This window comes from Myotis yumanensis, unplaced genomic scaffold (genome assembly GCF_028538775.1).
Source record: "Myotis yumanensis isolate MYYU_CA2020_CCGP unplaced genomic scaffold, mMyoYum1.0.hap1 SCAF_3, whole genome shotgun sequence".
NCBI lineage: Eukaryota > Metazoa > Chordata > Mammalia > Chiroptera > Vespertilionidae > Myotis > Myotis yumanensis.
Genome location: NW_027223754.1, coordinates 48,204,579 through 48,276,667, shown reverse-complemented (window position 1 = coordinate 48,276,667; position 72,089 = coordinate 48,204,579). Strand labels below are relative to the sequence as shown.

At 39.2% G+C, this 72,089-nt stretch overlaps 1 pseudogene; it reads right to left on the bottom strand.

Annotated features, from left to right (window-relative positions):
* Nucleotides 1-17,822: 17,822 nt before the first annotated feature.
* LOC139006129 (solute carrier family 25 member 16-like) lies at nt 17,823-65,178 on the bottom strand (annotated as a pseudogene).
* Between the last annotated feature and the right edge of the window lie 6,911 nt (nt 65,179-72,089).

Genomic DNA, 72,089 nt, shown 5'->3' with positions numbered 1-72,089 from the left:
AAATAAAATGTGCAAGTAGTTGATAAAAGTATATTTCACAGACAAGCACCTTGTTTTCTTTCTATATCAGGCTTTTCTTCCCCTCAAATGAAAATGTTTATTATAAAAAGACCATAGTATATTGAAATGTGTCTTGTCAGTTAGATCCCCATTTTATTAACCTGCCCTATATAATAATGGTCTTAATGAGTTATGCTGAATTTTGTTCAGATCTTTATTTAAGTCTTTCCCAGAAAAATGTATTATGGAATATATTACAATATGAGAAATTCATAAATTATATGAAACATTTTTCCAGGTAATTCATAATATGAAATTTGTTCTAATGAGTTTCTTTTTCATTTTTATCATGTTCTTATGAGAGGAAATAAAAGTAGTGATACCATTTTAAAAGACTATGAAAGCAGTGATGCAATCAGATTACTAAATTAGGTTTTGAGATCAGACAGAAATATATTGAAAGTGGCCTTTATCACTTATTAGCCATGTTACATTGAGCTTCAGTTTCTTTATCTGTAAAATGTATAATCACAGTACATCTTATTCATAAGGATGTCTTCAATATTTAATGAAGTGATGAAAGATTTTATGTCAGTAAATGGTTCACAGGGCTAAAAATTTTTAAGGAATGCTATGTTTTCATTTGTGTTATTAATAAGGATTATTTAAACATTATCTTCCTAATTCTCTCTTTACTTATTGGAGATCAATTTGCCTTATTAGAAAATATAATTGTTAATTGGAAGATAATATTCCTTTTGTTACCATGTGATAGCCTTACTGTTATTTTTAAAATGTCATCTGGAAGTGAGGGTAAACGTTATGGAAAGTTTCCACTGCCTATGTCACTCTGGTGCTACCTTCTGCCAAGAACACGTGAGGCTCTTTTTACACGATAAACATGGGCTGTCATTTCTCCCCGGTAGTCAGAGATGAGATGGAGGACACTGTGAAAAGGGGGTTATAAGGAAAATGACTTCTTAGTTAGACAGAGTCACATTTGTCACTAGTCCCTTGTTTAAGCCACTTCAGATGGTCAATGTTCAGCCCCAAATTGAATAGTTTCAATCTTTTTCTGTTCACAGTCTTTCTCAGCTCTCTCTCTCTGTCTCTCTCTCTCTCTCTCTCTCTCTCTCTCCCTCTCTCTCTCCTTCTCCATGCTTTGTGTGAGAACGTTGCATCTCATATTTCAGACACAGACTATTTTTGCCATGAATAGTGTTCTTTATGTATTCATGCCAGAGCCTCGTGTATTAACGACTATTTTTCTTTCCTCAATCTCTGACCAAGAAGAGAACAAGGCCCTGATGAATGTCAAGTAACTCAGAGATATGAATACAAAGTTGATCTGAGTGACACAGAGAGGTGAATTATTGAACATAAATGGATCATGTCAGCCAAGAATTGTGACCAGAATATGTAATAGTTTATACTCTTTTTCCTTTGGGGTAAACAGAAATGGGAAAAATACAGATACAATGATTATATTCTATATTTAAAACAGAACAATAATTACAAACCAAATAAAATCAACATCCTACTAGTATATTCTGAATAATTAAAGTGTGGCTGGTAGGTTCAATATACTGCCCGTTTAACTATAATTTTATATAAAGATTTAAATATTGACTGTATAGCTCACAATGAATTTATGTCCCATGAGTATACAAGACATGACAGACACAATCTAATGAAATATATATTTATGTACATGAAAAGGCTGTACTATTCCAGTAAAAATAGTTTATATTCCTATTACATTATATTTAAATGAATAAAAGCAAAAATTGCTCTTCTGGCAAAATACACTATAGCTATATTTATTTTAAATACATCTTGACTCATCTAGTTCTTATTAATTAGATTAGTAAGTCATCCATTTGATAAAGAACACATGTAAGTAGCTGGTATATGTGGAATTTTTAAAGTCTGTTAGAGATTATCTCATTCTTAGAGGATAAAGCAATAAGCACTATTAACTACTTGTGCATAATTTTCCTACATAAATTAGGTTTCATCTCCTAATGGAAGAATTAGTGAGAGAAAATGTATTTGAAAGTTGCTAATTTTTAGTGAATAGAAATGCTGGCTGCTGTGGTCAAGAATTCTCTGTCCTTTTTTATCTGTTTGTTTTCTTATAATACATTCTTTTTTAAATTTTTTTCTTTATTGATTAAGGTATTACATATGTGTCTTTATGTCCTTTTTTAATGTATTAGTTTCTACTAACATGGCTATTCAAAGGAAACCAAATGAATTGAACTGACAATAATTATATGTCAGTCCTACAAATTATTCCTTGAAAGAGAAATGAGTTCCCAGATCCTACTTCTGAAGTAAGAGTATTGGGAGAATGAGATCACTGGGAATTTTGTCTCATTCTCATGGACATGAGTCTGGAGCAGGCAGATGATAAACATTCTGGGGTATCAACACAAAATAGAGCTGCTATGGTTGCCTTCTATTTATCCTGTTCAGAAAATATCTGAAACCTATTCTCTGACTACACCTGAATTGGAGGTGAGTCTTCAATGGCTTAATGTAGCCAATAAATATTATAGGGAACTATTAAATACACACTCATCCCCAGTGGAAAACTGACCTGACTATGCAATGGAAAGACCAGGAGAAAGGAAAAAGAGAGGTGACATCACTGATTTACCCCTTCTTTTTTTGTCAATGATATTATTTAAGTAGCCCTATTAGCACTCAACTGCACTCCTTACCCCTACCCCCCAAATATACCTCTCTTAATGCTGCTCTTGTTCAACTTGATTTGGAGAATATTGTTTAGTTATTTATTTTGTAGAATGTCCCTTAGGTGTGTTTATCTGATGTTTTCTCATAATTGTATTGATTGAGGTTATGTATTTTTGGCAAGAATGCCACAGAAGTAATGTTCCCTCTCAATGTATCACATCAGGGATATATACTGCTGATATTTCTTATTATTGGTGGCATTCGCTTCATTCAGCTGTTAAGATGACTTCTATAAGACAACGTCACCCTAAAGTTACTTTTTTAAGAAGATTATTAAAAAATTTCTTGGGGAAAATAATTTGAGAATATGCTAATTTCCTATTTTCCTTCAATTTTTGCCCAATAATTTTTCATCCATTTACTTTAATCAGAACAAACTCATTGATATTAATTTCATTCTGAGTTGTAATTCAGTATTATTTTTTTTACTCTATTTCATTTTATTACTTGTTTTATACTCAAATTGTTCTGTGATTGGCCTTTGGGAGTTATATATATATATATATATATACATACATATATATGATAACAAATAATCTATTAAATAATTTGTGTATTTATGTCATATGATTACCAGTAAATATTTATAAAAGTCAACTTTTAAATTTTTAATAACAATGAACATTTTTAATAACTATCTAATTATATTGAATATGTATAAATCAACATTTGGAACTTCCTAACATATTTGAATGTTGTTTCAGTTTTAAATATACAGTGAAATTTTGAAAATATCTTTTTAAAATATCTCATTATTTTACATATGTGGAAAGTTCATCTCATAATGAAAAAGTAAATGGGAAGATTGTACAAATGCAGAATTATAAATAAAAATAAGTTTGTTTTGATTAGTATCTATAGTAACTACATTTCTTTCTTTTTTCCAATTTTCCCCCTCTCCTTATTTTCTTGACTGGTTTATCTTCCTATTTTTAATTATGCATATACACATATACATAAATGCAGAGATATTTGCTTAAAATGTAAATTTTTGGCAACATTTTATTTTATTCAGCCTTCAACTAGATACCTTAATATTATTTGAATACTTTGTCCTTGGTACATAATTTATTTAAATGGTGTCTTGTTTACTTTTCAGTAGTAATTCATAATTACTGTTTAACTTTCAGGAAATTTTAAGGGCTAAATAATTGTTTGCTACACTACAAAGCAATTTCTGGTTATTGTGGTCTAGGAAAAATTTTGAGAATTAAACACCTTTATAGAGTTATTATTTGTGAATAATAGATCAAGGTAGGGAAAGCCATGATAAAATGGACTAGAATTGGCCATTAATATCAATATACATGAAATTTAGGCATATCATATTTGTAAATTTGAAGGTAAAAGTAAGTTATGTAACAAAATATTATTTAATATATACATAATACTAAAACCATCAGTAATAGTGCAAATATTGGCCCCAGATTATATTGACCAAAATGTGATAGAAGCAAAAAACAAAATATGTAAAAGTGATTTTGTATATTAGCTCTTAAAAAATTCATAATTTTTTTCAAAAGTTGATATGTTAAATAGGGATGTGAATATTTGAAAACTACTCAATGATGCAACTCAACAAAGCAGGTATATCTACAAAAAACATTGACTATAAGAACATAGATTATTGCAATATATATTTCTTGCCTGAATCACTATGTTTTAGAGATAACACTGAGATTTCAGGAGACTTTATGATGCTCTTTGATCTCTGAAGCTTTAGAGAAGCTTGGATGTTGTCGTTAGCAACAGCAACAAGTTGTCACCTTATGTTATCCCTTTGATATATACCTGTTTTTAGTTCTATGAATTCAGATGGTTTTTGGTGATCATGCATTAATATTCAGTGGACAATGCTATTGTACTAAATTCCAGATGAAACTATTTTAAAATATTGAATACTTTATTTGGTCTCAAATTATCAAAACTCCAATATTTGTTGTTGTTGTTGTTTTTTCACATTGACCTTGTAATCTGACTAGAAGCAGTATAATAGTTTTATGTGCCAATTTCAGTTTTGTCACAATTGCAGGCAAAGGGATTGAGGTTCATTATTGTTCACTGATTAAATGACATAACATAAATAAATAAAACAATAATGTAATAATAAGGTATCAATGCTTCAGAATATTTTCTCCCTCAGTTTCAGTTCTCTGATTGAATTAGAATTGATGAAAGTTGCTATACAAATTAAAAGTCAAAATGAAATAATTAAAAGTGATTTATCAAAATTATAACTCAAGTGGTCATTTCTTTGATAGATTCATTAAAAAGTGAAATAGAAAGTAATGACCTGAATAAAAGTTTAGCTGAAAAGTATTCTTTATTAATTTTATTTTTCAAAAGTCTGTTTTCTCTAAGATATAAGCCAGTGATTCCCAAAGTGGGCACTGCAGTGATCCAGGGGGGCAGTGATGGACACAGGTGCATTTGGGGGCGATGAGTAACTGCTATTAAAATTTAAAAAAATTAATTTCCAGGGGCTGAGTAATATTTTTTCTGGAAAGGGGGCAGTAGGCGAAATAAGTTTGGGAACCATTGATATAAGCAAAGCTATTTTGAAACTTCTAATTAATGTTAAACAGATGTAACCTTACTAAGCATTAAAACTTAAAATTTCAAAAGGTTGAAAAATAGGATTTATCCTATCTAATAAAAAGGGAATATGCAAATTGACCCTCATGCGATTGCAAGAGATGGTGGTTCCCACAGCCAATAAGGAGAAATATGCTAATTGACTGCCCCACCCTCAAAGATGGTGGTGCCCACAGCCAATAAGGAGGGAAGATGATAATTGATTGTCATGCCCTCAAAGATGGCGGTGCCCACAGCTACAAGATGGCAGCACCCAGTCTTCTCAGCCCCCCAGCTGCCCAGGGCCAACCTGAGGCACACAAGCCTTGGATGGTGGCTGCCCAGCCAATGCCTGAGGCTCAGGCAAGCCTCGGCTGTTGGCTGCCCAGCCACCCAAGCCCGGCCCAAGGTGCTGGCAAGCCTCAGATGGCAGCTGCCCAGCCACTCAGGCCCGCCTGAGGCTCAGGTAACCAGGGCCGGCTGAGGCTTGAGCTGCCGGCAGTGGCAGCAGAAGAGGTGTGATGGGGGCATTGCCTTCCTCTGATCGCCAGGTCACTTCCCTTCCCTGAGGGCTCCTGGACTGTGAGAGGGGGCAGGCCAGGCTGAGGTACCCTTGCGCTCCAGTGCATGAATTTTCATGCACCAGGCCCTGAGAGAGAGAGAGAGAGAGAGAGAGAGAGATTGCATAAAAATATGTCTTAACTTTCTTCTATGCTCTATGTACAACTATGCCAATCTACTTTTTAAAAAATTCTTTATTGTTTAAAGTATTACACGAGTCTCCTTCCCCCTCCTTGATGTCTAATTATTTTTGTATATTCTGTCCACATACATTTTAAAATTTAATCAATTGAATATTTTCACTAACATCATTGTCAAACATATAATAAAGTCTTATCTATATATATAGAAGGCTAATATGCAAAGTGTTCCCATGGAAGTTTGACTGGGAGACTGGGAGTTGACCACTAAGGGGAGGTGCAGAACAAAGGAAGGCCTTGGTCGGCAGCTGGCAGCTGGAGAAGGGAGGCTCCGGCCAGCAGCCAGAAGGCCCCTATCGCCTGCCAGGCCTTAGGACCCTACCCTTGCACGAATTTCATGCACTGTGCCTCTAGTATATTATAAATTAACTGCATAATTAAAATATGTGCATTGTACAATAAACATACAAAAGCATATATTGATATATGTATGCAATGAAGAATAATAATAAGCCCTCTCTGGTTTGGCTCAGTGCATAGAGCGTCAGTCTGCACATTGAAAGGTGCCAGTTTTAATTCCAGTCAAGGACACATGCCCTGGTTGCAGTCTAGATCTCCAGTGGCGGATGTGCAGGAGTCAGCCAATCAATGATTCTCTCTCATCATTGATGTTTCTCTCTCTCTCTCTCTCTCTCTCTCTCTCTCTCTCTCTCCCTTCTTCTTTGAGATGAATAACAATCTATTTAAAAAATAATAATAATGAAATGAAATAATGGAACTTCTGTTCAGCTTAAGAATTATATTATGAAAACAATGGTGTTTAATTTTGTGCTGTACTTTATTCAATTATTTTGCCTGATTCAAGAGGCAACCACTATATTGAATTTTGTATTTGTCATTTTCTTCTTTTATATTATATTTATCACACATGTATGCATCTTTGTACAATATAATGTTTAGCTTAGATTGTTTTTAAACTTTGTATTAACCTTTTTCACATTTATGCAAATGATTTGTTTATGCAGCATTAAATTTGAGATGTGTCCACATTGTAGTGTTTCATTATACAATAGTCTTCCCTTAACAGCAGTTTCCCTTTCCATAGTTTTAGTTAGTCATAGTCAATGTGGTCCAAATATATTAAATGGCACATTGCAGAAACAAACAATCTATAAGTTTTAAATTGTGCTTCATTCTGAGTCACCTGATGAAATCTGACACTGCCCATTTCACCACTGATCATTTCTTTGCCCAGCATATCTACACTACCTATCCATTAGTTACTTAGTAGCTTTCTTGATTATCAGATTGAATGCCCTGGCATCACAATCATGCCTGCAACTAACCTTTATTTTAATTAATAATGGTCCCAAAATGCAAAAGATGTGATGCTGGCAATTCAGATATACCAAAGAGAGGCCATAAAGTGCTTCCTTTAATAGAAAAGGTGAATATAGTACAGCAGTATATTCGGAGAAAGAGAAAAAGGGAGAAGAGAGCACATTCACATAACTTGTATCACAGTATAGTTTTATAAGTGTTTTTACTATTAGATTTTTTTTATATTTTATTGATTTTTTACAGAGAGGAAGGGAGAGGGATAGAGAGTTAGAAACATCGATGAGAGATAAACATCGATCAGCTGCCTCCTGCACACCCCCTACTGGGGATGTGCCCACAACCAAGGTACATGCCTTTGTCTGGAATCGAACCTGGGACCCTTGAGTCCGCAGGCCGATGCTCTATCCACTGAGCCAAACCAGTCAAGGCCTATTAGATGTTTATCTCTCTCTCCCTCTCCCTTTTTCTCTCTATTTAATCAATGAGAAACATATCCTCTAGTGAAAATAATAATAATAATAATAATCCTATCTAATAATAGAGAAACATGGTAATTAGCCGTACCTCTGCTACCCTTCCCATTGGCTAATCAGGGCGATATGCAAATTAACTGCCAACCAAGATGGCGGCTGGCAGCCAAGCAGCTTGAAGCAAACAAGAGGCTTGCTTGCTTCAGTGATGGAGGAAGCCAACGTTCCCTGCCTGCCGCTGCTGGGCTCTGAGCTTGCAGTTTAAGAAACATTGTTACAAATATAGAAGCTAAACAAAACCCCAGAAACCTGCTTTCAGCCAGCCAGGCTTCAGCCAGCAGGACCGCAACATTGTTTCAATTATAGAACAAACGCAGATCCCTGCTTTCAGCCAGACAGGATCTCAGAGCTGGAGTTGAAACCGTGTTTCGATTATAGAACCCAAACAAACCAGATACCTGCTTTCAGCAGCCACGGCCTCAGAGCTGGAGCCAAGCCTCAGAGCTAAAGCTGGCCCAGAATAAAAAAAAAAAGAAAAAAAGGACTGGTTGGGAGCTTCTTATTCTCTTCAACAGGTTGGGAGCTTCAGTCACCCGCCAGCCTGAAAACGGCCCTCAGCCCCTCACCCAGACTGGCCAGGCACCCCAGTGGGGACCTCCACCCTGAAGGGGGTGTGACCAGATACAAACAGCCCTCAGCCCCTCATCCAGGCTGGCCAGGCACCGCAGTGGTGACCCCCACCCTGATCCAGGACACCCTTCAGGGCAAACCAGCCAGCCCCCACCCGTGCACCAGGCCTCTATCTTATATAGTAAAAGGGTAATATGCCTCCCAGCACTGGGATCAGCGGAGCAGCGAGGCCTTCCAGCACCAGAATCAGCGTGACAGGGGGCAGCACCCAAACCCCCTGATCGCCCTGCGGCTCTGTGTGTGACAGCGGGTGGGGCCACAACCTCCCTATCCACCCTGCTCTGTTTGTGACAGGGGAAGGTACCCCAACACCATGATCAGCCCTGCTCTGTGCCTGATAGGGGGGAGCTCTGTGTGTGACAGGGTGTGACGCCCCAACACTCCCCAAGGGCCCTGGTCCCTATTGGCCCTGCCCTGAGTGTGACAGTGGCGGCACCCCAGTCCCCTGATCGGCTATGCTCTGTATGTGACAGGGTGTGGCGCCCCAACCCCCCCCCCCCCACACACGGGCCCTGCTCTGTGTGTAACGGGGTAGAGCCATAACCTCCCCATCGGCCCTGCCCTGAGTGTGACAGTGGCAGCGCCCCAACCCTCTGATCGTCCCTGCTCTGTGGGTGATAGAGGGCGGTGCCCCAACCCCCTGATACGCCCTGCTCTGTGTGTGACAGGGGGTGGTGCCCCAACTCCCCTATCGGCCCTACTCTGTGAGTGACAGGGGGGAGCTCCTCAACCCCCTGATGGGCCCTGCTCTGTGCCTGACAGGGGGGAGCTCCCCAACCCCCTGATCTACCCTGCTCTGTGCATGACAGGGTACGGAGCCCCAACCTCCCTGAGGGGCCATGCTCTGTGAGTGACAGGGGGTGGCGCTGCAACCTCCCTATCGACCCTGCCTTGAGTGTGACAGAGGGTGGTGCCCCAACCCCCCAATTGGCTCTACCCTGAGCATGACTAGGGGTGGCAGCGCAACTTCCCGACTCCCCAATCGGCCCTGCTCTGAGCCCGACCAGGGGCTGCACCTAGGGATTGGGCCTGCCCTCTGCCACCCAGGAGCAGGCCTAAGCCAGCAGGTCGTTATCTCCCAAGAGGTCCCAGACTGCTAGAGGGCACAGGCCGGGCTGAGGGACCCCCCTCCCCCCTCGAGTGCACAAATTTTTGTGCACGGGGCCTCTAGTAATAATAATAATCCTATATAATAAAAGCCCAGCGAACAAAATGGTGGGATGACCAGAAAGACTATGGCCCCTTGCACCAGCAGGCCTTACCTCCCAGCGAGCGGTTAGGGATGATCACGCAGGCAAGCAAGTGGTTAGGGGCAATCAGGCAGGCAGGCAAGTGGTAAGGAGTGATGAGGCAGGCAAGGGAGTGGTTAGGGGTGATCAGGCAGGCAGGCAGGTAAGAAGTTAGGAGCCAGTGGTCCCAGATTGCGAGAGGGATGTCTGACTGCCTCTCAGGTATTTTTACAGAAGATTTATCCATTTTTAAAGTTAAAGACACTATTGCAAAGCCTAACTAAATTCATGAATATTACAGATGGCAAGTGATCCCAGAGCTAGGGAGGGGAACCATGGGTGGGGGTTCGGGGGGGGGGGGGCAGATACCTACTCAGTGAAGGTCCTGGTGGCTAACTGGCATTATTCTGCACAGAGGCTTCTCACACAAACTGTACATCACGAAGAAGGCTGTGCTGAACTGCCTGCCTTTGCATTGACCTACCTGCCTGCACTGTGTTTTTGCCACCTGAACCAGCCCTTAGAAATATTTTCTGAATTCTTTTTCAACCAATATGATTGAGGCTTTCCCCAACCAATTAGAGCTTGACAGCTCTGACCAATCAGAGCAGCTCTATTCTGACCAATCAGGACTGTGCCTTTTGGGCCAATCAAACTATGAAGACTTGGAGCCCTCATTTGCATGAGGACAGACCAATCAGGGACCAGGGCTGAAGATACTCCCCTTTGGCTGGGATAACTAACTTTTCCTTTCTACTGAAGAATGAAAATGTGTGTTCTTGGCTGAGCTGAGGGACCAGAAGATGTCCTCCCAGAACAGAGTGAAGCCAACCATGGCAGAGTGGAACCAGCATAGCTCAAAGCACAAAGCATCAGGGAGCAGAGCAGTGATGTCTGGTTAGAGAGGAGCCTGGCCCCAGGACCAGCTAGCCACAGGACTACCTGATCCCAGGACCACCTGGCCCTAAGAACACCTGGCCTCAGAGCTGTTCTAGAGCTGTGCTGTACCAAAACTAAGTTGTTTTACACTGAATAAAATTTACTTCTTCACTGCACCCCAAGCCAGGGATTCTTGTTGGTGGTGAATTCGTGCCTATGACCATCAGTTTACACAATATATAATTGCTTAATTATCAACATAAATAATTCAATTACACCTGACACAGGCAAGTGCAATTAAAGATTTAATGTTGATAAGAAAATTTTGTATAGTTCTCAGGGCATAAATAGTTGAGCTACACTCTTTAATAGAAGCTATTGAAATGTTGGCTCCTAGAAAACAAAATAATAACAAAAACCCCATCTAAACTTTTAATTCAAATAGGAAATTATTTCAATTGTAATTTTATGAGGTATCACAAAATTTGTTGATTGTTTAATAAGTTTTAAAGATATGTAAGAATTCCCTGAGATTCCTTTTTATTTGTGTGTATTAAATATAATATATGTAAAATAAATAATATTTTGCTATTTTCTTGTCCTTAAAACAGAATGTTTATATTTTATAGGCTTTTTATTCTGATATATTTAAATATTTTCACATTATTCCATCCAACATACAGACAAATGTATTTAATATTGTGGAACTGATTTAAGTTACTAAAATTTAAGGGTCATTTATTTATTAAATACAAGGTCATAATATTATTGTGTCCTCTTATTTTATGACATATTCCATCAACTTTTCTAGGTGAAGATTGATCTGTATCCTTTTCCTGCCATCTCGATTGTCAGATATATAGTTTTATTAGGCTTGACCTGTCAACCATGAGATGTTGTCAGCTATAACCCTGGAAAATAAAAATAGTTTGTATTTTTTCAGAGCTCCAATATGTGCCCAGGCAAATCTTCTCGTATGTATGCTCTATTATAAGGAATCCCTAAATAGCCATTCATTTTAGTTCAAGGCCAAAACCCTTAAATTAAAATGAATGCTTGTGATGCATATTTGGCAGGTGAGTAGAAATATGCTTAAATGTAAAAATACTTCCTCTAGATACAGCAGTTCTCAACCTGTAGGTCGTGTCCCCTTTGGCTGTCGAACGACCCTTTCACAGGGGTCGCCTAAGACCATCCTGCATATCAGATATTTACATTACGATTCATAACAGCAGCAACATTACAGTTATGAAGTAGCAACGAAAATAATTTTATGGTTGAGTCACAACATGAGGAACTGTATTTAAAGGTCCAGAAGGTTGAGAACCACTGCCACTATATCACTGTAAATAGCTCATTCTATGTGATCAAAGTTCCACTGTGAGAATAATTACTACCATAATTTAGAGTATATTTTTTTCTCTTTTCTTCTATTAGAAGTTGTTTAGACCTTGAAGAAATCATTGTTTGTATTTGATGAAAAATTCTCTAGTTCTTATATTTCTTGGCTTACTGATGCATTGCTTTACTGCTAAGGAAATTAGTTAATAGGTATTGTTATCATATGAAAGTAGTAATGCTAGACATTGTGAAACTAAATAATTAAAGTGATAAATGAAGCAGAATCCCTGTTTAAGGAGCCCATAACTTAGTAAGTCTGTATTCCCCTGAGGCCTCTAAATATATCGTGTAAGAAGTGATCTTTAAAATGGCTGTCCTATGTAATGACTAGCATCAAACAAGGGTATACTGATGATTTTCAAAGGCTAAACTGAATCCTATTAATTTGTCCTACCTTCTACTGTATTTTCTAATTTCTTTCTGATATCTTTAACATCCAATTTCTTTCTATAGTCACCTCTGCAAAACATCACACACATTTGACCCATGCTTAGTGCAGCTCCTCTTCCTTTTATTTTTACTGAGCAGCCAGATGGTGTCAGGTCCCCAGTTGTTCATAATGTCCACGTAAGCATCACCTCTGGTCCTGAGCCTAATCCTACCTTTTGATTGACATTCTAAAAAAGGATCATAGTGATGGAGCAAAAGAGAATAGGACACTTACAATTCATATTATTAATAAACACTCTCCCCTAATGATTTACATTAGTTTTCAGAAACCCTATGAAAACTATAAAATATTTGTACTTAAAAGAATGTTTTAATTAAAATTTTGTCTTCCCCAAATTCATCAATTCAATGTATTGTATTTCTTTTATATTTTAATCTACTTTATTTAATGCATATACAAAAAAAATCTTGACTGAATTACATAATTTGTGTCCATGTATTTGATAGGAGTTCATTTTCAAGGTGAACCTAGAAGACTAGAGTCAGGATATCATCCATGAAGGTCAGGATATTCTTGTGAGTATTTAAAAGGAAGTAATAGCTGAGCAACCAGAGTTTATTGTGCATTTATTGTCTAAAGTAATTAAATCTTTTTTGAAGAAATGTGGGATATCATAATCATGATGTAGCCTCTGCCTATGTTTTCAGCTTCTTATTTTGCTGCCTTTTACTGCCTTTTACTTATCTTTACACATACATTTGCTTTCTTGGGTTACCAGGTTATTAATACCTCCCCAAAGGCATAATGAAATTTCATAACTCATATATATATTTTTATTTTGCCACATAACCAGGAGCTCTTCTTATTCTTTTCAGCTTACGGTCCTTCTCTTTAGGCTATAAACATAGCTCATTAAGTCATTTTTATGTATCTTTGTTGTTATAGTTCCCACCTTAGTGCACACCTATTATAGTGATTACATCTAAGTTTAATTAATTTATCTGGCTCTTATGCTATGTTGGAGCTCCTTGTGAAATTGTGTTTCATTCAATTCTCAATTAACAGAAGTTGCCATTTCTATTCAACATAGTACTAAAAATTCTAAAGAGAGCAATGAGGAGACAAAAAAACAAAGGCATCTAAATCAGAAAGTGAGATGTAAAACTCTCTATCATAGATGACATGATATTATATGTACTAATTCTCAAAGACTTGGGGAAAAATTGTTAGAACTGATATTCAGTGCAGTTCACTTAACAAATTAAAATTAGCTGCATTTGCATACACTAACAATGAACTACCCCCTCAAAAAATTAGAAAACAATGCTATTTACAATGGTGTCAAACATAAAATATGTAAAAATAAGGTTAACCAAATAGATGAAAAGTATGTATACTGAAAACTACCATATATTGATGAAAGAAATAAAAGAAGACAATTGAAAAGACACCCCATGTTCATATATCAAAAAAACTTAATATTTTTGAAATGTTCATACCACCCAAAACTATCTTTAGAGTCAAGGTTATCCCTATTAAAATCCCAATGACATTTTGTAAAGCAAGAAAGAAAAATCTTAAAATTTATATTATGCCACAAAAGACCCAGAATGGCCAAATTGATCTTGAGAAAGCACAACAAAGCTGAACGCATCATACTTTCATAATTCAAGACGTTACATAGCTATGGTAATTACAACACTTTGACACTGGCATAAAGATAGACATATAGACCAGTGAAACAGAATACAAAAATATGCCCAAGCTTGGATGGTTAACTGATCTTTGACAATGATATCAAGAATACACAATGGAGAAAGGAAAGTCTATTCAACAAATGATGTCAGAAAAACTGGATTTCCAGGTGCAAAAATATGAAATTGTACCCCTGTCTTACACTTTATATAAAAATCAATTCAAGATGGATTAAAAACTCAAACTACAAAAATACTAGAAAAAAAACATAGAATAAAATATTGATATTGTTCTTATCAATTATTCCTTGGCTATGACACCAAAACACAGAAAATGAAAGCAAAAATAGACAAGTGGGATTATCTATATACTAGAGGCCTGATGCACAAAATTTGTGCAAGAGTAGCCCTTCCTTCCCCCAGCTGCCGGCACCAGCTTCCCTCTGGCACCCGGGACTGGGACTTCCCTCGCAGCCCCAGCTTCATCCAGAAGGTCATCCGGAAGGACATCCATTCTAATTAGCATATTATGCTTTTATTATTATAGATATAAAATGCTAATATGCTAAGTATCCATCCAATCGGTTGCTATGACGTGCACTGACCACCAGTGGCAGATGCTCTACGCAGGAGCTGCCATAACGCGCACTGGCCATTTACAAACGGCACCACGGAACTGATGCCCACAAAGCAACACTCAGCTTCCTTCAAGTGGGACACAGGCCCCGCCACCTCCCCAGAGTGACAGCCCACCAAATTGCAGCTGACACTGCTGAGAACCCATGGAGCAAAAGGTAAACCACAGCCCAGCCCAGCCCACAAATGGTGGCTGTGGGCACTGGGTAATGACGACCCATAGCAATGCCTGGCTTCCTCTCCCAAGCGACTACTCTCCTTGGAGTTTCTTCAGCCAAGGAACACGACTTGCTTTATAGCCAGGTGCAAACATTTTACACTTTAATCAAATGTCTGTGTAGCATTTTCCCATGCCTCATCTCATTTGATCCTCACAGAAATCCTGGAGTAGGTAGAGAGGAGACTCAGTGGAATCCTATTTTCTTTTTATTAGCCAGAAAATGAAGATTTAGAAAGTTTAGAAACTTGACCCTACTGACAAGAAGAAATGGTGGACTTTGAAAATGACTTCAGGTTTTCTCACTGCATAGAATATAGTCAAACACTGCTGCAGTTAAATATTTTACCCTCTGTTCTCCCCTTGTAATCTACAATCATAATCTGCTTTGTGTTGATATTTACTTCTGTGTTGCTGACAATTACCTGAAAGAGAAGTTGGGTGCTTCACTGGGCTGGAAAAAGTTTAGCTAAGTCAGAAAGCAGGTCTAATTAAGCAAGTTTATTCTATATCTGTAAAAGGCTAAGTTGATTCGCACAATCATAATACATATATAGCTCTTGCTGGCACCAGTTGCACACATGTGTTTTGATCTGACATTGTTGATCTTGAATTTGGTTGACACTTCTATTATAGAGAAAGGGTGAATAGTGATATTAAAATATTTCTTTTAATTAATTTCCTTTCAATGTGCATGAATTCATGCACTGGGCCACTAGTATAAAACTGAAAAGCTTCTTTCTGCAGAGTAAAAGAAACAATCATTTCTCTCAATTTAAATACTTCATTTTGAATTGTTATCCTTTTGACCTCAATATTCCAGTATAACTCAGCTTGCAAGTTTCACTTTATCTTTATAAGTGTGAAAACTAATTTCTGTTAGCCCTAGGCCATCAAAAGACTCCATCAGTGCTGAACCAGTCTCTCCACAGTTATCACAAAAGAGATGGAGAGAACACTGACACATTTAGATCCATGCAAAAATTTTGAGTTACAAGAACAACTTTATTTTTAAAATTCAGGAGAATTTCTTACTATCATTTTAGGTAACATCAAATTTCAGAATAATTCCTTTATGAAGAGTTACACAAAATATTCTCTATGTTGGGTAACATTGTAAATTAATTTTTATGTATTTCTACCTAATTTGTTCCATATCTGATAAACTTCTGATGTTTTTGCTCATAAGGTAGTAAAATGTCAACTGTTAACTAGTTGACAAGATATATCATTTGGACAAAGATACCATAATATTGCTTTAAATGAAATACAGTCATAATGATATTTAGCTTTGAAAACTATTTTTGAGCACACTTTCCTACTGGGTTCATTGAATGTCAGAATTGATATTGGCAATGTAACTCTAAGGTAAAAAGTAAAGTGGCCTTCATAAAGTTATTTCTTGTAGCAAGTTACATCAAGGAACTACGAAAATGGCCTCAAATTACTTCTTTAAAAAATATTTGCAGTCCTTTTATTGATAAAATATAACTGAGATATTTATTTTATACATTTAAATTATCTTGAGATTTGACAATAATATTTAGCTATTGTGTAATCCAGAAATGAAACTATACAAAATAGTTTGAGAAACACATGTATTTCTACCTGCACATACACTTACAAATCATACAAAGATACATATTTGTTTTAAAATAAAGGCTTTGAAAAATGAAACCATTTCACCTAATTACCAAGGTGGGACAAGAAACCTTTCAAACAAAAATAAAAATTAAAGTAGAAATAACATTTTCAACTTAGTTTTCTAATGTCTTCAAAATCACATCAATTTTAAAAATCACTACTTTTGAGAACAAAACTATAACTATTCCCCTCCCATTTCTGTTATGCTTATACTAAAACATAAAAAGTACTCTAAAAACAATAACTGCAATTCTTACATTTTAAGCCATTTTAATATAAAGGATAGCAATTCAAATCACTTTTACATTTCCACTTAAGTTTATATTGTACTGGAATTATTTTACATGGAAGGATTAGCATCATGACAATACTTTAGGAGCAGTCTTAGACATCCACATCTACATTAATGGACATTTCAGTTTACTTAAATAAATTTTCTAGTATGCACCAAATTATCTAACACAACAAATCTATAATGCTAATCTGTTTTGAGAGCAGATAGTCAGTATTTACTATTACTGCCTTTTGGAAATATATTGACTTTTTAAAATACTTAAATTAGTCATATTACTTGGTGATAACATTTGAGGAATACATGAAAATTCTTCATTGACTATTGAGTCTCTACATGACTACTTTTTAAACACATTTTTTTTAATAAAGAGAAAAAGTGTTTGTCTTTTTAGCCAGTGAGCAGAATTTTAAGATGAGAAGTAACAAGGATAATATTTCAATGATGGTTTCTAAGCTACAAATCTTGTTTGTTATAATAAAAATAACCAATGTTAGAGTCTTTGAAAATCATGATTACAATTAAAAGCTTGGAACAGCATGATCAAGCTAATGGCAACCTCTTGAATCCCATTTTAAGTTAGTTCTGCTTCCAAATAACACTTTTAAATGGTTTCAAATAACATAGCTGATTAGCCAGCATCAGTCTAGGAATTTTTTTCAATGTTCTGCTGTGTAACATTTGGCATCAAAAAGGATAGTGAGCACTTTTGCTTTGTGATGAATAAAAAAAAAATCAAGTGCTAAAATACGAGTGGTTTCTATAACAGGGTAAATATTCTTATTTAAGTAATGTTCTCCCCAAAATTAAAGTAACATTTTACTTCTCCCTCTGAGAGTTTATTAAGGAAAGGAAATCACAATTTTTTTTTTCAGTTGAGGTGAAAAAATGTGCTTCATAAGTTTATATGTTGTAAGCCACTGCTTGAGAGGGAATGCAGTAAATGTAGTTCAGAGATAAACCACTATATTATACTTTTCCAATTCCATGGTGTCCATAGACATACTTCATAGTCTCCCTCACGGTAAGGCACTTTTCAAATTCTGGAAGAACAGTTCCTAATTTCATTAGCCTAGGAGCTACATCAAATGGGTAGGATATTGTCTGTGTTATTACTCCAGCAACACCCCCACAAAGTAAGCTTATGTGAATTTTCAGAACTAAGACATTAGGATTGTCTGGTGAAGGTCTGCCAAGAAGGATGGGCACATGGGAAAGCCCAACACTCTTTAAGGTACCAAAAGTGAAAAATGAAACACCTACCTATGGAGCCTATCTTAGCGTAGCAGGCATCAGGCCTCTGCAAAATCCAAGGAACCACCTTTCTTTGCATAACTTGTTTTAAATGCTTGAATAATTCCTGTGTAAGTGTGTTCCCTTTTCGCCCAGAACGTTAGGTGCGCTCTGACCATGTCAGGAGGGTAAATATGGTCACTGCTATTACACCTGCCATGATCCCGCTATTAATTTGTGCACATGACCAGAAGTTCCCAGCTTTGTAGTTATTAACGTTTTATAATGCTCAAACACCACAAACTGGATGGCACCATCAAAAATGTGAAGCATGCCCAGCTGGTGTGGCTCAGGAGTTGAGCATCGACATGTGACTCATGAGGTCACAGTTAGATTTCTTCTCAGGGCTTATGCCCAGCTTGCAGTCTCAATCCCAAGTAGGGGGCATGCAGGAGGCAGCCAATCAATGATTCTCTCTCTCTCTCTCTCTCTCTCTCTCTCTCTCTCTCTCTCTCTTTTCTCCTCTGAAAACAATAAAAATGTATTTGAAAAAGTTCAAATCATCATTGCACCCTTACCTTTACACAATCCAAGGAATCCCTCCTTTTGGGGAACAGCATGCAATGCATAAAATACTCCTAAATGTTTATAATGATGATTGTGAGCTTATAATAAACATTTTACTCCATCGCTCTTTGAGGAAGACGTGGTTGCAGTAGCGCAGCTACGTTCCCCCCGCTCCTGACTCACCGCTGTTCGCTCTCGCTGAGGAACAAGTCGGTCAGGAAAAAAAAGAAGAAAAAAAAAAGATTTTACTCAATCCAAAGAAGCAACTGTTGTTTTAGCACAGCATTTCCCAATACCGCTGGCCAGGAACAAGCCAAGCCAGGGTAAGTCTCTGTCTGCGGTGGGCCCTCTGGCTTCTGCCTCCTACCACATCTCTGGAGGGCATCCCAAGAAGGGGTCAGCGGCTGCCAGGGCCACCACCATCAGGACCAGAGCAGAGTTTGGAGCTTTAGTCTCCAGTTTACAATCAAGGGCTGGGACCATGGCCATTGCTGGCATTGACACGGCACCAACAGCCCTGCAGTCGGGGTGGAGTCTCAAATCATGTCTCAATTAAAGCAATTATTTACATCAAAATCATTTGATTAAAGTAATAAGTTTCTAATGTCATTATTGAATAAGTAGAGGCCCGGTGCACAAAAATTTGTGCACAGGTGCCGGGAGGGGGCGGGGGGGGGGGGCGGTGTCCCTCAGCCTCACTTGTGCCTTCTCACAGTCTGGGACCCCTCGGGAGATAACGATGTGCTGGCTTAGGCCCGCTCCCAGGTGGCAGAGGGTAGGCCCAATTCCTAGGTGCAGCCCCTGGTTGGGCTCAGAGCAGGGCCGATTGGGGTGTTGGGGAGCTCCCCCCTGTCACGCATAGAATAGGGCCAATAGGGGAGTTGGGGCGCTGCCCCCTGTCACCCACAGAGCAGGGCCGATCAGGGGGTTGGGGAGCTCCCCCCTGTCACCCACAGAGCAGGGCCAATCAGGGGGTTGGGGCACTCCCCCTGTCACACTCAGGGCAGGGCCGATGGGGAGGTTGGGGCGCCGCACCCTGTCACACACAGAGCAGGGCTGATCAGGGGGTTGGGGAGCTCCCCCCTATCAGGCACAGAGCAGGGCCAATCAGGAGGTTGGGGCGCCTTCCCTTGTCATGAAAGGAGCAGGGAGGATAGGGAGGTTGTGGCCCCGCCCCCTGTCACACACAGAGCCGCAGGATGATCAGGTGGTTTGGGCTCTGCCCCCTGTCACGCTGCTCCAGGGGCCAGGAGGCCTCGTGGCTCCGCTGATCCCAGTGCTGGGAGGCCTCGTAGCTCCGCTTGACACAGGGGCAGTGAGGCCTCGCGGCTCTGCTGATCCCGGTGCCGGGAGGCCTCATGGCTCCGCTGATCCCGGGTTCGGAAGGCCTCGCGGCTCCGCTGATTCCAGTGCTGGGAGGCATATTACCCTTTTACTATATAGGATAGAGGTTTGGTGCACGGGTGGGGGCTGGCTGGTTTGCCCTGAAGGGTGTCCTGGATCAGGGTGAGGGTCCCACTTGGGTGCCTGGTCAACCTGCATGAGGGGATGATGGCTGTTTGCATCTGGTCACACCCCCTTCAGTGTGGGGGTCCCCACTGGGGTGCCAGGCCAATCTGGGTGAGGGGCTGAGGGCCGTTTTCAGGCTGACGGGGGACTGAAACTCCAAACCTCTCCTTTTTTTCTTTTTTTTTAAATCTTGGATTTATTTACCTTCTATGGCTGTCACTGGAACTGAGAGCCAGCTTTCTCTCTGAGGCTTGGCTCCAGCTCTGAGACCTCAGCTGCTGAAAGCAGGTATCCGGTTTGTTTGGGTTCTATAATCGAAACACTGTTTCAACTCCAGCTCTGAGGCCCGGCTGGCTGAAAGCAGGTTTCTGGAGTTTTGTTTAGCTTCTATATTTGTAACAATGTTTCTTAAACTGCAAGCTCAGAGGCCGGCAAGGCAGGTGGGGAACGTTGGCTTCCTCCATCATGGAGCAAGCAAGCCTCCTGTTCACTTCAAGCTGCCTGGCTGCCGGCCGCCATCTTGGTTGGCAGTTAATTTGCATATCGCCCTGATTAGCCAATGGGAAGGGTAGTGGAGGTACAGTTAATAACCATGTTTCTCTATTATTAGATAAGATTAATCCCAGATTATCAAGAATGAATGTACTCTCTATTCTTTAAATAATTCGTGAAGTCCATATTCTTATGTGAAAAATCAATAAGTCTACATCTTTAACCTAGATAATGATTATTCTATTTTGATACCAGAGTTGGGTTCAAATTAAGAGTTAATCTTGTAGAAGTAAATATTGATGTTCTTTTCTATGATTCTGGAAGGCAACAAAATACTCCTATTCTCTCCTATTTCTAGTGATCTAATTTATTTCCTTAAATTAAAAATAAATTAAAAATAAAGTATAAAACTGAACCCTATGTTAGGCAGAAACATAAAATTTAAATAAAAATTGGGTGCTTAATGTATTTCCTGTTTTTCTATTATAAATGCAATTCATTCACTCTTTAGTAGATGCTTTTGGATATGTTAGCTTTGCATAGTGAAATTATCAATATTTGTGTATTTTTCCAAGTATTATTCAGCATCATAATGAAAGTAAATGCCTACATCTTTATCTTCATGCATTTTGGGGAAAAGCCACTCATGTTATGAGGTGGTATGACATATCCACATAAAAATGTGTGTTTCTTAAAGGTAAAAATGAGTGTCCTTAGCAATTAGTCAGAGGTCTTTGTAAACTTATCCGTACTCTGAAAGAATAAATTGAATATACAAATCTATTGCTTAAAGCCACTAGCCCTCTTTTTCTCTTTTTTTTTCATCAATCCTGCTAGCTGCTTTTTTCCTTTCCAAAACATATTAGATTTGCTTCTATTGTAGAGCCCACATATCAGGACAAAGCACTGCACACACAGCTACAAATCATTTTAGGGGAAAAATCCTTAAAAAATAAAACTGCAGTTGCTTTCGTTATGCAGTCCCAGCTTGAGGACTCAAAGCCTGTTGGCAAAGGAGTTCTGGCCCCTGAGAAGAACTTCCCCGGGTGGCTGCCCAGATTTCTGCAGCCTCCGGCCTGTGCCTCTGACCAGGCCTCCATGGTGGAGGCCACCTGGGGACTGTGAGGGTCTCTGCTTTCAGCAGGCCTGGGTGTTGGTCCCAGCGGGCAAAAAGACATTTCTAATGAATCTAGATCAGCAAAACCTTGCAGCCTTCAAGATCCAAGAAGGACTTTACTTTTTTCCCCTTTTATTATTATTTTTTTAAAAGCCTCTTCCTCAGCTCCCACATCCCTGAGGTGGAGGAGGCACCAACCCAGTCTGCAGACCTGAACTCCGGCGTTGGATGTGCGCTTCGGTCAGACAAAGGTTGGCAGGTGCCTTCCTAAGGGGATGCCATGGGAAGAAGGCCCCAAAAGGCCCAATATAGCAGAAAGGAATGGAAGAGAAAAAGCCAGGAGAACAAAGGAAAAAACCTCAAAAGTATTTCCAGCCCTGGCCTTTGTTACTCAGCGGTTAGAGCATTGGCCCACACACCAAAAGGGTCACAGATTTGATTCTTGGTCAAGGGCATATACCTGGGTCACAGATTTGATCCCAGGCCCCAGTCAGGGCTCATGTGGGAGGCAACCTAGGGATGTGTCTCTCTCCCATCCATGTCTCTCTCCCAGTCCCTCCCTTCCTTCCACTTTCTCTAAAAATCAATGGGGAAAAAAAACAAAACTATTGCCATAGTTTAGGAAGAAACATGTCCCTGTTTTAGCAAATAAGGCAAAGGAAATTTGTGACTATTTTACCATGTTAGTATAAATTACCAAGGAAAAGCTATAAAATTATTTGTAGATCTCCTGTCCTTCCTAAAATTCTTGTTCTGCATTCCCTGAATTAGCTATTAGATGCATCTGTCCCTGCTCCCAGCCACTCAAAGAGCAACATCAGCACTAGGGCCAGGACTGCCTAAGTGGGTGAAGATTTCCACCCTCAGGCAGAGTGCTTTCTGTTCCACATGTGGTTGAGCATTTGGTACATTACAAAGAACACATGAAAATAAATTATTGATTTCTATTTCTGGGTATTCTAAAATTTCTAGTTTTTCCTCTGATACAGTAAATAAAATACAATCTGCTGTAGAGAAATTGAGGTAGAAGTAATTTTAGGAATCATTAAGATTATTCCAGAAGCATAAAATAAAATGTTTTCCTTATTTTGCTGCTTGACTATCTACACACCTTCCCCTCAAAGTTCCCCCAAATTTTCTGGAGGTACAGGATGATAAGAAGCTTTCCCCCCCAAAAAAAACATATTCCTGAACGAAAAGGTAATCTTGTGCAGGATTTTCCTATTTTTGTTCTCATGTATTTTTCATGAGACCACAAAATCTGATGTGACATATTATCTTTTACTCATTTTTTATTTTTAAGTAAGAAAATGTTCTTCTACAAGTAATAGCTTACCTTCTCTCCTGTGAATATCCACAGAAACATGGTCAAACCTATATTATGGTGAATACCATTTAAAAACAGTTAACGGACCTTATTTTTCAGAGCAGTTTTAGGCTTATAGAAACAATGAGCAAAAAGAATAGGGAGCTCCCATATAACTCCTGTCTCACTCCACACAGTTTCCTCTACCATTAACATCTTGTATTAGTGTGACATACTTGTTAAAATCAATGATATATAATTGATACATTGTTATGAACTAAAGTCCAAATTTGGGGTTTACACTTTGTGTTGTATTCGTTGTATTTTGAAAGAAGCATAGTGTCATGCCTTCACCATTATAATATTACTAGAGGCCTGGTGCATGACATTTGTGAACTGGGGTGGGGGGGCCCTCTGCCCAGCCTGAACCCTCTCTAATCTGGGACCCCTCAGGGGATATCTGGCTGCTAGTTTAAGCCCAATCCCTAAGCTGGCAGTCGGACATCCCTCTCACAATCTGGGACTGCTGACTCCCAATCACTTGCCTGCCTGACTGCCTGATTGCTCCTAACTTCTTCTGCCTGCCAGCCTGATCACCCCCTAACCACTCCTCTGCCAGCCTGATCAATGCCTAAATGCCCTCCCCTGCTGGCCCAGTTGCCCCCAACTGCCCTCCCCTGCAGGCCTGGTCCCCCCAAACTGCCCTCCCCTGCTGGCCTGATCGCCCACAACTCCCCTCCCCTGCTGGCCATCTGTGGCTTTGGGCGCCGCCTTCTTTGAGGGTGTGGAAGTCAATTAGCATATTCCCTCCTTATTGGCTGTGGGTGCCACCATCTTTGTGATGGTGTGAGGGTCAATTAACATATTCCCTCTTTATTAGATAGGATACAGAACAGTTTCATTACCCTAAATGTGTCCTGTCCTCCAACTGTACATCTCTTCTACTTCCCCCCAAAATTCTGGCAACAAATGATTTTTAAAATTGTCTCTATACATTTCCCTTATCCAGAATGTCATGTAGTTGGAATCAGACAGTAAGCAACCTTTTCATATTAGCATTTTTCACTTAGCAATATGCATATAAAGTTCTTCTATGTATTTTTATGGCTTGGTAGCTTAATGCTTTCTATTGATGAATAAATTACATTATCTGGACCATATCACAGTTTGTTTATCCACTTACTTATTGGTTGCTTCCAATTGGGGGCAGGTAAGAATAAAGCTGACATAAACATTAATGTGCAAGTTATGTGTGCATATAAAATTTTAATGCATTTGTTAGTGATTCCTAGAAACATCTGAAGTGTGCTTGTTGCATCATTTAGTAAGGCCGTTATTTTGTAAGAAACTACCAGCCTATCTCATAAAGCAACTGTTGCATTCCAGGAACAATGAATGAGAGTTCCTGTTCCACATCCTTGCTAGTATTTGGTATTATCAGTGGTTTTAGATTGTAGTCATTCTAATAGATGCATAGTGGTATCTCTCTGTTTTAAATTATAAATCACTCAGGATATATAATGTCAAACATTTTTTTCACTTACTTATTTGCCGTTCATCCATGTTTTTTGGTGAGATGTTTATTCACATGTTATGCCAATTTTTAAATTGGATTGTTTATTTCCTTATTATGTCTTAAGAATTACTTTTATACTTTGGATACAAGTCCTCTGTCAGATAGGTGTTTTGAAAATATATTCTCCCAGTTCATAACTTACCTTTTAATTATCTGAACAATTTCTTTTTATATTTCCCAGAGCAGAAGTTTTTTATTTTAATGAAGTGCAGCTTATCAATTTTATCTTTCATTGATCATGCTTTTGGTGTTGTACCTGAAAACAAATAATTACCAAACCCAAAGTCACCAAGATTATCTTTTATTTTAGCTTCTACGAGTTTTATAGTTTGTGTTGTACATTTAGGTCTATGATCCATTTTGAGTTAGTTTTATTAAGGTCATATTATTTTTAGTATAATTTATTCCTGGTTTTCCTGCTATAATATAAACTATAAGAGAACAGCAACTATTCTCTACTTTAAATTATATCCCAAATACCAACATCAGTAAGTATTTTTAAGGAATAATGGGAGAAATTATAGCATGAATATGAGTTAATTCTGCAACTATGCTATTTATTCCTAATTATTTAGTTATGTCATTTAATTTTCTTACTTTAAAGTAACTTGAGTAATAAATCACACTATAAGAAATATATCATAAAGGGAAATATATAAAATGCTATAACTTATTTAGTTCCAAGTATTACAGTGTTTTGTTTTATTTTCTATGTAATGCTTCTCATTTTAAAATAGGAGGGAAAAAAAGAGTATGCAACTTCTTTTGCAAACAATAATAATTTATAAAGAACAGATATTTACTAGTATAATAATACTTATAATATTAAAATCTCCATAAGCTTTTATCTAAAATATTTATAACCTTTTATTTTTAAATAAAAGTGAAATAAAATACAAGAAAAATGCATGTTTGAATAGAGGATAACACAATTATCTGGATATTTTAGATATATGTTGCTTACAACGAACAATTAAAGATTTGTGCCAAATGTTGTACATAAATTATGCTCAAACAAGTTCAACCACAATTCTTACAAATTATCCAGGTATACCTATCTTTGGACATGAAAAATTAAGTTACACATTTAAGGGAATGGCATTTTTCTATATAAAATTTTTGTATATCAACATGCTTGCTCAGTATTTTAATACACCAATATAGAATTTAAACTGATCTAATGGAAATGCCTTACACTTTAACAATATCATAAAATTGGGTCCAGAAAGCACTTTAGAATGTTCTGAGTAATTGAAACAGGGCTTATATAATTTAAAATGTCCCTGAATGAGACAGTAGAGACCAGTTAGAGAACAATTCAGCAGTATATGGCAGCTAGGGGATTGTAGAGTAAACCTGTTTGGAATTGACTTGTAGTAAAATCTGTATGGAATAAAACGAGAACACTTTATTTTGATATCTAAACGCAACTAATAATGTAATAAAAATAAATAAGGAGTATAGAATGAAAGATACTCTAAAAAGATAATATTTAAACATTGATTCAAAATCCTACTATTAATTTGTATATTAAATATATATTAAGGAGAAAAATATTTATTCAGTGCTATGTTTTATTTTAAATTGAAACACCCAATGTATTCATGGTCAATCTAATCCTATATAATAAAGAGGTAATATGCAAATTGACCATCACTCTAACACACAAGATGGCCACCACAAGATGGCGGGCAGGGGAGGGCAGTTGGGAGTGACCAGGCCTAAACGGATCAGGCCTAAATGGACAGTGGAACATCCCTCTCACAATCCAGGACTACTGGCTCCCAACTGCTCGCCTGCCTGCCTGCTTGATTGCCCCTAACCACTCCCCTGCCAGCCTGATCGACGCCTAACTGCTCCCCTGCCAGCCCGATTGCCCCTAACTGCCCTCCCCTGCAGGCCTGGTTTCCCCCAACTGCCCTCCCCTGCAGGCCATCTTGTGTCCACATGGGGGTGGCCATCTTGTGTGTTGGAGTGATGGTCAATTTGCATATTGCCTCTTTATTATATAGGATTATGATTCTCTTTTATAATAGAAGATTGCATACAAACACATGCACATTTATACCTATCTATATAAAGAGGAAATATGCAAATTAGGCCCGGGCACCTTAATGGGTCATGACCACAGGAGGAGATTGTGCACACAGGTGAGGCCCTGAGTGGAGATGGACAGGGACAGGGACGGGGGGCTCACCTGCAGCCTCCGCGGCTGAGCACAGGCCCGGAGAGGAAATGTCGGGCCTGCCTTCTGTGGAAGCAGCGCGGCTCCCTGCAGTGTGCTGCGGTTCCCACTGGCTCCCATGGAAGCAGCAGGCAGCCTACTGCACGCAATATCACACGATGGACTACTATTCCTATATAATAAAACAGTAATATGCAAATTGACCATCACTCCAACACACAAGATGGCCGGCAGGTGAGGGCAGTTGTGAGTGATCTGTCCTGAAAGGGAGGGCAATAGGGGGCCATCAGGCCTGCAGGGGAGGGCTGGGGGGGACTGGGCCTGCAGAGGAGGACAGTTGGGGGGGACCCAGCCCTGCAGGGGAGGGCAGTTGGGGGGAACCAGGCCTGCGGGGTAGGGAAGTTGGGGTTGACCTGCCCTGCAGGGGAGGGCAGTTAGGGTTGACCTGCCCTGCAGGGGAGGGCAGTTAGGGTTGACCAGCCCTGCAGAGGAGGGCAGTTGGGGGGGGGGGGGGACAAGGCCTGCATTGAGTATCTGCCCCCTGGTGGTCAGTGTGAGTCATAGCGACCAGTCGTTCCACCATTTGGTCCTTTTGCATATTAGCCTTTTATTATATAGTATGCCAGATACTGAATCAAAGACACTGAAAATTTAGCCTCCAGATGGATTATATCAAGGACTTTCTCTAAACACAAATTATGTGTTTAGATGATAAAATTTGGAACTTTTGAACTGATAAAAATTTTAAATGAGATGTGGGACATTGATAGCATAATGGGGCTGAGACTTGAGGGATTTGGGCATAGGGTGAATGTACTTTGTATGTGAGATAGATGTGAATCTTTAGGGGCCAGAAAGTAGATTGTAGGCTGCATAACATCCCCAGCCACAAAATATGTCCATGTTTTAATCTCTAGAAATGAATATGTTACACACGGGAAAATGGACAATGCAGATTCAATTAAGTTAAGTGCTTTTGAATGGGTGATTATTCTGGATAAACCATTATGGACCCAATGTAATCACCAGAGTCCGTACAAAAGGGCACAGGATGGTCAGAGTTTAGAGAGAGCGCAATGTAACATCAGAAGCAGAGGTCAGAGAGAGTGTGTCATTAAACGTGTTACACCGCTGGCTCTGAAGATAGCAGGTGAACTCTGGTTCATGGAATGCTGGTGGCTTCTAGACTGAAAAAGCAGGGAGTCATAGAAACCTCTGGAACAGACACACTCCTTTCTACACCTTGATTTTAGGGCTTTGATATCCAAACAGTAAGGTAAAATTTTTCTGTTGTTTTAAAGCCATGAAATTTGAGGTAATTTGTAGTAGGAATAACAATGTATACTGTTTGCATCCTGCCAATAGATTCTAGGGGTGGGAGTTTGAATGTTTCTTTTATTTTATACTCACTCTGACCTTTTCAGACCAAATTAGCTTATAGTGAGACAATGTTCACAAGGATCTCGTCAGGTGTGTGCAGGTTTCATGTGGGTTTGAACCAATCAGAAAAAAAAAAATCTTACCTAAAGATATTTCTAAAATAATACCTTCTCTATTTTTGGCTTCTTCTGCTAGATAGATAAAAAACACCTTTCAGCTTCTTAGAAGTCCTCTAGTTTGAGTGAGAAGATCTGAGGCACATCCTTATCTCTTGTGAATGGACTGTGATTTTTTTTTTACCTTTCAGTAGTTTCAGTTTGTACAGGAACACACTTGATTTTTTTCTATACCTCACTTTTGGAAACAGTGTCTTAATTTTATCACATTTTGCCATCTGGGTAGGTTTTGTTTTTTTTTGTTTGTTTGTTTGCTTTTTTTAATGTTTTATTGATTTCTTACAGAGAGGAAGGGAGAGGGACAGAGAGCCAGAAACATTAATGAGAGAGAAACATCGATCAGCTGCCTCCTGCACACCCCCCACTGGGGATGTGCCTGCAACCAAGGTACATGCCCTTGACCGGAATCGAACCCGGGACCCTTGAGTCCACAGGCCGACGCTCTATCCACTGAGCCAAACCGGTCAGGGCTGGGTAGGTTTTGAATTTCTAAAATTATCAAGTCTTCCTCTGCTTGATTTGTTTTGTTTGTTTTTTAGCTCAACAGTTATTCTCTCAATTTATCTCCCATATCTACACTAATAAAAGAGAAACATGGTAATTAGCATATGACTGCTACCCTTTTCATTGGCTAATCAGTGAGTATATGCAAATTAACTGTCAGCCAAGATGGCGGCCGGCAGCCAGGCAGCTGGAAGTGAACATGAGCCTTGTGTCAGTGACTGAGGACTCCAACATTCCCCGCCTCACTTGCCGGCCTCTCAGCTGCAACTCTAAGCAACTATTACTATGTTGCAAATAAGAAGCTAAACAAAACCCCAGAAACTGGTTTTCATTCAGCCGGGCTTTAGCAACATTGTATCGATGTTTTCAGCAGTGAGGCCTCAGAGCTAAAGCTGGCCCAGAATTAAAAAAAAAAAAAAAGAAAACAAGGAGCGGTTGGAAGCTTCAGTCACTCGCTTCCGGAAAACAGCCCTCAGCCCCTCACCCAGCCTGGCCAGGCACCCCAGTGGGGTCCCCCACCCTGATCCAGGACACCCTTCAGGGCAAACCAGCCGGCCCCCACCCAGGCCTCTATTCTATATAGTAAGAGGGTAATATGCCTCCTGGCACCGGGATCAGCATGACAGGGGGCAGCGCCCAAACCCCCTGATCGGCCCTGCTCTGTGCATGATGGGGCGGCACCCCAACTCCCCAATCGGCCCTGCTCTGAGCCTGACCAGGGGCTGCACCTAGGGATTGGGCCTGCCCTCTGCCACCCGGAAGCAGGCCTAAGCCAGCAGGTCGTTATCTCCTGAGGGGTCCCAGACTGCAAGAGGGCACAGGCCGGGCTGAGGTACCCCCCTCCCCCCGAGTGCACAAATTTTTGTGCACCGGGCCTCTAGTCCTATATAATAAAACCTAATATGCAAATTGTCCCCTCAACCGGGAGTTCTACTGGGAGTTTGACCACTTGCTATGACATGCGCTGACCACCAGGGGGCGGCGCAGAATATGGTTGGCGTTGGCGACACAGCGCTGGCAGTGGGCGGCAGTGCCCTGATGGGCCCTGACCAGAGTGGGACCAGGGCAGGATGGTGGAGCAGGTGAGTGGGTGGTGCTAGGCCAAGGAGGGTTTGAGCCACTGGTTTCCAGGTTGGGGACCATCACCCTGCCGATCTGATTGCAGGGCAACAAGCAGAGGCAGTGGGAGGTGGGGCTGCTGCCCAGCTCCCTCAGCATCTTGGAGCCTTGACGGCGGCAGCAGTGGGCAGTGGAGGGGGTCAGTGGCACCATCGGCGGGGCGATAGAGCCCCACAGGCAGTGACCAGTGGCAGTGGCAGAGGGGGGAGGGCAGGCAGCCAAGGGAAGGGAGGGAGTACCCGGCTGGCAGTCGGCAGCCACTAGGGACTCTACCAGTGCACGATTTTTGTGCACTGGGCCTCTAGTTTTACTATAAGCAGCAAGAAGAAACCAGGCCACATCTATAATATTTTGCTTGGAAATCTCCCCAGTTAAATATCTAAGTTAATTGTTATAAATTATGATTTCTACATAAATGGATGAGACAGGTGTTCTAAACTTTCTTCCACTACATAACAAGGATTCTTCTACCTCCAATTTCCAATAACATGCTATTTATTTCCTTGTGAGTCCTCAACAATGTCTCTAATTATATTTCTCCTAACAGTTTGTTCAAGGAAATCTAAGTTTTTTATCATGCAGCTTAAATTCTCCCAGTCTCCACCCACCGACCACTTACGAAGTAACTCCCTTATGTTGAAGATATTCATTAAGACAATACTTATTTCAGGCACCAACATTTGACTTAATTTTCCAGAGTGTGCAGCAAGTTCCCACAAACTTAGCAGCTTGCAGCTATACTGATTTATTATCTTACTGTTCTGTCAGTCATAAGTCTGATGGAGTTGGAGGGGTTCTCTGCTTACCACTCACAGAAGGCTAAAGTCAAATTATCATCTGGGCTAGGCTCTTATCTGGACACTATGGGGAAGAAGCATCACCCAAGCTCATTAAGACAACTGGAATAATCCAGTTCCTTGTGGCTGTAGGTATGAAATATTATTTCTTTGCTGGCTCTCCCTTATGGTTTGGTCTGCATCTGTGAGCTGTCTGCATTTGTTCTTGTGAAACTACCTTCTCTTCAGAATAGCAAGATGCAGTGAATCCTTTGCACACTTCTAACATCTCTGACTTCTGTCACCAGCCAGAGAAAACTCACTATTTCTGAAGGAATCATGTAATTGGATTAGACTCACTGACGAATCTGTGTTTTGCCATATAATACAATATAAGCACAGGGCTAATACCACAGGGCAAAAACCACGGGGCCATCTTAAAACTTTACCAGTCCCATACATTAATTTTTAATTCAATTATTTGTTTAGTGACTACCTCTTGGAAAGCATGATTTTAAATATATTAAAGTTAAAATGTTAGGACAGTTGATCTTCATGATAGTTACCTGATTAGATGCCTGAAAGAAAATCTTCATAATCAATTGATTCAAACTCACTAGTTTTCAGTTTCTCCAACATAAATGAGCTTTACTGAGTATTATAGACTATACACTTCTCTACCCCAATGACTCAGTCTTTCCATAAAAGGACAAATAGCCTTTAAGTTAGAACACAGGATACAGAAAGCAATTTATTCTATTTTTTTTTATTTCATAGAGAAAGAGAGAGGGAGATAGAAATATCAATGATGAGAGAGAACCATTGATCGGCTGCCTCCTGCAAGCCTCCTACTGTGGATCGAGCCCGCAACCTGGGCATGTGCCCTTGACCGGAATCAGGTTTGATTCCGGTCAAGGGCATGTACCTCAGTTGTAGGTACATCCCCAGTGGGGGGTGTGCAGGAGGCAGCTGATTGATGTTTCTCTCTCATCAATGTTTCTAACTCTCTATCCCTCTCCTTTCCTCTCTGTTAAAAAAATCAATTATATATATATATATATATATATATATATATATATAATGTTAATTTCAGGGAGAGAGAGAGAGAGAGAGAGAGAGAGAGAGAGAGATAACCCTGGGCATGTGTCCTGACTAGGAATTGAACCATAATCTCCCGGTACATAGGTCCATGCTCTACCACTGAGCCACACCAACTAGACTATATGGTATACTGCAATGATATTCTCCCCCCTCTCATAATCTATTTCAAACTGTGATTGATTTACCATTTAAGAAATTGAGAATCCTGGCAAAAAAAATGCAATAATTATATCATGAGTGATACTTGCTTTGTATTGCATTTCTGTTTCTTATATCCTGATTCATGATTCTAGTTAACTGATGATATAATATTGACTTTCTGTGACTGAATTAGAATAAAATCTTTCCTAAGAGAGAAGTCTATAATGTGTTCTGATTACCTGATGACACCCTAAAAAACTTGTAAAATACCGTGTCAATTCTGTTGTTAGAAGACAGCCTTAGAATTAACTAACACACATACATACACATTCATACACATATATCTTTTCACAATGTTAAATTTTAAAAGGTAAAATAATAAACTTAGGAAAAGCATAAAATACATGTTATTAGAACCTGAACTAGAGTGAATTAAGAGATGAAGAATTTGCTTATCACTTGTCTTCTGCTGAGAAAAGAATAAAATATATTTTACAATACAACTACAGACATTTTCAATCTATAAGAAAATAGAAAGTCTCAACTCCTCAAAAGTAATCTGAAAAGAGATATGTTTGAAAAATATCAGAAGGAAGTGTTAGAGATCTTGAAAGTAGTGGAAATTGGTGTGGTCTAGTCTCCTGTGAAATTGAGCAATGCATATTCTTCAGCTTACAAAGATGAAGAAAATAGATCAATACCAGTTTGAACCCAAAGTCAGCAGTGCTATCAGGCTAGGCGAGTAAACACAATACATTATGCTGTTTCAATGTGAACAAACTCCTCTTAGTTATGAGGAGTTTTAATAAAATTTCAACTAGAAATAATAAATGAACAACTGTAATTCAAGGTATAAGAGAATTACAAGATAGAGGTATTCATTTGAAGGAACATCTTTTTAATTTGGATTTTATAAAAATTTTGCCACTTAAAACCTTGAGACTTCTGAGAAACTGTAAAGAGACTAAACCACTTTGGGCAGTTTTTAGATGATTTTCTTGTGTAAAAAAAGAAAAATTAGAACACTTAGTAAGCAAGTCATTCATGAAAACTACTCTTCAAAAACCACATTTATATTCTCACTAGAATAATAACATATAGCTCCACGTGTTCTTTGTTAGAGTTCTTTTCTTCAAAAGAAACAAGTGAGAGAATGCAAATTCAAGCCCCAAATATTTGTAAAACATATAACTGATAATAGTCTAATATTCAAAATAAGATAATGATAGTGTGCAAATCAAGAAAGGCAGACACCTGATTGAAAAATAAGCAAGAGACTAGAAGACTTAGCCAAAGAATAAAGATACTCAACTACATTAACACCATGTGAATGCACACTCAGAAACAATGAGACACAGCTGCACATTAACTTAATAGTTAGAGGAAGAAGACTGGCCAAGCTAAGTGTATTTATGCTGTATAATATTATTATACATCAAAGAAAAGTCAACTAACTACAGATATAAACACCATAGGTAGCAAACTTAGTCAATAAAGCCAAATTAAAAGGTATGTACATTACATAATATCTTTATATAAAGTCCTGTATCAACAAAATATATATATTAATATATATTAATATATATATATAAATTAGAATTCAGCACAAGGGTACGTTAGAAAAAATAAAACTGCACCGTTTTATATTTTAAAATATTAATTATTAATAAATTTAAAGCATCATCAAATAACCCATAGGGTCACTTTGTTCATTTCTCTTCTTTTAGGAAAGAATACAACAAATTAACCTCAAGAAAACAATATTTCATGGCTATTGTACATACTGCAAATAAATAAATGTACATTAGAAATTTCCTCTAAATATTATCTAGAATGCTCACTGAGATATACCAGTGAAATAATAAATACACTTTCAGTGAAAACATTGACACAACCTTCTAAACTTTATTTTTTTTCCTTAGGTTAACCTATCTATGCCACCAGAAGAGAAAACAAATATATTTTTATTTCAATTTGACAAGTGCCAGCTGTTCTACCAAAATTTAGTGACTTCTAGAATAGTGCTCATAATTTTATATTTTGAGAGTCTATATTACAAAATAGTTGTCAACATTGATTTTTAGTTTAAGAGGGAGAATCAACTTCAAGCTCTAGCTTTGGCCCTTTCATTTGTTTTCATTATTGATTAAGGTATTACATATGTGTCCTTATCCCCCCATGGCCCCACCCCACCACTCATGCCTTCACTCCCCCTACTGGTGTCTGTGTCCATTGGTTATGCTTATATGCATGCATACAAGTCCTTTGGTTGATCTCCCCCCCTTACCCCCACCCTTCCCTACCTTCCCTCTGAGGTTTGACAGTCTGATCAATGTTTCCCTGTCTCTGGATCTGTTTTTGTTCATCAGCTTATGTTGTTCATTATATTCCACAAATGAGTGAGATCATGTGATATTTATCTTTCTCCAATTGACTTATTTTGCTTAGCATAATGCTCTCCAGGTCCATCCATGTTGTTGCAAATGGTAGGAGTGCCTTCCTTTTTACAGCAGCATCGTATTCCATTGTGTAGATGTACCACAGGTTTTTAATCCACTCATCTGCTGATGGGCACTTAGGCTGTTTCCAAACCTTAGCTATTGTAAATTGTGCTGCTAGGAACATAGGGGTGCATATATCCTTTCTGATTGGTGTTTGTAGTTTCTTGGGATATATATTATTTGGCCAGGTTGCCTCACCATCATAGGTCTCTTTACTGGCAAAGAACTCATTGTATTAAAACAAATCTTTTTATGGTTTCTGTGCGGTCCATGAAGTAATGCAAATAAAGCACTTCTCGATCTCAATATTCATGGCACATTGAAAATGCTCAATAAATATAATAACATTGATTTAAAATCAGAATGCATCATTAATAATCCTATCTAATAAAAGAGAAACATGGTAATTAGCTGTATGACCGCTACCCTTCCCATTGGCTAATCAGTGAGATATGCAAATTAATCACCAGCCAAGATGGCGGCTAATTTGCATATGTCAGCTCCAAGCCATGGACTGAGGCTTTAGGCCTGGGTAAGGGAGGAGCCAGCCAGAGATCGTTGAGCCAGTGATGGTTGATGGTGGCGTTGGCGGGGGAACCAGGGTGCAGCCAGCCAGCGATCCTTGATGTCAGCGGCGGTAGGGAGCTGGAGGTGCCCCGGCCCAGGCCTAACGCTTCGGCCTGAGGCTTTAGGCCTGGGCCGGGGAGGAGCCAGCCAGCAATTGTTGATGGAGGTGGAGGCGGGGAACCAGGGCGGAGCCAGCCAGCAATCGGCTGGGGCGGGAGCTGGGGGTCCCTGGTCCAGGGCTAATGACTCACCAGAGGCGTTAGGCCCGGGCAGGGGCCAAACCAGCAATTGGTATGAACTACAGAGGAAACACCTTTTCTGACTGCTGATTGGTTAAGCACCCTGTATGCCACTGGTAATATTCTTAGTAACTTAGGTAATAAGAGTCCAAAAAGTGATCTAGGGTTTTTTTTTACCACACTCCTGGAGAAAAAAAGGAAGGTCTGCTGCTGGAGGGTTAAGAAATGTCATATCCTGTCCTAGCTGGTTTGGCTCAGTGGATAATGCCTCGGCCTGCCCAACGCAGATTCTGGGTTCAATTCTGACCAAGGGCATGTACCTAGGTTTCAGGTTCCTCCCTGGCTCCGGCCCAGGTCAGGGCTCATGCAGGAGGCAACCAATCAAAGTGTTCCTCTCACTTTGATGTTTCTCTCTGTCTTTCCCTTTCTCTTCCACATTCTCTAAAAATCAATGGAAACATATCCCCAGGTGAGGATAAAGAAAGAAAGAAATGTCATATCCTATGAAAGACACTTCTTGAAAATGCCTAAAGAAAGTTGTCATTTTTTCATGGTAAAGGGACTGGAGTCCGTGTTGATGAAAACACCTTGGTGGCTGCCGTGACTGGCAGTGGCTGCAACAGTGCAGTGATGGGGCTGGTGCCTTCCCCTGATCAACCTGGTTGACTCCCACAAAGGGAGGCCAGACTGTGGCTTAGGCCCGCTCCCCAAGGGGAGCAGGGAGCAGGTAGTAGGACATCCCCTAGGGCTCCCAGTATGTGATAGGGGGCAAGCTGGGCTGAGGGAACCCCCTCCCCAGTGCAGAAATTTTTGTGCACCAGGCCCCTAGTGAAATATAAAAGCACTAAATAGAAATATCAGTGGAAATCTGCTTATCACAAAATTATAGAATGCTACATATAATTAGTTTGTACTTCTCTCTTGAGTAGATCAAATATTTTGGGTTCCTTTTTCTAAGATTCCATTGTGTTAAATTCCTTTCTGATTAAAAACACATTGAATTGCAGGTGATACATGAGTGACTTAGTAATCAGTACCAGACATTGTTACAAACAGCTAAGCCTCAAGGATGAACTTTGGAATTGGCTCTGACCTCCATTAGGTTTAAAGGCAATGACAATTAAACTTACATTAGATAGTAGAACTATAGTTAAATAAGATTATATAGGTTTAAAGTATACTTTTCTATGACACAAGATATATATATTGTATTGTGTGCCCACCACCCAAATTCAAATAATCTTCTGTCACCTTATATTTGACCCCCTTTACTCTTTTGTCCATCCCACCCTCCTTCCTTTTGGTGACCACCGTACTGTTTTCTGTGTCTATTAATTTTTGTTTTTTCTTATTCGTTCATTTGTTATTTCAGTTTTATATCCCTACTATGAGTGAAACAAATGGTTCTTAACTTTTTCTGATTGACATTTCACTTAGCATGATAGGCTCATGGTCCATCCACATTGTTGCAAATGGCAGTATTTCATCTTTTCTTACGGCTGAATAGTATTTCCTTGTATATATATGGACCCCATCTTCTGTAGCCAATCATCTATCAAAGGGCACTTCAGTTGTTTCCATGTCTTGAACACCATGAATAATGCTGCAGTGAACAAAGGGGTGCATATATATTTACAAACAAATGTTTTCAAATTTTTCAGATAGGTACCCAGCAGAGGGGTTGCTGGGTCACATAAGTAACTCCATTCTTAATTTTTTGAGGACCCTCCATGCCATTTTCCATAGTGGATGTACTAGATTACATTCCCACCAGCAGTGAATGTCACAGCCTTTCCACAACCTCTCCAAAACTTTTGCTGTTACTTGTCTTGTTTATAATAGCCATTCCAACAGTATGAAGCGGTATCTCATTGTATGCTGGGAGCCAGTCCATCCTTGCTGCTTGACACAGTCGCTGCAGGGAGGAAACATCTGCACAGCATGTGTTTCAAGGGACCTGGCATATATAGCATACTGTTCTTAATGTGTTTGCTCCCCTTAGCACTATGTGTTTTGGCCAAGGTCATCTCTCTGAGAAAGGTTGTTTCCCCAGGTGGGGACTTTCCCCTGAAGTTAAGGAGGGAGTGAAACCCCTTAACTAAGTGCCAGGTGGGTAGTTAATCACTTTAACTACGAACAATCACGCTTAAGCTACATAATCTTTTACTCCCTGGAATGGAGATAAGAAACTCCCTAACTTTTGGAATAGAAATTGATAGGATTAAAATCAACTGGTATAAATACAGATGTAACAAGACAGCAGAAGACAGAACCTAGAAAGAAAATGGCAAGAGAACCTGACTAGAACCTGGCGACAGAACCTGCCTGGAGAACCTAGACAGAACATGGCAGGAGAACCTGGAGAAGCTGGATGGAGAACCTAGAAAGAGAACATGGCTACAGAACCTGGCTGGAGATCCTAACCAGAACCTAGCCAGAGAACATGGCAAAAGATCCTGGACAGAACCTGGCTACAGAACTTCACTGGAGAACCTAGACAGAACATGGCAAAAGAACCTGGATAGAACCTGGCTAAAGAACCTGGCGACCGAACCTGGCTGGAGAACCTGGCTAGAGAACCTTGCAACAGAACCTGACTACAGAACCTAGAGACAGAACCTAGCGAGAGAACATGGACACAGAACTTGGCTAGAGATCCTGGCTAGGCTGCTGATCAACTGAACGCTGTCTCCATGTCATTCCTTCTTCGCTGACTCCATCCACACCTTTGGGGACCCCTGGACCTGCTGGGGATGGACCCCAGCAATTGTAGGTTTTATTTGCAACTCCCTAATTGCTACTGAAATTGAACATCTAACCCAGGAATGTCTTTCTCCAGGACATGGGAGCCGTCTCAGTGACATGTAATCATCAAGGTATATAGAACCCTTATTTTTCCATTTCTGTGACACCATAGGGCAGGAACCTTGCTCCAACTTGTAAAACTATGTCCTGTAATGAGGATAACAGAAAGCTTACTTTTCCTTTGCATATAGCTAGTTAGCCAGTGCAGACAACCTATGATGGTCCCTACTCCAGGTCTGAAAATCTTTCTAATCCTTTTTATTTAGTGGAGTTAAGCTTAGGTTGAATTGTGGCCCTTTTCCCTATTGCAATAATTTTGAATAAAGTATTCCTCATTTGTTTACTTTATTTAGTATATATTTTGCTTTGATAGAAGATTCAACAATGCTTGCATTGTCCTAGAAGCTTAGTTTCACTATCAGCCATTAATTAGTCTTATGTTACAGGACCAACAGACAAATACGGGAAGATGATGTAGACTGAAATGGTGGTTGTTTTTGTTATAAAAATTAGTTACATTGTGGGTGTGAAGAAGATTATGCCAGTAACATGTGGGGTACTTTGCTCATCCTCATAGCACTGTCATTCTAGTCATAAAGTTAATAAAAAAAAATTATAACAACCCAATGTAAGCAAAATTACTGAAGTCTAAGATAATCTTAAATGAGTATATGAGCTGTGCTACAAGGTATACAACACTGACAACCCAAGGTGCATCCTGGTAATTAACAGAAAGAGTTGAGAACAGAAGCTATTACCTGAGTGGCCAGATTATTATGACCACCTGATGTTTGTAGGCAAATTAGCCGTACACTGCATCATATGGGATATGGAAGCCAAAGGCCTATTCGAACACCTTTGCTGTCTGCAGTTACCAAGATAAAATGTCTCCAATTCACACAGGAACACAAGGATTGGACAGCCAAGCATTGGAAAAAAGTCATGTGGTCCAATGAATCACGTTTCCAGTTGCATCATGCAGATGGCAGAGTGAGAATTTGGCGGAAACAGCACGAAAGCATGTACCCCACATGCATGAGTACAACCCTTCAAGCTGGTGGGGACAGTGTTATGGTTTGGGCCATGATTTGTTTTATTTTTTCCTGGCATGATTTGGGCCCTTTAATTCATGTGGAACAATGTCTGAATAGCACAACATACCTAAGTATCATTGCTGATCAAGTTCATCCTATCATGTTGATGGCGTATCCCAATGGAGATGGCTTCTTCCAACAAGACAATGAGCCATGCCATGGTGCTCATATTGTGCAGGAGTGGTTTCAAGAACATGAGGGACACTTTACCTTGCTTAGGTGGCCCCCACAATCACCAGATCTCAATCCAATTGAGCATTTGTGGGACAAAGTTAAAAGAGCCATCAGGCAGCTGGTTCCACAACCATCAAATCTCACAGAACTGGACAGTGCTATTCATCAGGCATGGTGTCAGATTTCTCGCATCACCTTTCAACATCTCAATGCCAAGAAGAATCACTGCAGTATTGAAGGCAAAAGGTGGCCCAACTATGTACTGATGGGGTGGTCATAATAATCTGGCCACTCCAGGAACATGTGGGGTACTTTGCTCATCCTCATAGCACTGTCATTCTAGTCATAAAGTTAATAAAAAAAATTATAACATTTTGATTATATGTATTGTATGGTATTAACATCAATTTTACTTTGTGTTTCTGGGCAAAGTTTATATATAGACTATAAATCCTCTTGGCTTATCTTGAATCAGTTGAACAAAGGTGCAATTACCACCTATATATCAATTTGTAGGAAAAGGAAGACAATTTTTAATGGTTGGTTAGCCTGCGTGGGGATTTCAATTCAGAAAGACTTGCTTGAGAGTCAGATAGACTCTGGCCTTCTATTGGCCACAATGTCTGAATAGCACTATATATGTATATCATCTCCCACGTTCAAAGGCTGTTAAATCACATTGTTTACCCATATCTTCAGAAAAAATCACTTCTACTCTCATGGTAAGCAACCTGCTCCCCTATTTATAATGGTCTGGCCTGAAATTATAGCTAATTTGCCTACAAATGTCAGGTGGTCATAATAATCTGGACACTCAGTGTATAAGCACAGGGAAAATGAATATGAGAAGAATGATGGCGTAAGGTTTTTGCTCATTTAACTACAGTTTAGTGACAAGATAAAGAAATAAGGGCAGTTAGCTACCCATAATTTTTCCCTTGCTCTGTGGGTCTCAGATTCACATTCATCCTTCTATTGCTGTTAGTTTTGAGTTAAGTTCTGCCCATGGGAGACATTCCTGTGTGATTGAAAGAGAGAGAAAGAGAGAAATCATGGGTTTTCTCTCTCGCTTTTTTGCTCTGGCAGGGACTGTGTTTATAAAAAGGAGGAACTGAAAGCACATATAAATGATCTCGCACAAATTTATGAACATATCTCACACAGGATATTTAATAACATAAATATCTCATAGTACAAAATAAATAAAGTACTACTAAATGAAACATGGCAAAAATTAATAAAATCTGATAATGTATGATTTATGCCAAAAATCTGGTCATGTTACAATAATGTAGTCTGTTGTTTTTAATATAACTATTAAAATATAATTTGGAGACATTTTTATTATGTTAACAGGTGACACTAAATTGCTCTTTGAAAAGAAAATTGCAATTAATTACTTGGGATACAAGATGAAACCTCAAGTTTGGGTGCTTGTAGAACTACAAGGTACCAGAAAAGGAAGACAATTTTTAATGGTTGGTTAGCCTGCGTGGGGATTTCAATTCAGAAAGACTTGCTTCAGAGTCAGATAAAATAGACAGAAGCCCCTCAGGAAGTTTTCAAAACTCTGGACCCTCTGATACTGTGGTATTGTATGGTATTAACATCAATTTTACTTTGTGTTTCTGGGCCAAGTTTATATATAGACTATAAATCCCCTTGGCTGACCCTGAATCAGTTGAACAAAGGTGCAATTACCACCTATATATCAAATTAAATCAAAACCCTAGAACTCATGGACACAGAGGCTGATGATAAATTGATTTGAATCATCTTAAGTCTGAAGACATTTTTTTTAAATATATTTTATTGATTTTTTACAGAGAGGAAGGGAGAGGGATAGAGAGTTAGAAATATCAATGAGAGAGAAACATCGATCAGCTGCCTCCTGCACACCCCCCACTGGGGATGTGGCCGCAACCAAGGTACATGCCCTTGACTGGAATCGAACCTGGGACCTTTCAGTCTGCAGGCCGACGCTCTATCCACTGAGCCAAACCAGTTAGGGGTGAAGACATTTTTACAATCTGCTTTTGGATTAGTTTAATTGGCTTAGGGTTAAGTGATCTTACATGTATACATGTCATATAAACCTGTCAGTATACAAATCTGTGGACTATGCACAGTTGGAGAGTTCATTTTAGACAAAAATTATGCTTAATATAGAAGGAATTTTTTTAAAATTAATATTCAAATATGTATCAAAGTGTACATTTTCAACATTTTATTGAGGCACAAATGAAGTTCATATCAGATAAGCATTGGCTGGTTTGAATATCCCACTTGCTTCAAGTGCCAAAATAAAATCGCCTGGAGATCTGGACCCCACTCTGTGAGTGGTGATTATACAAACACTGCTTCATCTCTAGGGGCTACAAAATGTCAGAAACTAGCAATATTCTTGGATAGTGCAATGTCAGGGAATAGGAGAAGAGTTTTAAATCTCGTTTAACATGCACCAGCAGAGGAGTTTCACTCCTGGAGGCAATATCGTGGAAGAAAGAGATTGATAAAGAGTTTCTGGTCCTGCTACTGGTAGTTAAATGTTGTTGTATCAAGGTTGCCAATGGCTCAGAACCCTGGCAGATTGCCTCATAAAAATAAAGGAGTCTTCTCTACTATGGAAAGGAGTAAGTCAATTTTTTGACCATAAAACTACACTTAGGAGAAACAATATCTGGATATATAAGATTAGACATAATTTTACAACAAACAACAAATAAAATTATTTTAAATATAGTATGGTAAAACAGACTGGCTATGAATAATTGAATACTGGAGCAGTTTGAACTGGACTTTATAACAGAAACTCAGTTTTCCTGAAAGAACTGATAAGCCCTTAACTTCTCAGTGTTATCAAAATCATGTTAGCACTAGAAAAAGGTAAATATTTTTGTAGTGAACCAATGGACTCCCTTACATTTCAGTTCTGAGAAAATGGGATTGCATTTGAGATATAGCAAAAGAGAAGTAGCTGTCCTGAGATGAGAAGTAGAAAAACTTAAGCATAAAGTCATAGGTGAAACAAAGTGGAATATTTGAGGTTCTGGAAGATAACAAGTATGTCCAATGCTTGGTGAGCAAGAAGAGGTACAGAATAAGGTTGAAAAGTAGGCTGGGGACTGATCCTGCCAGCAGTTAGGTTTAGTATTTAATGGAAGCCACTGAAAGATTTTAAGTAGGAAAGCTGACGTCATCAATACTTGAAGTTGGGGGTAAGGAATGAAGAACTCACTAGATGGAATAGTGATGATGAGAAGACTACAAAGCAGGCGGTACTTGTCCAGTTACTTATAGAAGAGAGGTAACTGGAGTGCCAACATTCCACAACTTCAGAGCTTTAAGTGTTGAAGAGTTGGGGATCTCTTATAGAGCAGACAGCAGGGAAGTAATATGTCTTCAGGAAACAATCAGTTTTAAACTGAGATAAAGTGGTAAAGGAATAGGGAAGTTTTCAGATAACATAGTGTCATACTATCCAAAAATCATAGTTGCCTTATTTTAAAAGTAAATATGTCAAAATCACAATTCAGGTAAAATAACAATGAATAAAACACTGTTCCCAGTATACCATAGAGATGTTACACAATAACTTCCTCTCTTCAACTCATTCTGTTGAGTGTTAGCATATGTCATCTTCACCTGGTTATTGCAACACAGTCAATGCAAAAAAGACCTACACTCTGTCAATATTATAAGATAAGGATGCTTAGCATATGTGTATAGTGCTGGTACCTGAACTAGGAAAGAATCTGATCATTTAATCTTGGAATTTCATACCTAACTAGAGGCCTGGTGCATGAAATTCATGCACGGGGGGTAGGAGGGTACTTCAGCCTGGCCTGCACCCTCTTGCAGCCCAGGACTCCACAGGGGATGTCTGCCTGCCAGCTTAGGCAAGCTCCCCATGGAATGGGCCTAAGCCAGCAGGCGAACATCTCTTTTGCAGTCAAGTATCCCACGTTCCTTACTGCTCACCTGCTCACTGCTCTTACCACTCAGCTCATTGCTCCTTAGCACTACCGTGGAGGAGAGAGAGGCTCCTCTGCGGTGCTTGCCAGCCATGAGCTGGGCTTCTGGGTGAGTGGTGCTCCCCCTGTGGGAGTGCACTGACCACCAGGGGGAAGCTCCTGCATTAAGCATCTGCCCCCTGGTGGTCAGTGCACATCATAGTGACCGGTCGTTCTGGTCGTTCCACCGTAACTGTTGCTTAGGCTTTTATTATATAGATTTTCAGAAAGACAAGGTGAAAAGTCACACGCAGCATTCCTGTTGGCCTTCTTTTTATCCTTTTCACAGCTATGGAATTAAAAAAATGTAAATAGATGTCTCAGGGCTTCTGGGAGACTTCAGAGAAACCAATATAATTAGGCAGTGGATAGAGTAAAACATAGGTACATTTAAGTCTGCTTCCGTTTTATTTTCTTCTACTAATTTTGCAAATCTGTTATCTGAATTTGTTTTGAATTGATTATAATTTTCAAATTTCTTATTTAGAATTTCATGATGATGTCTCTGTTTAACCCAATTCCAAGTAGAGGGAGCAGTACTTCTGCTAACTGGCATATGACCCTTGAGAGCGTAAATTGTCTTTGAGCCATTTTCCCCCTAAAAGCATGAAATAAAATTTGTAACTAATATAATGAATACTTCTTAATTTGAAAGAAATTAATTTTAGTGTTATTCTAAAATAAGCTTGGAAATTATCTTTGTTGACATGGCACTGGCTAAACAACATGTATCCTCAGAAATAAATGTGCAATTTAAACAGAATAATTATAACATAACTAATTTCCAGTGGAGACTACAGCAATGCCACACTAGGGAAACATGCTTAGATATGTTAATCGTGTAACAATGCCAACCAACAAAATTACAATTTCAAAAGTTGCAGCACATTTAAAGTAGCTTTATTTTAATTGTGGAACTAAATTTTTCTTGTCAAAATCTGTCCCATCTTACTTGATGAACTTATCCCCTCTCTCAATGTAAATAGCCCCCCAGTTTACAAATGAGATATTGATTTATGTTTAATCAAGGATTAATGATTGCTTCAGTTAAAATGCTTTAATTAACATAATTAATTGAGAAATTTATGGTCTACTAAAAATCCCCAAGATTCAAATTCTGTGCTGCCAAAATGTAATAGAAATGATTTTTTTGTGAAGGGCCTGCGCCTGAGGATTCCATTAATTCTTTAGGGTCTATATCTGTCCAAAACCATTCTACCTAAGGGTGTGATAAAGACTCCATTGCATGCTTTGATTTATTCCTCTGGTGTGTTTTATTTCTTTAGCATCAATTTTAGTATTGCAATTAGTAGAAGTACACTGAGATCTCTGATGAGATGGTATATAAATTAAAACAGATGATCAAGCGTACTACAGCATCTATTTGTAAGCATAACTTTAGAAAGTTTTGCATATTGAATAAATTAAAGCAGATCCTTGTCAGATTACCCTATATCAGTGATTCCCAAAGTGGGTGCTACTACCCCCCAGTGGGCGCTGCAGCAATCCAGGGGGGGCGGTGATGGCCACAGGTGCATTTGGGGACGATGAGTAACTGCTATTAAAATTTTAAAAAAATTAATTTCCAGGGGCTGAGTAATATTTTTTCTGGAAAGGGGGCGGTAGGCCAAATAAGTTTGGGAACCACTGCCCTATATAATAAAAGGCTAATATGCAAATAGACCCATTGACGGTACAACTGAACAATCAGTCTTATGATGTGCTCTGACCACCAGGGGGCATGTGTAGAACATGGTGGGTGTTGGCCGTGGTGGGATGGTGGAGCAGATGAGTGGGGGCACCAGACGAAGGCGAGGCACCGGTCCTGCATGCCGCAGTCCTGCCTGGCATTTGCACTTGCTGCTGGCTCTGGTCCTGCTCGCACCCACTGCCAGTGCCAGCCCCGCTTACACTTGCAGCTGGCACTGGAGCCACCGCTCGCACCCAGTGCCCGTGCCGGCACCAGTCCCAATCACTCAGCACCATCAGCTGGTGCAAGCTGCGGCTGCAGGCCCTGATCACCAATGAGGGTTTCTCCACTTCCCCCCACTTCTGCTGGCCCCACTCGCACCCACTGCTGGCACTGGCCCCAATCACTCTGTGCCATCAGTGGGTGCAAGCGGGGCCAATGCAGCCAGCAAGTGGGAGTGGCAATGGTGGGAGCAGGGCTGCTGGCAGACGAGGGCAGGGGGCTGTGGTGGGAGGGGCTGGGTGGGGTCCCGGAGGATGGGTAGAGACCCGCCCCTGTGCCTACTGAAGCATCGCAGCCCACAGTTCCTTTCAAGTGCATGAATTTGTGCACTGAGCCCCTAGTTATGCATAATAATTTCCTCATTCTATCTCTCTGAAAATTTCTAGTAAAAATAAATGATTGGTACATAGAATTTCTGAGTAATATTATGTTGCTGTGCTTTATTGTTGTGGCATGTCCAGTTTATGAAAGAAGTTTTTAAAATCATTATCTCACAAATTATTTTTAACAGCTGCTTTCGTACACTGTTTAAAAACCAACACACACACACACACACACATTCTCATCTAAATAGATAGCAATAGCCCTAACTGGTTTGGCTCAGTGGATAGAGCGTTGGCCTGTGGACTGAAAGGCACCAGGTTCTATTCCGGCCAAGGGCCTGTACCTTGGTTTCGGGTACCTCCCCAGTAGGAGGTGTGCAGGAGGCAGCTTATTGATGTTTATCTTTCATTGATGTTTCTAACTCTCTATCCCTCTCCCTTTCTCTCCATAAAAAATCAATAAAATATATATTTTTAAAAATAGATAGCAATAATATCATCCTTGTTTCTCATTGATAATTTCCAAATCATTAATTCCTGCTTTTTGAAAAATTGCTTCTTTCTAATAACATCTGCTCCACCTGAAAAATGCCACTACTCCATCTTACCCACCCTTTTCTTGCTGCCGCATGTTGAATTTGTGGTGATTTACTCTCCTTGAATGATAAATTTTGTTCTTGACTCAAATCTTTTTCTCTTTTCTCTAATTAGGCATTACTATTAGTGATTTCATACACTAAGTAAAATGAACATGATAAATCATCCAAAATCCTGAATTCTCTTTCTTTGCTCATCACTGCTACCTACTCTCTGATTACTGTTTTCTATGATTGTGCATTCATTCAGTCCCCCTCCTTTCTACAAGCCATCCACCTGTTTAGTTCTAAACCATTTGATGTCACCTTTGTGAGCACTATTCATCAACCCTTTCTAGCTTCAGCATTTCTTGTCGAGACTTGATTGATTGCTCATCATAAAACTCACTCTCCAGCCAGTGTTCTCAAATCACTTGTGTATCTTCCACTCCGTTTTACTCCATTGAAAAAAAAAAAATCTGGATGAGTCATAACAAATGCCTCTATTCTGCATGCAAGCTTTTGAATATTGGATAGGAAAACCAACACAATAGGTCAGGCTATTTTCTCTTTCATTTCATGAGAGACTCGATTACTTTTCCTTTTTGGCTATGTTTTCCAGTTTTTTATCTGAAATTTTTTTGGATTGCTCTTCTGTCCTCTTATCTCCCATTCTCTCTCCTCTATTTCATCTCAGAAGATACCATCTTCTCTAGGAAACAAGTGCTTAGTTTTGGTTTTCTTACCTTCTCACAATCAAACCTAGTTTCCTGTAGCAACAAATTACCACTCTGTGGCTTAAAACAACATAAGATTATATTCCCGGGTTCTGGAAGCTAGAATTCAGAGAGTGTGGCTTATGGGAATAAAATTAAGGTGTCAAAGAGGCTGCGCTCTTTCTCAAGACTGTAGGGGAGATTCTGTTTTCTTGTCTTTTTCACTACTAGGGGCTACCTGCATTCCTTGGTTCATGGGCTCCTGCCAGCATTGGCATTCCTGGGATCTCGGCTTCCACTTTCCTATTTCCTTCTTTATCCTGATCATCTTGCCTCTCTTTAAATGCCCTCAGATCACATTTTAGCCCATCAGGATAATCCAGGTTAGCACCCCATTTCAGGAATCTGAATATAATCACACCTCCAAAGACCCTTTTTATATGTAAAGTAACAGTCACAAATTTGAGGGATTAGAAGGAGATTTAGAGTTCTCCAGACTTCAATATCAAATTCTTACTTGGTATCTTTATTTACTTTTCAACAATGTCCAGAATAAAAACACCAGAAAAACTTGTAGAGATTCTTTCAAAATAGTTGCAAAGTTTTGAACAGCTCCACCACTGACTTTCATTCATGCAGACATGTTTTGTCCCCCAGACAAGTAGTTAGCCTCTTATCTGATCTTCCTTCTTATACTTTCATCCCTTCTTTAGTATGACTTCCACCAACAGTCATCAGAGTGATTCTTTCTAGATGTAAGCCATGGTATGACTCTTCTTTGATCAAAATTGTTCAATGTGTTCCTATATCAGTACCTGCTATGGTCTGTAAGACCAGACTATATGTTATCACGGGCTTCATCTAATCAGTTTCTGTACCATCAGAGCCTTAATGCTGGCCTCTTGGCCTGCCAGCTTTTTCTTGAACACACTTGCTAATTTCCCTGAATGAAATGTCCCTCCTTTGGGTATCTGTGAGGCTTATTCCTTTAATTCCTTAGCCTGTCTTTACTCATCATTTTTCTTCCAGCTATCTACCACACTTGATATATTAACTATGTATCAGTTTACTCTATAGCTCCTACTAGAGCCAGGGTCAAACGACAGATTATGACCGATTTCCACCAAAAGCTCAACAAGACCGGAAGTCAATGTTGGGTTGCTGTGGTGACCCAGCACTGACTGGGGCGCTGTGGTCACCCTGACCAAGCACTGAATGCCTAGGGTCTGCGGATCAGGCCCAGAGAGAAGCCTGCAGAGAGAGAGGCAGGGTCTGATCCAAAGCCTCTATGGCAGCCATTGATCAGAACTTGCCTCTCTTTCTCTCCTGGCCTGGCAACAGCCACACTTCCATTTCTCTCCAGGCCTCCACCAGGGCTGCTGATGAGCCCTGCCTTTCTGATCAGGCCCCAGTTGATAGGCCCAGAGACGCTGACTGGCATAGAAACTGACCAATCAGAACCAAATTGGCTGGCAGAGGAGGGGAGTTGGGGGAGAGATTAGGCCTGCAGGGGAGGGCAGTTGGGGTCAACCAGGCTGGCAGGGGAGGCCAATTGGGGGCAAGATCAGGAAGGCAGGGGAGGGCAGTTGGAGATGAGATCAGGCCGGCAAGGGAGGGCAGTTAGGGGTAATCAGGCAGGCAGAGGCAGTTGGGGATGAGATCAGGCCGGCAAGGGAGAGAAGTTGGGGGCAATCAGGCAGGCAGGCAGAGAGTTTAGGGGCAATTAGGCAGGCAGGCAGAGGCAGTTAGGGGCAATCAGGCAGGCAGGAAGAGAGGTTAGGGGTTATCAGGCAGGCAGGCAGAGGGGTTAGGTCAATTAAGCAGGCAAGCAGGTGAGTGGTTAGGAGCCAGTGGTCCCAGATTGTAAGAGGGCTGTCCGATCACGGGTTTAGGCCCAATTCCACACGGGCCTAAACCGGCAGTCGGACATCCCTGAGGGGCCCCTGATTGGAATGGGTGCAGGCTGGGCTGAGGGAAACCCCCTTCCATGCATGAATTTCATGCACTGAACTTCTAGTAGTATATATATATATAATCAAAGATGGTAGGACTTTGTATCCTCTGTATCCTGGCACCTGCTTAATTCATTTGTTGAACATATAAATAGATTCAAATCCCAAATCTCTGGTGCTTACTAGCTATATTGTAAGATTAAACAGTTAGTTATTAATGAAAAGGATGAGAGCAAACTAAGCCTTATTAAGTTGGGGAAACAGCAGTTTCACAGTCACCCCAGAGAGTAACCTACCTCTTTCCAGACATCATCCTGCCTAGGCAAGAAACACAGCCTTTTAGGTAACTGGCAGTATTCTGCTGTATTAACAAGGAGAGGGAGAAAACAGCGAGATGGAATTCCTTTCATTGAGTACATGCACAATAAAAGACAAATAAGAGACATGTGCATTAAGAACCAAAATGATGTCATAAAGGGGGAGATTAGCCTGAGAAAATCCTGGAAAAGGATTGGGTTGGAGAAGGGCACAAGCCCCTGAAAAATCCAGAAGATTGGATAGTTTAAAAGAAAGCCTACTCTTTTCTGAACCCAAGAAAATATATGGAGGCTTAGCAAGGACTTCAGGACAGCTGCTACCTGACAGCCCGCCCACTCTCTCTGCATCTCCAATAGTATACTGTCACTTGACACTTGACACTTTAATAAGTCTTGTCACTCTTGCTAAATTTCTCCTTTGAAAGTGTCCCTCCAGTAACAATATGACTGTTTATATAGTATTTACCATGCATAGTCCCAGTAATATTACTTCTGAAATTTAAATAATGCTAGAGTCTAGTATTACAGCATTGAAAAGGAATTGTATAAGACTAGAGGCCCTGTGCATGATATTCACGGGGGGGGGGGGGGGGGGAGGCGGGGGAGTCCCTTTACCCGGCCTGCACCCTCTTGCAGTCCAGGAGTCCTCTGTGGATGTCTGACTGACGGCTTAGGCCCTCTCCCCACACCTAAGCCATCAGTCGGACATCCTTAGCCCCGCCACTGCCACTGCATGTGTCTGAGTGGCGCTCCCCCTGTGCAAGTGCACTGACCACCAGGGGGCAGCTCCTGTGTTTAGCGCCTGCCCCCTGGTGGTCAGTGCGCGTCATAGCAACCAGTCATTCCTCCGTTTGGTCGATTTGCATATTACCCTTTTTATTATATAAGATAAACCATATAAAACATTTAACCCAGTTAATAAATGTTAGCCTGAATTACTTTATTCCATCTTTCTGGTCCCCTACTCCAAACATGCATAATATTGTCCTTACTTATCACTTACAGAGAAACAAATATCATGCTTCCTTGTGTGCATTTCTTATACTCACATCAATGCATTTAGGTCTATTAATCTAGTGGGGAATTGTAAACCACCCCATCATTATTTTCAAATTGTTTCTGTAAATGCTGACTCTGACTATTATGTAGCTTGTAGATAAACAGTGTGTTTGTATGAGAATCCTGGGAACTAACTTCAGAAGATACAGAGTCTGACCATCGGGCATTTCTGCTCCAGTTGATTTTCTGACTTTCAAACAAAAATCAGGATGACACACACCATCACTTGACCAGTTTCAAGGTCCTTATCAGAATAGACTGTTCTGGCCTACATGTAGAGAACTTTTCAACCCCTCCCCCTTGATTTATTTGTTCTAACTTCCCTCTCCCTCCTTATAAAATCCTCTGCCTGCCTTGAGATGGGGAGATGGGCTTTGGGACAAGAGTCCTCCATCTTCTCAGGTGGCTGACACTTAAATAAACCTCTTTCCTTTCTCACCACCACCTGTATCATGAGTTTGGCTTTCACTGGGGCTGGCAGCTGAACCTGGGTTTTAGTTACATAGTCTCAAGGAATTTAGAATAGTTATTGAGGATAATATACATGGTTAAAACTCAAATACTTCATCTTTATTTTCTCTCTATCATCCATTCTCTTTATCCTTGATGTGCATATAAAGCCTATAAAACATAGATCTATGTGTCCAAAACATATAAAAACCTTTAGAAAGGAAATTCTTATTCTAATAATCTTAGAGCTCTATGTTAACATAAAATCACTAAGCCTTTTTATTTTTACCTTAAATGTTTAAATTATTTCTCTCAAAATGACTTGTCACCTGAAACTAGCAGATGTCTGACATCTGCTTATGTCTTTTTAAAAGACTATTTGAAAATGATAGATAAGCAGAAACTAAGGTAACTCTCCTATTATAAGGTGAATATTGCACAATCAAGCATTTGAACTGACATTCTTTTCACTTGACAACTGATGTAGTTCATGGTAGCATGATGGAGAGTAAAGATTGATTGCTTATATCACAAATTTATGAGAAAGAAAAATATATAGTCAAATTAAACTTTTCATAACAGAACTATAAACTAAAGTAAATTAATAAAGATAACTAGAGATTCATGAAAGGCCAAATAAAAAAGTATACCTCAAACTATTAATTTAAAATGAAATCAATAATTAAAATAATGTTTACAACTATCTCTATCACAATTTATCAGAAGAAAATTTTATAATAATTAGAGCTGATGAAAAATTAGCCTTTTATTATTAAACTATGGCCCAGTGCATGAATTCATGCACATTGAAAGAAAATTAATTAAAAGAAATATTGCTATTCGCCCTTTCTCTATAATAGAAGTTCCAACCAAATTCAAGATCAACAATGACAGATCGAAACACACGTGTGCAATTGGTGCCAGCAAGAGCTTTATATGTATTATGCATGTGCAAGCAACTTAGCCTTATATAGCTATGGAATAAACTTGCTTAATTAGACCTGATTTCTGATTTAGCTAAACTTTTCCCAGCCCAGTGAAGCCCCCCAACTTCTCTGCAGGGAGATCATAGGATGATGGTGGGGTTCCCTGACCAATTCTATTGCACCTGCCTTGGCTGGCCTGGTGCCAGTGCATGTCATAGTGTGGTCATCTGGACGGTCGTTCTGCTGTTTGGTGGTTTGGTCGATTTGCATGTTACACTTTTATTATTATAGATTTTATGTAATAATTGAAAGGGAAGGCTGGGTAGGTACATTCATGGAGGTCAAAAGATGTCTGCACCCTAATCCCACAAATTTGTGAATATGTAATTTTTCATAGTAATGGGGTTTAGCAGATGTAATTGGGTTAATGATTTTGAGATGAGGAGAGTATCTAGGATTATCTATGAGTGTCTAATATAATCACAAGGATCCTTATAAAAGGAGATAATCAGGAGGGTGAGAATAAAAAAAAAAAGATGTGATGATAGAAGTAAGGGGGGTGTTGGGTAAAAAGAGAGAAAGCTTCCAAAATAAATGCATCCCTGTTGACTAACTGATTTTAGGACTTTAAAATTCCAGAAGAGTAAAATAAGATCTTTGTGTTATTTTAAATCACTAAGTTTGTGGTAATTTGTTTTAGCAGCAATGGAAAACTAATACACAAGTTATGGGTGAAGTAAAAATGAAATGAATTATAACATATAAACATGTTACAAAATTATTTCATTTTTAATCATACCTTTTGATAACAAATAAGTAATCAAATTAAAAGTTTAATTAATTTATTTTCATCACTACTATTATGAGAAGAAATCAGCAGGGAAGTCAAACAACGTAGAAGGAAATAAAAGAGAAGCATAGTACTTTAGGTTCTGGTTTCAAGAAAAGAAAATGGTTTCAAATGGTATTTTGATAAAGTAGGAAAAGAGCCACTAACAAGGCTAAACCTTGGGTTTTCTGGAAAAATTATTTATGCATTTTATTCTGGTTATGAGAGAAGAAGAATCATGATGCAGTGAAAATGGCATCATACACAGAAAATACATATATTAACATGGTTACATATATTTATTTCTTTAAATAAAAATCTCAACTCAGAGGAAAATAGAATATGTGTTTCATAATACCTTGAGCAATCTTACTTTCTGGATTCACAAAAGTACCTAATATATATATATATAATACCCTGCTTCAAATAAAATAAGTTTCTGTTGAATCTAGAGAATAACTTGAGAGATAATACTTATGACACTAGTTTATGGTGAGTAAGAAATTTCATAATAAAAATTTATAGGTAATTTATATAAACAAATTAAGCAATTTATAACCTCTTTTCATATTTTTATAAATAAAACAATTTCTATAAAGTTGACTTTTGATAATTCGGGACCTGATCATTTGTTTTTCAAGGTATCACAGCTGTTCTGAAAATTTTTGGCATCAGAAATTTTGAGTCAGTTTTGGCTCTGGTCCTTGTGCCTTAGGGTGATAGACTGTGGGTGACCATCCAACTGCATCGGCAACATCTGGAATCCCAAGTTCCTACTGAGAAAAATCAGCAGGGCAGGGCCAGCAGAAATGATGCCAGATGTGCTATAATTATTTTATTTGAAAAAGAAGTTGGTTTCATGTTCTTCATCACTTTTAATACTTTTTAAAAATCCGGTAAATATTTGATTCTTTATTTAGTGTCTTTGGCAGAATTAAAAATCAAAAAGAATTCACAGGTCATGAAAAAAGAACTTTGCTATCAGTGGCTACATTTGTAAGGAAAGCTTGACAAATAAAAAGATTGTTAGATATTATTTAGCTCAACAAACGATTCAGAACCACTGCTAAGAAGGACTGATGATATGGTTTCCTTGTTCCTTTGTTCTAAATCAATCATTGTTAGTGCCAAGGGGAAACGGGAGGGTCATTTTTAAGGTAAAGCACAGAAAAGATGATCCAATTTAATTCTACTTCAAACTATTTGACAGTACTTGGCACAGTAATAGGAAGATAAATTAAAGTGCCAAAGTCCTCACAGAGTCCAGGAGCTGGGAATATGAGTAAGGTATAGAAGACACCATTGTGGCACAGTCTATTGTCAGGCCAAATGGGTTTATAATGGGTTTCTCCCTTGACTTTGTTCAAGGAGAAGGAATGTCTAGTTTCCGCCAGCAAAACTTAAGTGTAAGTCTACTAGGAAAGTTTTGGCAAAACTTTTACTGCTTTACAAAGGTGGAAAAGAATGTCTTTATCTTGCTACCCTTACGTGAAATATAGATTTGATGTTGAAGATGTGGTAGTCCTACTGCAATCACAAGGGACAAAAGAAGGACAAAACAGCAAAGGCTATGGTTTTAGATGAGAATAAAAGAAAAAAAAACAGATCCAGAGGATTTTGTTGAGCAAATTGATGCCAGCAACCACTCCGTTCTTACTTCTTGGTAAGTGGGGTAATACATCTCTGCATAATTAAGCTCCTACTCATTAGATTTTTGTTACTTATAGCTGATAGATTTTAAAATTGAAAAACAGAATATAAATAGCTTGTCATAAAAAAGAGGCCTGACATAATTTATTTAATTAATAAGTATTAGTGAGGATTATATAAATTGATTAAATAACCTGAAATATATGCATGTTCACATATATGTAAATTTTTCACACATGTAAATGTTAGGATGTGATAAGTATTAGGAAGAATATTTAACTATATACAAATAAAGAATGACAAGAAATGCCACTTTAGATGGGGGGTTAGTAAAAATATTTGTAGAGGAGATCATGTTATAGTTACGTGGATGAACAGGATATTTATGTTGTTGTTTTTAAATTAATTTTATTGTTCCTCATTTAAACTAAAGATGAAGAAATGAATCATGTGACAGAGAGGAAATGAAGTCATTTTTTTAGGAAAAGGAAAGAAAGTAGAAAATGTAGAGAAAATGAAAAAACAAAGCAACATGATATAAAAACTATTGAGTAAAAAAATAGTGATAAAATTGAATAAAAGAAAGAATCTTGGTATCTTTTAAAGAATATGTTGAAAATCGCCAAAACCGGTTTGGCTCAGTGGATAGAGCGTCGGCCTGCGGACTGGGGGGTCCCGGGTTTGATTCCGGTCAAGGGCATGTACCTGGGTTGCGGGCATATCCCCAGTGGGAGATGTGCAGGAGGCAGCTGGTCGATGTTTCTCTCTCATCGATGTTTCTAGCTCTCTATCTCTCTCCCTTCCTCTCTGTAAAAGATCAATAAAAAATATATTTAAAAAAAAAAATATGTTGAAAATAAAATTTAATATTACAATGATTACTTTGTATTACAATGGGCATTTTTTAGGAGCAAAGTGTCCCCACAGGAGTTTGACTGTGAGACCAGTTCTATCACTTGCCATTATGTGTAATGACCACCAGGGGGTGGCGCAAAATAAAGGAAGGCCTGCTGGCAACTGGAATGCCCTGATCGGCTCTGATTGCTGGCCAGACCTAGGGACTCTACTGGTGCATGAATTATGTGCACCGGGCCTACAGTATCTTATAAAATATATATCCTATCTAATAAAAGAGAAACATGGTAATTACCCTTACAGCCGCTACCCCTCCCATTGGCTAATCAGGGAGATATGCAAATTAACTGACAGCCAAGATGGCGGCCGTCAGCCAGGTAGCTTAAAGCTAACAGGAGGCTTGCTTGCTTCAGTGACGGAGGACTCCAACGTTCCCCGCCTGCCGCTGCCGGCCTCTGAGCTTGCAGTTTGAAACATTGTAACAAATATAGAAGCTAAACAAAACCCCAGTAACCTGTTTTCAGTCAGCCGGGATCTCAGAGGTGGAGTCGCAACAAAGTTTCAAATACAGAAGGTAAACAAAGGCCAGAAACCTGCTTTCAGCAGCCGAGCCTCAGAGAGAAAGCCGGCTCTCAGCTCCAGTGACAGGAATAGAAGGTAAATAAATGCTAGAATAAAAAAAAAGAAAAAAAGGAGAGGTTTAGAGCTTCAGTTGCCCGCCAGCCTGAAAACAGCCCTCAGCCCCTCACCCAGACTGGCCAGGCACCCCAGTGGGGACCCCCATCCTGAAGCAACAAGATGGCGGCTAATTTGCATACTGAAGGCAGGTGGCAGCAGGCAAGGCTGTCTGTGGTCTGGGACCCGGATCTGTGACCCTGCCAAGCGGGGGGCAGTGCTTGAGGCTGTCTGGGGTCTGGGACCTGGATCCATGTCCTCGAGGGTGAGGCAGCAGTGCTTGAGGCTGTCTGCAGTCTGAGATCCGGATCTGTGACTCTGCCAGGCAGGTGGCACCGCGGGAGGCTGTCTGCAGTCCGGAACCCGAATCTGTGACCCTGCCGGGTGGGGGTAGGTGCTTGAGGCTGTTCACGGAACCAAGACACGGATCTGTGACCCTGCCTGGCAGGGGGCAGCACTTGAAGCTGTGCAGGGTCCCGGGACTCGGATCCGTGACCCTTCACGGTGGGGAGGCAGCCATGAGCGCCCAGGAGTGACTGCGCAAGATCCGCCTCCTGGCCCAGAAGGTGCAGGATCGCAGGGACAGCCACTGTCGAGGGCCAGACTGATGTCCTCCTGGCCGCACCACGGGGGTTTGCGGATCTGCAAAGCCAGGGGCCTCCGGTATGCACATCCCCCCCTGGCATACGAACATCCCCCAGCACACTGTCACCCTCCCATGCCTGCAACAGCTGCAAATCAAGGCGTGCACAAGTTCCCCCCACCTCTCCACCGCACTTCCATCAACCCGGCATGCCTAACACCCCCACAGGATGTGCACACAGCCCCTCTGATGCGCTCACGTCCTTTGGAGAGTGTCTGGGTGTTCTGGGTGCTGAGAGTGGGCGTCTGTGAGATGACAGTGAGAGGGCGGAGTGTTGATGCCCTGTTCCCATGGAGGCCAGTGCAGCTACTAGATCACCTCTGGGGAGTTAATGCAGGTGCTGAGGCAGGAGCAGGTGCAGACAGACACACCTGGTGGACATGGGCGGCCCTTGCTGAGGTGCCTTCAGTCAGAGTTCAAGATCAAGAGCCCAAAGCCCAGAGGCAGTGAAACAGTGGGATAGTTGGGGCAACTGTAGAGGAGGAATGTGCACTTTGGGTGCCAGCACCCATGAGTGAAGGCTGCCCTGACTGAGCCTTGCTTGCTTGGGTGGGGCCTAGTGCACTCCTGCTGGGCAATGGGTGACAGGACATGCTGTTCCGAATTAATGAGAGAAAACATTCATTCTCCTGCTGCCCAAGAAGGTGGAAAGTGAAGTGGGGAGACATGTGGAGAATGAGCAAGGTTCCCTGGCTGGGGTTCCAAATCTGCTGTTGGTTTCTTTCACCACTGACTAGAGATACACAGGGTGTCCCCTCAAAATGTATGCACACTTTGAATACCTTCTAATTCCAATGGTTTTAAGCATAAGAAAGGAACAACAATGGAGCTGTTATCTGTTAAAAGTGTGGGCACAAACAGGTAGTTGGACATTCCTTGAGGGGTCTCAGATTGGAGAGGGTGAAGGCCAGACTGAGGGGCCCCTTCTCCCCCCCTACCCCAGTGCATGAATTTCGTGCACCGGGCTACTAGTATATATATATATATATATACACATACATATACATATATATATATTAGATTTTATTGATTTTTTACAGAGAGGAAGGGAGAGGGATAGTTAGAAACATCAATGAGAGAGAAACATTGATCAGCTGCCTCCTGCACACCCCTTACTGGGGGTGTGCCCACAACCAAGGTACATGCCCTTGACCAGAATCGAACCTGGGACTCTTCAGTCTGCAGGCCAACGCTCTATCCACTGAGCCAAACCAGTTAGGGCTAAAATATTAATAGTAATAATAATCTGGATACAAATATAGACATACATATAAGTAAAAATTTAAATGTGAATATATGTATTTCTGGATAATCTGAGCCCAATTACACTTTATATTTGTGTTTTGCAAAACCAATGTTTGCATTCAGTTATCTTTACATAAATTGTCTTCTAAATTTTTGTTTTGTATGTATTAAACTATTTCTTACCAGGACACAATTGAGCAATATATATGTTATAGTGTCTACACTTTTCTTTAACCAGGTAAAAAGAAAGAAATATCATAATTTTCCTACTTCTTGAGTATACAATAATCTTATTTTCCATCGAATGCTGATATTTCTGTAGCTAGAATCACATGTACTTATAAACACTTTTTTAAATGAAGTGATTCAAATATATTACTTATCAGTAATTCTACAACTAATAATATAATTACTTATCAAAACAGAGCTTTGTTACATGCATAATAACTCAATGATATTTTATAATAGAGACCTTTTAACAATCATTCAAGAATTATTATAATCTCCAGTAAAACTAATTATAAAATATTAATAAATACATGGCACATAGTTCTAATCTAAACACTATTTCTTTCTTAGTTTGTTGTTTATTTTTACAATACATTTTTATTTATTTCAAAAAGGAAGGGAAACAGAGGGAGAGATAGAAACATCTATGATGAGAGAGAATCATTGACTGGCTGCCTCCTACATGCCTGCTACTGGGGATTGAGCCCACAACCTGGGCATGTGCCCTGACCAGGAATCTAACCCTGACCTAAGTTCATGGGTCCATGCTCAAACACTGAGCAATGCCAGCATGGCTGCTCCTTAGTTTTTATTTACTTTGATTGAATCTGCCACTGGAGATATGTGCCTGCTCCTATCTTGGGCTAAACTGCCAGGCTCTGAGTTTGTTCCTCTTATCTGCTTTTGTAGCATCTTTGTGCTTCATGACTGGGTCTCCTTTAAGGTATTTCAAAAACAAGCCACTGCTCAAGGTCATTTTCTTCTGTTGTTTTGTTGTTGTTGTTTGTTTGTTTGTTTGTTTTCTTCCATCCGTATAGCAAAGCTTCTCCCCTTCACTACCTTAGTTCCTTGCATTTTGCTAGGAAACCAATGAACAAAAATGATTTTTAGAATCTTCATTTATTACATAGAACAGATTACAATTGTATTTTCAGAGGTTTTGGAGAGAATATATATATATATATATATATATATATATATATATATATATACACTTAAAGAGTGGAAGAAATACTAGGATTGTGGCAAACCAAATGCAGAACACTTATTATGGCAAAATATAAACATACTTAAATGTACCTCATGTGAAGGAAACATCTTCTAGAAATGGCAAATAAAGAAACAACAATGAAAAGTGTTATCTGAACCCTCCTTTGCTGCATCGTGGTTGGTGATTACACATTGACCTCCATTTAGTGATACATTTGCAATGTGGTATGCTTTAAAATAAGCATGGGCTATGCTAATAGTAATGATATTATACCATTTTGTGGGCTTTATACAAATTGGGCATCATGTTAAATGCCCTACGTGGATTCTGTCATTGACTCCTAAAATGCACTCTACTCAATAGATGGTATCTATATTTTCAAAGTGTGAAAACTGAGGTGATTAGAAAGTAAGTGGCTGATACAAGTTTAAAACATACTCAACTGTGATTCCAAAGGTCATACTCTTAACCTACATAATGCATCTACATTTAGGTCATAAACCGTTGCCATAGGCGTAGGCACAGTGCTACATATGGAAAGCTCAACGTTCAGAAAAATGTGCATGGGGATAATGAAAGAGGGGAGTGGTTCTGTTAACTTACAACAACACCTACAAACTCAATGATGTTTTAGTGCTATTATAAATTGTCAAAAAAATAAGAACATGATAAAGTACATGAACAGTGAGGTTATATAAGCAATTAAAAGAAGATGTCAAATTAGGACCATAAAACTCACTTATGTTTGCTATTTGCTAACTAGGATCCCAGATTGCTTGGGTTGGGTTGGAAGGTTGGGGGGTGGGGTATAGCAACCACAAGTAACTAGAAGAGTAGAATAGAAACAGAATCGCTTGATTTTGTCTGGGGTGCTGTGGAGGTTTTATTTTTCTTTGGGTATAAGAAAGTATATTATTCATATTATGGCTTATTTCCAGTTTCCAGTGTCTGGTTTTATTAGCATTACTTTATGACCATGCCCCTAGCTAAGTGAGAATGGACATTTATATTGCTCTTTCCCTTGCCTTGTTATGTACTCTGAACTCAATCTACTGATGGATTGGCTGAGTGATACTATCTACTTTGGGGCATAGAATGAGGCACATTTTACTCAGAACTCAGGAAGAAAATTTAAAATGATTACAAGAACTATTCCCCAGTGAATGAGGTTATGTTCTCCTATGAAAGCAGGTAAATGGCCAAATTATTCCATTGGTTGAAGAAAGGGAGTACAATTTTCTTTCCTCATTTTTCTCTTTTCAAGACGAAAACAAAATTGGTCAGTGGACTCCTCTTAACACAAGGATTCAGATGCTCTGAGTGTAGATTTACAGGATAGATATGCTCACATATGAGCAGAGGATAAAATTGACAAATAGTTGCTTATATACCCACACTATATATAAGGGCAGAAAAACAAGAATGCCCTGTACTCACTAGCTGAATTTTGGGGGGCAGGGAAAAACTAGGCTAGCAAGGAATCACCAGAATTCCAGAAATATGTATCTGAAATCCATAAAAAAATACTTGAACAACATATTTTAATTCCTAAAGTCTGGTCTCAATGGCCCATCAGTAAACACACACAAACACACCCCACATACAACAAAACATTATATTGGCCATAGTACTGAGTTCCTTCCTTATTTTAGTTTTGCTGTTCATTCATTACTCATTGCTTGCTTTACCAAGACTACAATAATTAGACTTGCATACATTCTTTATAAGTGTTATTACCTTTCCAAACATATGTGGTATAGGAAAGATTGCTAAGTCATTTTTAGAACTGTTTTTACTATAATCCAATAAAGTTTTCTTATTATTACAACAAATACCATTTTTAGAATATTACTCTTCTTCTGTCGCTTATTTTTTAAAGAGTTTTAGTAGCTTCCAATCATCTAGATCAATGATTTGCAACTGGTGTGCTGCAAGAATTTTTTAAACATGCAATACCTGACCTATTTTCCCTAGATTGTCAAATGAAAAAGTGACAACAGCCAACACAACAATAGCCATCCCCTGTGAATTAATCAAATGCATATCAATATTTTTTGTCAGATAGGCAAAAATATATATTTTTTTGTGCGCTGCACAGAATTTTAGTAATTAGTTTATGTGTGCCATGATATAAATAAGGTTGAAAAGCACTGCTCTGAAATACTAACAGACTCTTCAAGTTCCTATGGTAACCTGAACTTAGACACCATTTCCAGCCTCTTCTCCAATAAAAAATAAAATGACCTCATATCTTAAATGGCTTTAAATATATCATTGTTGCCCTAGACAGTTTGATTCAGTGGTTAGTGTCAGCCCATAGATCAAAGGGCCATGGGTCTAATTCCCAGTCAAGGGCATTTATCTCAGTTGCAGGGTCAAGGTGCCTCTGGGTCTGGGAGTCAACCGTCAATGTGTCTCTCTCACATTGATGTTTCTCTCTCTCTCTCCCCTCACCTTTTGCCTCCCTTCCACTCTCTCTAAAAATCAGTGGACTGATCATTGCTTCCCTGTCTCTGGATCTGTTTTTGTTCATCAGCTATGTTGTTCATTATATTCCACAAACGAGTGAGATCATGTGATATTTATCTTTGTCTGACTGGCTTGTTTCACTTAGCATAATGCTCTCCAGTTCCATCCATGCTGTTGCAAATGGTAAGAATTCCTTCTTTTTTACTGCAGTGTAGTATTCCATTGTGTAGATGTATCATAGGTTTTTTAATCCACTCAACTGCTGATGGGTACTTAGGCTGTTTCCAAATCTTAGCTATTGTAAATTGTGCAGCTATGAACATAGGGGTGCATATATCCTTTCTGATTGGTGTTTCTAGTTTCTTGGGATATATTCCTAGAAGTGGGATCACTAGGTCAAATGGGAGTTCCATTTTTAGTTTTTTTGAGGAAACTCCATACAGACAGTCCTCCGGTTACGTCAGACTCGACATACATCATTTTTGGTTACGTTGCCATCTCCCATTTATTTATAAAAAAAAAAAGTTTCATCATTTTGATGTATTTATATATGTGCTTTATTTTTATTATTATTTATTTACCACAAATAAAGGTCAGAAATTATCTTTCTTTTAAATTTGTTTTTACTGTTTCACTTCATTACTGCTGTGTATGTGCTCCATTTGAGTGACATAGGTGCTTATGTAGGTGGGTTCCAACTTATGGCGAAAATCGCGTTACATCCCACCCCACCATAGGAACGGATCTCCGACGTAACCCAAGGACCTACTGTACTGTTCTCCACAGTGGCTGCACCAGTCTGCATTCCCACCAGCAGTACACGAGGGTTCCTTTTTCTCCGAATTCTCCCCAGCACTTGTCCTTTGTTGATTTGTTGATGATAGCCAATCAGAGGGAAGGCAGGGGAAGGTGAGGGTAAGGGGGAGAGATCAACCAAAGGACTTGTATGCATACATATAAGCCTAACCAATGAACACAGACACCAAGGGGCTGAGGGCATGAGTGGGGGAGTAGGGAGTGGGGGGGGGGGGGGGCAATGGGACAATAAGGACACATATGTAATACCTTAATAAAGAAAAAAATAAAGTTTATTTAAAAAAAATAAAATAAAAATAAAGTCATTACATGTCAACATTAATAACACATTTTATAAAAATTATTTCTATTTTTCCAAAATAAACAACAAAAGAAACAAAACAGAAAAGTTAAAAATAAATAAAAATCAGTGGAAAAATATCCTCAGGTGAGGATTTTATATATATATATATATATATATATATATATATATATATATATATAGTGTCATTGTTCTCTAATTAATTCTCATTCACTTACTCCTTCATTTATTCATTCAATACATATTCATTGAACCATAAGTATAAGTTCTTGTCACAGGAAAAAAACACACTATAAAAACAAAACTAAACAAAAACTTTCTTTTTTGGAGCTTACATTGCTATCAGAGAAAATAGGAAGTTAATGCTATAAACCAGCAAAATATTAATATACTGTACTAAAAGAAAGATAAAGGTGGATAAGAAAGATAAAAACTGAGTAAGAGGAATTCTAAGAATGAACATGTGGGGAAACATATTTAGCTAATAATATTTTAGTCCAGCAGGTAGAATTAATGAGTTTATCCTTTCCACAACAAGGAGTCTCCACTTTTCATACTTTTATTTTCTTCTGCAATACACATGCTGAAAACTGTTTCTGCCTACAATCTGTGTTTCCAAGTCTGAACACCTTGCCTCCCTAAGGCTACTGTTTTGGCATTTAAGCATTGATATTTCATGGCAGCTGCTCAGGCTCTCTTATATTGTCTTCTACTTTTGTTTTGTGAAAATCATTTATCCCCAGAGCGTCAGTGATTCTTATTGGTGGATGACATCCACAGTTATTTGCCAATACCTCTTCCTGGCTATCAGCCAAATACCTAACTAACTTCCAGATATACCCATCTGAATGCCTCAATAATACCTTAAAGGATTTCTAAATCTAAATTCCAATCATTGCTATGAAAGTACTCACACACACACACACACACACACACACGAACTGTTATTCATCCTGAAGCACAAGCCAGACAATTTGGTCTATTCATCCATTCCTCTTCCTCACAAACCATAGTCAATACACAAAGTACAAAATCTTGGATTTACTTTACCCTTTCTATGACTCACCTCTCTGTGCTCCTTCTGCTGGTCTCTGAATCTACTCTGGTCTTCTCCAAACCATTCTCTACACAAAGGCCAAAAGCAATGTAAACTGATGATTTCACTCCTCTGTTTAACATTTCTATTGGCTTTTCTTTGCTGTTGGGATAAAGAGTTTATTTCTTAAAATGGTTTGAAGGCCCAGTAGTTACCTCTTTATTATGTTCTGCAACGAATCTGCTCAACTCACACTGACTTTGCTTCATGTCCCATGTTTTCTTTGAACATTGTTTCCCTTCTTTCGGTATTACTTATTCCTTTTACAGCCAATTCTCTGATAACCAACATTATACTTTCTAACTGTACACAAGAATGAGAAATTAGAGCAACTATAGATTTGCCTAAGATGCTTTTCTTCATACCCCATTCAAAATCAGGATTTTTTAAAAACTTCTTTTTCAGCACATCTCTGGCTATATATTTGTTATTTATTTTTCCTAGTGCTGGTGTATCCATTAGACCAAAAGTTCCCTAGCAGCAAGACTGTATTTCCTTTTGCTCACCATTTAATTCTCAGCACCTCCCAGCATTCCTGATACATAGTAGGAAATCATGTAATATTTGTTAAATGCATGAGCAAATAGATGAGTCTGATTCTGCAAATTTTCTAAAATCAATTAAAAACATTTGAAAAATGTTCTTAACTTCTTATTGACAACCTCTGGCTTAATTAGGAAGATAATTGTTTCTATAAAATTAAGATAATTGAAAGATAGCCTGTTTCCTTCGCGGGCCTTGCCCATTCACTGGCTCCCTCCACCTTTATCAGGTAGCTGTGCTGGAGAGGATGTACACACTCCTCAAATGTTTCTGGAGCTTTCACCACCTGTTTATAGTCCAACCGCTGACATAGGTTGGACAAAAATGTGTGGTGATTATTCAAATCCCAGCTTGGTTCAGAATTTTGTTTGTAAACATTCAATAAAATGTGGCTTTGAAACAAGCAGTGAGGACTTTCAAGATGGTGGTAGAGTAAGTAGAAGCTACACTCACTTCCTCCCAGGACCAAACTGGAGTTAAAACTAAATTAAAGAAGAATTATTCTGAATAACCAATTAAAGACTGGCTGGAGAGGAGTCTTATAACCAAGGATTTATAGAAGAAGCCACATCAAGACTGGTAGGAAGGGCAGCGACATGAATAGGGCCTACACCACTCCCACAGGCAGCTGAGATTCTGGAGAGAATTTCAGCTGCAGGGGCTTCCCCCTGGGGAAGGTGAGGCCTAAACCCCTGTCCAGGATCTGCAGCCCAGAGCACCAGAGCTGGTAAGAGGTGCCCACATAACATCTGGCTGTGAAAAGCAGCAGGGTTTCTGTCCACTAAGGAGAGATGGAATATGCTGGAGACACAGGCACCCTCTTAAAGGGCAAATGCACAAGATTGTGTTAACAGCCTTTCAGCCTGGACTCCAGGAGAAGGAGCCTGGAGCAGACCAGCGTAGCCTGAGGAGAGTCTAGGGTTGGTGGCACTAAGGAGGAGGCTGCCTGGACAGCTGCCAAGATCCCTGTGCTGAGTTATTCTCCAAACCACAGTCACCATCTCTCGGGTGGAGCACTACCTTCTGAATAGCATCAGCCTGGGAGAAAGCCATTACCCTAGGCTCTGGACTCTCTCTTGCCCTATACTGTTGTGCTTGAGCCCTACTGAAGTATCAGCTCATTGGCCAGGGTGTAGAAGTCTGGGCAGACTAAAGAGGTGTGAGAAATGGAGTTTTCTGGCTTTGGGGTGAGACCGTTCTCCCCACTTTTCCAGGAACATGACTGGTGATTCCCTTTCATAGGAGATCTGATAGAACAGCCCACCCAGCTTCTGGCAGACCCATCCTCTGGGATCTGCCTTTCTGAGGTCAGGATAAAATCCCACAGACTCAGTAGTGTGTCAAGGGCAGGTCCACACCCCACATCTTCCCTGAAGCCTAAACATTATCTTGCCATCACAAGAGATCTACTAGCCTCATCCTCATGACACTGCCAGAGGCTCTTTCAGTGACAGACTAAGAGGCAGCCAGTACAGAGGAAGGTGGAGATGGAACTAGGGGTGCATGGGTTTTTTGCAGACCTACCCCTGGAGCCAAGTGCTGGTAAAAGCCAGCTTTGAAGCACTGCTTAGTCCTTCATGTGAGCAAGCAAGCCTGGCAGATTCAGCCACAATCTGTGGAGCACTTGTAGATTCAAACAGAATGGGCCAGCATCTGACATTGGCCTGCACCAGAGTCCTTACCAAGATGCACAGAACCAACACAGCAGATGGCCAGCTTTAGAAAACATCAGAGCAGGATCCAATAAAATTCATAAACAGCAAGCATATCCTCATTAACAAAATAAAGAATAAAAATAACATGATCATATATAAATAGATGCAGAAAAGGCATTTGATATAATCAAGTACCCATTTATAATAAAAACTTTCAGCAAAGTAGAAAAAGAGGGAACATACCTCACCATAATTAAGGCCATAGATGACAAACAACAGCCAACATCATACTCAATGGTCAAAAACTAAAAGTGTTTACCTTAAGATCAGAAAAAAAGACAGGGATCACTTTTGAACACAGTACTGGAAGTCCTAGACACAGCAATCCAACAACAAGAAGAAATAAAAAGCAACCAAATTGGAAAGGAGGAAGTAAAACTGTTATTTTTTGCAGAAATGATATTGTACATAGAAATCCCAAAGACTCCACCAGAAAGCTACCAGAACTAATAAATGAACTCAGTAAAGTAGTAGGATACAAAATTAATATTCATATATCAGTGACATTTTATGCACCAACAATAAACTACCAGAAAGAGAAGCTAAGAAAAGAACCCCATTTACTAGTGTATCAAAATAACTTTAACCTAGAAAGTAAAAGACTTATACTCAAATACTATAGGATATTGAAGAAAGAAATAGAAGAAGTGGAAACACATACTATATTCATCAATTGGAAGAATTAACATTATTAAAACATCCATATTACCCAAAGTAATGTATAGATTCAATACAATTACTATTAAAATACTAATGGCATATTTCACAAATCTATAACAAATATTCAAAAGTTTATATAGCCCTAGCTTGTTTGGCTCACTGGATAGAGTGTCAGCCTGGGGACTGAAGAGTCCCTGGTTCGATTTCAGTCAACGGCATGTACCTTGGTTGCAGGCACATCTCCAGTAGGGGGTGTGCAGGAGGCAGCTGATCGATGCTTCTCTATCATTGATGTTTCTAAGTCTCTATCCCTCTCCCTTCCTCTCTGTAAAAAATCAATAAAATATATTTAAAAAAAAAAAGTTTATATAGAACCAAAAAAATCTCTGAATAGCTTCAGCAATCTTGAGAAAGAACATAGTTTGAGGTATCACAATAACTGATGTCAAAGGATACTACAAAACCATTGCAATCAAAATAGCCTGGTGGTGGCATAAGAATAAGCACATAGATCAGTGGTTCTCAACCTCGGCTGCACATTAGAATCACCTGGGAATCTTTTTAAAATCCTGATTTCTGGGCCTCATCCTCCAGAAATTCTGTTTCTTTGTTATGGGGTGGGGCCACAACATTAGTAACAAAGAAACAGAATTTCCGGAGGATGAGGCCCAGAAATCAGGATTTTAAAAAGATTCCCAGGTGATTCTAATGTGCAGCCGAGGTTGAGAACCACTGACATAGATCAATGGAACAAAACAGAGAGCCCAAAAATAAATCCATGCCTTTATGATCAATTAATATTTGACAAAGGAGGTAAGAGCATACAATGGAGTAAAGACAATCTCTTCAATAAATGGTGTTGGGAAAATTGGACAGGTACATGCAAATAAAAAATGAAACTAAATCAACTTACAACACTCACCAGAATAAACTCAAAATAGATAAAAGACTTAAATGTAAGTCACAAAACCATTAAAATCCTAAAAGAAAACATAGGTAATAAAATCTCAGACATCTTTTATAGCAATATTTTTGCCACTATATCTCTTAGGGTAAGGGAAATAAAGGAAAAAATAAACAATTAGGACTACATCAAATGAAAAATTTCCACACAGTAAAAGAAACCATCAACAAAATGAAAAGGGAACCTACTGTATAGGAGAATATATTTGCCAAAGATACATTTGAAAACAGGTTATTTTCCAAAATGTATAAAGAACTTATACAACTCAACACCAGGAAGACAAATAATCCAATTTTAAAAATGGGCAAAGGATGTGAAGACACTTCTTCTAAAAGAACATACAGATAGCCAATTTGGCATATGAAGAAATTCTCAATGTCACTTATCTTCAGAGAGATGCAAATTAAAGCTACAATGAAAAAAAGAAAAAAAACTACAATGAGGTATTACCTCACACCTGCTGCAAAGGTCATCAATAAATCAACAAACAACTAGTGCTGGAGAGCATTTGGAAAAAGGGGAACAGTTATGCACTGTTGATGGGAATGCAGACTGGTACAGCCACTGTGGAAAACAGTATGGAATTTCTTCAAAAATTTAAAATGGAACAGCCTTTTGTCCCAGCAATGCTATTTGAATATATGCACTCCTATATATTCATAGCAGTGTTATTTACAATAGCTAAGATTTGGAAATAGCTCAAGTGCCCATCAGTAGGTTAGTGGATAAAAAAGCTATGGCCCTGACTGGTTTGGCTCAGTGGATAGAGTGTCAGCCTGCAGACTGAAGAGTCTCAGGTTCGATTCCAGTCAAGGGCATGTACCTAGGTTGTGGGCACATTCCCAGTGGGGAGTGTGCAGGAGGCAGCTGATCGATGTTTCTCTCTCATCGATGTTTTTAACTCTCTATCCCTCTCCCTTCCTCTCTGTAAAAAAATCAATAAAATATATATATTTTTTAAAAAGCTATGGCATATTTACACAATGAAATACTATGAGGCTATTAAAAAAGAAGAAAATCTTACATTTTGTGACAGCATGGATAGACCTGGAGATTATTGTGATAAAAGAAGTAAGTCAGTCAGAGAAAGACAAATGTGAGATGCTCTCATTTATATGTGGAATCTAAATGAACAAAATAAACTGATGAGCAAAATGGAAACAGAGGCATGGATACATAGAGCAGACTGACAGCTGTTACAAAGGAGGGAAAAGAGGGAGACTGGATGAAAGAAGGTGAAGGGATTAGCCAAAGAGGATCCTATATAATAAAAGCCTAATGTGCAAATTGTTCCCTCGACCAGGAGTTCAACTGTGAGTTCAACCGGGAGTTCGACCCCTTGCTCTAACGTGTGCTGAACACCAGGGAGCAACATGGAACATGGCTGGCATCAGTGAATGGTGCTGGCAGCAGGTGGCAGTGGAGGCGCTGCCAGCCCTGATGGGCTCTGATGTGAGCGGGACTGTGGCAGGATTGTTGAGCAGGTGAGTTGGCAGGTGTGAGCGGGGCCCGATCACCCTGCTGATCACCCCATAGATGGTGACCAGTGACAGCGGAGGGGATCAAGGCCACTGCTCAGCTCCCAGGAAGCCAGGAGGGGGCCCGATGACTCAGGCGGAGGGGGGCATGCGGGGGCCCAGGGCCCAGAGGTCAACTGGGACCTGCCCTTCCATGCCAGATGCTCATGCTTCGATCACCAGCCAGGCCTAGGGACCGCATCTGTGAACAAATTTCATGCACCAGGCCTCTAGTATATACATAAGCCACAGACACAGACAACAGTATGGTGATAGCCAGAGGGAAGAAGAGATGGGTGGAACTTGGGTGGAGGGGGAAAATGGGGACATCTGTAATAGTGTAAACAATAAAAGTAAAGCTTAAAAAAATAATTGAATTGTCAAAATCAAAATAAATAAAAAGATTAATTCTCTATGGATTTTGTGGGCAGCATTAAAATATTGTGGTTTCTAAATACAGGGTAATCCTTAATTAAATATTATAGTAAATACAGGAATAATTTTCAGATTACTCATATATTTTTACAACTTGACCTACAATTATGCTTTGAAAAACATGTTAAAAATAACAGAACTTCATTGGTTTAAATTATTATTTATTGCATCATTCTGTGAATAGGACTTTTTTACATTGGCCTGTATTACCAATGAGTCTTCCTTTAGTAATATTATCACAAGTATGTGTTTTTAAAGTAGAGGCTATGAAACGTCTAACACTCTTAGAACCTTTGTGATTTTTCTTCAGAATACCTTCTGAAGTCAAAGGTCTCCAAAAGCAAAGATAGAAGCTATAGATGGACTCAGTAGGGAACCAACTACACAGAGTGAGTTGAATTATATCTCATAGAAACCAGCTTTGAAGATAGTCTCTTTGGGTCAGGTTGGAGTACAGTGTTAATGTCAAACAACCATCCATACAAACCAAGTTCCCCTGTAACTTCAGCAGTGATTCATGTTCCCATTAAAGTAGTCAATTATGAGTTCTTCATAATGATTGACTCCATTGATATAGTTACCAATCTATTCCAAAAGAAAGTACACTGGTTACGATGGACTTATAACCTTTGCAAGGGATCACACTATGCTTTTTTATCATTCTGTACTGCCCATTTCCACATGTCCTTGCAGGAAAGGTAATTGCCTACAAAAGAACCATGACTGTGAATAAAAAATAAAAGTCTGGTGTTAATGGCCTGTCTGAATCTAGAAACAAGGCTTGCATTTTCTTTATAATAAAATATGCTGTTTTTATAAATGTAATGAATCAAATAAGTTACTTTTACTTAAGGCATCCCAAATAATAAAAACAGACATTATCACAATATCTGATTTCCAATCCCAATAAAGATTTAGTATCCAAAAAGCAAAGGGAAGTTCAATTAGTTAATGACTAAATTTTTCTGATTTCTTAAAGCGTTCAATGTAAATGGAAAGAGATAAGATTTTTATAAGCTAGAAAACTCATATTGAGAAAATAATTTATATGAATCAAAGAATATTTTATGACTTTTAAAATGAAAGTGGTGATAGTAATACATAATTTCAGAATAGTCAGAAAAGGGAGAAAGTGTTAATTATGTTTATTAGAAAAGAGAGATAATGTTTTTAGCTTAAGAGAAACAATATAGTATAGAAATGTCATAAAAGCAAAAAAAAAAAAATAGTTTAATGCACCTACATTGTTATTCTATCTCTGTGTTCCATAATTGTTAAGTTTAGTTGGCCAGTGTTGATGATCCATCATATAAATTGACTTGGAATATAACTGATGTTCTCCTGATATCAGAAAACTGCAATTTATGTTTTAGCTATTAAAATTACATCAACAGAATCTTGCACTAATTAGATACTATAGTAGATATGATTTTACTAAAAAAATCAATGCAAATATTTTTTTAAAAATGTAATATATTTAGTATATCTGAATTTCATTTTAAAGATCATTTGAACATCCAAGAAAAACCCAACAAAGCAAAAACGCAGCCTAAAAACATGTCCACTCATTTTTCCTTAAGTGTTTTAGTAAATTATCTTTTAGAAATGAATGCTTTATCTTCTTTGGGAGCCTTGCTATTGTGACTTGAGAATTTCCTTGTGATGCTTGGGAAGTGTTTTCCAAGTAAATGAGTTTATATTCTACTGCATCAAAGTACTTGAATATGCCCATCCCTATTTCAAATCTCCATTATAAGTATATAATGTAAATGTTTTGTTAGGCTCCAGGTTTACCATCCTGTCATCCCCTTCCATCTGTCTATATCCATCGAAGGATCCTCAATGAGTTCAGAATAAACTGCAAATTCCTTACACTTGGTTCTGTTTCCCTGGAGAACCTGACTGATACAATAACCTAATGTGCTCTCTTTAATCTCATTGTCCACCACCTGCTCCCATACAGAGTCTACCTTTGGCACAACTGACTTGGATTTAACATTCTTGAACTAGAACTGGTTGTATTTTTTCTCCTCCGTTGTTCAGGTTCCTAATATGATCATTATTGTACCGTATTGTTCTATCTCTTTTAGAATTCCATTTTTATGTTGTCCTAAAAACTCACTGCCAGTTAAAAATTTTATTGCAAGTAGGATTTACTTTGAGAGAGAGTTAGGAGTTTCAGATTTTCCTCTTTCTTTCTATTAATAATTCTCCATGTCCTTTAGACATTTTAGTGTTTTCTTTTTAATTTTTTGAGCATATACTTACATAGATAATTAAAGGCATACAATTTTAGAAGAACTTTGCATTTTGAAACAACTTCTTAAAAAATATTATGTATGACGTCAATTGACTCCCCTACTTTTTGTGTGTCTATTCATCTATCTATTTATCATCTATCTTCTACCTATCCTGTTTTTGGCAACATTATTTGGAAAATAATAATAACATAAGTTAAGAAAGAAATATTTGCACAGCTTAGGTCTTGATTCTAATCACTCCTTGTTTATCTGGTTTATATTCTGAAATAGGTGAGGTATATATCTAAAGAAACATGATAGTTAATTTGCTTTCTATGTATTTTAGCAGAGTTTTCATTTAAGTTATTAAGTATGTTTAGTCATTAAAAATCAATGTTGTATATATATACTTAATATTTTTCAAGCTTGATAA